We start from the raw sequence: 71743 nt of genomic DNA, 5'->3' as shown, positions 1-71743 counted from the left end.
TATTGCCACCAAAATTCTTATGATTGACATCTGGAGAGATAGAGAGCAGTCGATATTATGTTTATCTCAAGAGACATACTTATGGAAGATTCTCGATAAGTTTGATATATTGAATTTCAAGCCTGTTGGGACTCTGACAAATCCTCAATACAAACCAAGTATAACTTAATGTCCAAGTAATGAGGTCAAAAGAGCATATATGAATAGCATACAATATGTTAACATAGTAGGTTCTTTGATGTAAGCTACATTCTGCACTAGGCCAGACATAACATATGCAGTTGGCCTTATGAGCAGATATATGGCCAATTCTGGAAAGACGCAGTGGTTAGTCCTAAAGTGGATTCTAAGGTAAATAAATACGTCTCTGAGCAGGGTCCTGGTTTATGGTGGAGTCTATGGTGATGATAACAAAGTAGAAATTTAAGGATTTGTCGACGCTGAGTATGCAGGTTATATGAATTCTAGAAAATCTATTTTTGGATATGTTTTCAATATGTTTGTCACAACAATTAGTTGGAAAGCGATATTTTAGAAGGTTGTTGCCTTATCAACCATTGAAGCAAAATATATTGTCCTTACTGAAGTTATGAAAGAAGCATTATGGCTTGAAGGTTTTTCTAAGGAGCTATAACTTCAAGGTCAAGCAATCACTGTTAAATATGATAGCCAAAGTGCATTACACATGTCGAAGAATTCAACCTATCATGAGTGAACCAATCACATTGATGTGAGACTACAGTTCGTAAGAGAGATAATCGAGCGTGGAGAAGTCCAAGTGCTGAAGGTTTCAACTGAAGACAATGTTACTAATATGATCACCAAGACATTGTCAAGTTGCAAATTTTTCCACTATATGTAGTTGATAAAGCTGCATGAAAAAAGCTAATTTGTTCCCTTGATGTTGTATAGTTTGTTTCAAGGTGGATATTTGAGGTAATTGGATTGAGCTCTAGTCTCGATAAGGATTGGTTTGACAGAAATCAGAGACTTGCATATTGTAGTCAAAGTCTGTTCAGGCATGCAATTGTCGTAATATACTACGTTGTTAGCATGTTGAATTGGGTAAGCCTATTAGTCAAATTGCATAAGTTAGCTTAGTAGTTTATAAATAGAATAATTCTCTCATGTTGTTGAGAGATCATTGATTGTTGTTATTCACTTGTAATATTTTAACTCTAATTGAGAAAGGGAATATTAAAACAATTATAATCAATCATGATCTCTTCTCTCTCTCTCTCTCTCTCTCTCTCTCTCTCTCTCTCTCTCCCTCTCTCTCTCTCTCTCTCTCTCTCTCTCTCTCTCTCTCTCTCTCTCTCTCTCTCTCTCTCTCTCTCTCTCTCTCTCTCTCTCTCTCTCTCTCTCTCTCTCTCTCTCTCTCTCTCTCTCTCTCTCTCTCTCTCTCTCTCTCTCTAAAACTAGAAGATTTCTTGCGTTTGTGCAAGAAATTCAATATTTCTCGTAAGTTAGCGTAGTAGTTTATAAATAGAATGATTCTCTCATTTTGTTGAGAGACCAATGATTGTTGTAATATTTTAACTCTAATTGAGAAAGGGGATATTAAAACAATTATAATCAATCATGATTTCTTCTTCATCTCTCTTCTCTCTCTCTCTCTCTCTCTCTCTCTCTTGTAAAACTAGAAGATTTTTTGTGTTTGTTCAAGAAATTCAATATATATATATATATATATATATATATATATATATATATATATATATATATATATATATATATATAACTTTTTTGTTTCTCTAAATGTGTAGGAGTGTGATATTGGAATAGTGGGAAATTAGTTTAGAAGTAACACTTGTGTAGAATCATCTCTTAAGGTTGATAGTAGAGGAGATAATTTCCTAGGTTCAAGTATCGTGGTTTGTTCCCTTATATGAATATATTAACTAATGATTGAATTCACATGTACATTTAAAGAATATGTGGTGTTTTAAATTTGAGGAATGGATAGTTTATGTGTACTCATTGAGATACTAATTTATTATTTATTTAATTTTATGTGCGTCGTATTTTAGATTTTTGTATGTTATTTTTCAAGTTGGAAATAATATGTTATTCATGGACTTTTGGAAACATATGAAACACCATTGATGTGTTCATCCCAAGTTCGTACAAATTTATGATGATTTTGGGATTTTTTTTAATTGACTAGAGATATGTATTTTGTGAAGGGTTAAATATACTTCACCCCCTGCCAATATAGCGAGATTCGGTTTGCCCCCCTAAATGATTTTTTTTTACCAAACGCCCCTTATAAAACCCAAATCATGGATTTACCACTCCTTGTTACCACACGAGCTGACTGGGCAATGGAAGACTGGACACGCTGGCGCTGACATGGCTGAGTTCTTAGGTTTGAAATGAAATTCATATGTTTACCCCCCCAAATCATACATTTCCAGATTAGGGTTTTTTGGCAAAATTAGAAACGAGAGGTAGAAGAGGGAACGATGGCTGAAGACGGCGGCACAACGGTGGAATCGGCTGAGGTAAGTGTTCATTTGTTGTTCTTCACCGGTACTTCGTGTATTATGTTGTCTTAAACGATGTTTTGTATGCAGTTGAATGTAAGGTTTGACTGTTTATTTCACCATGGAGGAGAATTCATGAAGCCTCACGACGGTGAGATGATTTACAGAGGCGGGGTTACGACGCTTATCACCGGTGTACACATTGAAAGCTGGACTCAGAGTCACATTCAAAAGGTGGTAAGTGGGTGGGGGTATGTAGTTGGATCGTTTAGGTTATGGACCAAAATTCCTGAAATAGATCCTAATTATTTCCAGATTAAGAGTGATTCTGATGCTTATGATTTAGCTGCGTTTGCTTGTACAATGAGAGTTGATGGGAAATTGTTTGTTGAACACGATGCAGATATACACAGTAGTAAACCTAGGTGTGTGAATGAAAGTGTAGAGTTAGAGGTAAGTGATGAAGAGATCGTAGAAGGGATGAATGATAGTGAGGATGAGAGGGCCACAACTCTTGATGATGGCTTTGGAGCTGTTGATGTTACTTTACCAGTTAGTGAGGGCCCTATTGTAGCTGGTTTGTTGACTTATCCTAGTAAGAGAAAAGGTGAGAGTGAAAATAAAGGTGAGGATGATGAATATATAAGTGAGGATTTACTAAGTTCTGATCCTGATGCATCAGGGGATGAAAAAGAGCCCAAGTTTGAGAAGTTTAAGAAGGAGGAGCTTAATAAGGATTACAAATTTAAATGGGGTATGGAGTTCAATACCCTAGATGATTTTAGAGAGGCCATCCGTGAGTGGACAGTATTAAATGGGAGGGAAATTACCTTTGTAAAAAAATGAGAGTTATAGAGTGAGGGTTGAGTGCAAGGCCAAATGTGGTTTTTTAATGCTTTGCTCTAAAGTGGGCCATAAGCACAGTTATGCCATAAAGACTATAAAAGATACCCACACATGTGCTAGGGTTTTGGATAACAAAAGTGCAAGTTCTAAGTGGGTGGCTAAGGCTGTGGTCAAAAAGATGAGAACATCTGACAAGGTAAGGATTTGTGACATAATCCAAGACATGAGGCAAAATTTTTCTGTTGGGATCACTGTGTGTAGGGCCTGGAAAGCAAAGTTGATTGCCAAAAAAATCATTGAAGGAGATGCAAACAAGGAGTATGCAAATCCGTGGAGGTATGCATCTGAGTTGCATAGGGTCAATCCTGGAAACACTATGAAGATAAACATAGAGAGGCATTTACCTACCATCCAACCAAGGTTTGGATCTTTTTATTTCTGTTTTGATGGATGTAAGAAAGGTTTTACAAATGGTTGTAGACCCTTCATTGGGGTAGATGGATGTCATTTGAAAACAAAGTATGGAGGTCAACTATTGATTGCTGTTGGAAGAGATCCAAATGATCAATACTTCCCTTTGGCCTTTGGAGTGGTGGAAACAGAAACCAAAGAATCATGGAGGTGGTTTATTCAACTGTTAATGGAAGACATTGGGCAGGACAAAAGAATTGTGTTCATCTCAGATCAGCAAAAGGTGGAGTTAATGTTATCCATCATTGTGTTTCATTTTATTTCAATCCTTGGTTATAATGATTGTTTCTTAATATGTTTCCGGGACTGGTTGCAGTTTTTGAAGAGCTGTTTGAAAGAATTGAACATAGAGTATGCTTGAGGCACTTGTATGCGAATTTTAAGAAGAAGTTTGGTGGAGGAGCATTGATAAGAGACTTGATGATGGGAGCAGCCAAGGCAACCTACCAACAAGCATGGACTTTGAAGATGAATGAGTTGAAGGCCGTAGATTCAAAGGCTTGGGCATGGCTCATGGCAGTTCCTAGAAAGTCTTGGTGTAAGCATGCATTTTCATTTTATCCTAAGTGTGATGTGCTTATGAATAACATAGCTGAATCATTCAATGCCACTATTTTGAATGCTAGAGATAAACCTATACTGACCATGTGCGAATGGATTAGAAAATATCTGATGAGTAGGTGTAGTAGTTCTACTTTGAAACTAGACAAGTGGCCACACAAAGTGATGCCTATTCCCAGGAAAAGATTGGACAATGAGGTAGCTATGAGTGGTCACTGGTTGCCAACATGGGCTATGGAAGAGAAATTTCTGGTCACACATGCCTATAACAGGCAAGAGTTCATAGTTGACATTGCTAAAAAGAATTGCACATGTAATTTTTGGGATCTGGTAGGTATTCCATGTAGACATGTTATGGCTGCATTAGGGTTTAGACAACAGAACCCTGAGGATTTTGTTCATGAGTATTACACTAGAGACAGGTATGCCATGTGCTATGGATTTGCTATTAGTCCAATTAATGGCATTGACATGTGGCCTGAGGTAGAAAGTGAAGAACTTTTACCTCCTAGTTACAAAAAGGGACCTGGAAGGCCTAGGAAGCTAAGGATAAGGGAAAGTGGGGAAGAGGGTGCTAGAAGAAGGTTACCTGGTGTATCTTATAGATGCACCAGGTGTGACAAGGTGGGCCACAATGTTAAGACATGCAAGAGCAAGAGGCAAAATCAGAGTGCCATGAAAAGAAAGGTAATTTATCTACTGCAATTGTTTTTGTATGTAATATAGTTTCTTTGGTTATAATGTATCTGGATTTTTAAATGCAGAAGAAAATGAGACCAAATGCTAATGAAGAAGGTACTAGCAATGTTGGAAGTCAGTCTGCTCCAAACAATGAAGAATGTACTAGCAATGTTGAAAGTCAGTCTGCTCCAAACAATGAAGAAGGTACTAGCAATGTTGGAAGTCTGTCTGCTCCAAACAATGAAGACCATGAAGATACCAAAACTGATTCATTGTTTGGAGATGTAACTGATGACATGCTAAGCAGCATACCAGACTTCCATTCTCAGGCATCAACAAGCAACAACTACAAGGGCAAGGGAAAGATGATTGACAAACCAGTTGTGAGGAGAAGGGTAAGTGAGAGGATAAAGGAGAACTGGTTCAAGAAACCAAAACCATTCACTGGTCCAGGTTCAAACCCTGAGCAGCCTATTTGTATGGACATTGATGAAGAGAAATCTTCAAAGATTACTCCAAAAAGGGCATCCAAGATTGCTCCAAAAAAGCCATCCAAGCATTCTCCAAAGAAGCCTTCAAAGGGTACTCCAAAGAAGAATACTCCAAAGAAGACTACTCCAAAGAAGGGAACTCCAACAAAGAAGACTTGAATTTTCATTATGTTTAATTTGATTAGCCCTTGTTGTTTATTTTGACTAGCACATGTTTGGTGCACTAATGTAAGGTTAAAGTGTGACAGTTATTTTGAGTAGCACATGTTTGGTGCATCTATGTGCTGCTAAGACAGTTATTTTGAGAAGCTAATGTTTGCTAAGACAATTTTATCATGTGTATTCTGAATTATGCCCTTGATAAGGTGCACTTGTTATGTTAAAGTTTCAGTTTTAGTTCATCAATTTCAGTTTTAGTTCATCAATTTTATCATGTTAACAGACAGGTTTCATTGATGTAAATTACACATTTCCAATTGACATAAAACATAACTCATTTTATTGCCATAAATTCAACAAGGTTATACATCCAAATGCCACCAACATACACAATGTCAAACAAAGAGCTGTTAACCTAAGTAATACACAATGCCAATAAGCAATAAACAGAGAATCAAAATAGTCTTCTTCAGCCTCATATTAACACTTGTCTGACTTGCATTCTTCTTCTTCAACTTCTCAATTTTGTTTGTTGCAGTCTCTAACTTCACTGATAGTATATCACATCTTTTACATTCTGGTAGTTTCATCCGATGCACATTGATATGGTCTCTGATTTCATAATTCCACAAGAACAATTGACAACTATTCACAGACTGCAAAACACACACACAATGAAGGCTTGTTTAGTAAAGACCAACTTTCCACAATTTTCCCAGATGTTGAACAATTTTCCAGATAATAGAGAAGGATACTTACCCCAGCATTGCGACATTTCCAGAAATTGCGATTGCGATTTTGAACCGTGTTGGCCACCCATAACTTCATGGGCCTGTCACAGCCACATCTAGGTAAATCTGGATTTTGAAACGAGTTGACACTGCTATACGAGTTGCTCTCCGCCATGACTGAAGAAAATTAATATGGGATTGACGAAGATGGCTGAGTGAAGAAAATGAATATGGGTTTGCGATGATGGAGCAGGGCGCGATGATGGAAGCGAAGCAAGAGAAGGAAGACGATGGAATAGCTTTTCTGGGAAAATTGTGAACGAAGGAAAGAGGGAAAGATGAACCCTAATTTTATGAAGGTGGGTCAGCCATGTCAGCGCCAGCGTGTCCAGTCTTCCATTGCCCAGTCAGCTCGTGTGGTAACAAGGAGTGGTAAATCCATGATTTGGGTTTTATAAGGGGCGTTTGGTAAAAAAAATCATTCAGGGGGGGCAAACCGAATCTCGCTATATTGGCAGGGGGTGAAGTATATTTAACCCTTTTGTGAATGATTGTCACATATCTATATTAGTTGGACGAGTAGGAAGACAAGTTTGACAAATTATGTATGACAATATGATGTTCAAGCATCTTTCTAATCTTGATTAATATTGCATATCATGGTAATGTGACTACTATTACACTAATGAAGGTTATTTTGGTGGTGCAGTTTATTCAGTTGGACGTCATTATTGAAGACTCACATAAACTAGTAACAATAAAGTTATAAACAACAAGACACCAATTATATGAATCAAGCGTATTCAAATCACCTAATAGCTTAGTAAATCTCGACAAATGCAAGTAATATGCAGAGTCTAGCAAAACTAACCATTCCATGGTTATGGGCACGAAGTTGAACTACTAGAGACTTACCAACAATAGACAACCTAATAGAAAAACAAACATCAACTGGAATAAAGGAGACTATCATATCCCTTACCCTAAACCCACATTACATGCATCTCATCGACTTACTAATTCTCATAATAGACCACTTAAGATTGAGAAGTTATTAGGTATATCCAACATCCGCTTAAATGGAGTGCATTTGATTTTGGCATGTTGAACGAGTGTTAACCTTTCGTTGATATTGCCCAATGTAACTGACATACAACCATGCCTCATATGTACCTTAAAATGTAATTACTTGATGATGTCATATTTAAGAAATCATTAATTCAAACTGATAAATCCTTAACCTTAATCCTACAACAACATAATAAATAAATGTAAAAGAACTTATTAACAAACTTTCAAACCTTAAACTCCTTCTTTATCCTAATTTAGAACAAATTTCACAACTAATTTTCACAAAAAATCATTGAAAAATCAATTTTTCACAACAATAAACCTACAAAACATGTTAGATTCGTGATAAGAAATGGAGAACATCGAATCTTGATAAATGAGAGAAGAAGCGTCACACCATCGATCGTTGAGAGAGGAAAGAGATGTGCTTATGTTCATTGAGAGAGAAGTCGTGTCGTCGACAAGATACAAAAGAGGTATCAATATACTTGATAGAAATTGAAAGAGAAGCTCTCTTTGAGTTAACCCTAACACTCGGTTCAAAATGATTGATTTTGTTTTGGTACAAGTGGAAAAGGAAAAGAAAAAAAGAAGAAATTATCTAGAAAATAAAGTCCCACTAGCGTTAGCTAGCAGAAGAGTGATGATTCTTATAGGAGGCTCCGTAAAAGACCGGTAGGCCGCATCATTAATAAGCACATGTTTTGCTAAATAATTAGTACAAGCATTTCTCTCCTTAAGAGTATGAACTATTTGAACTCGACATTCCCTAGTGAGAAGCTTTTTAATGTTGTGGAAAATCATGGCATAGTGATATCAAACATTAATCGTCTCTGAGTTAAGTCTGATAACAGAGTTGGAGTCAGAATAATACATCAAGTATTTGATGTCAAGTTCCCATACCATATGCAAACCATGATATATCGTCATCATTTCATTATGAAGGATGTTCGAATAACAAATATTACCCACGAAATTGTGAACATAAGCGACATCAACATTTTGAATCAATTCACTAAAACCCAAGACGTCATGATTAACAAGACTACTACCACCAACATTTAAAATCATATTACTACCTTTGTGTGAACTCCACATGATCGTTCTTGTTGGATGAGACAAATTATGCTTGAGAAAACATTTAGCTAACATATTAGCATAATTCATTGTGTTGTGTTTCAAATTATAAGAAGATACCAATACAGTAGTAATACACAATTTGTTTCTAGCACGTCACAACCACCAGAAAGCATCCAAAAAGACAGATCAACCATCAATGTCATGCCTAATCCAATCATATAAACTATCCCCTTGAAAGAATAGTAGGTTCAAAAATTCAATAGATTTCTGAAAGCGAGTAGTAAATTCACTGTCTCTCAGTAAATGTAGAGTTGTCTCAGCAGCCTGATTTCATCTAGTACATAGATCTGTCTAGAGTATACCATGATGACATAACATTGATCTCGTAGAAATGGACTCATGTAAAGCCATTCAAAGGAAGAATTTCACCTAGGAGCAAAAATACGCCATACCCACTTCCAAGAGTTATTGTCTGTTGTATTCTTAACAAATTCAAGTCTGTTAAGCTAGTTATAACCATCCCGAGCAGTATAGATACAATCTAAATTCCCTTTCTAGGTTAATCAATTAGGCACCATAAAGTTCAAACAAATGGGGAGCGCTTTCAGGCGGGCACAAACACTTAGAGAAATATTAATATATAATGAGTTAAGTTCCAATTTCTATCAAAGTAAATATCATTCACTCGCATTTCCAGATCGTGGTTATTCACATAGAGAACCTGCTCCACTTATTTCACTACCTCGGACTAATTGGAAAACCAGAAAGATGAGTTATCATCCCTTAATATAAATTCAAAGTGATATTCAAGAGCAGAGAGAGCTTTTATAATTGCATTCCAAGTATGCAGTCCATTTTTTTTCATATTAAGGAATATTTCTTCACTAATGTACTTATGCTTCAAAACTTGGAGCCATAGAAAATCACAATCCTGGTGGAGACCCCAAACTAGCTTACCCACATAGAAGTATTGACCTCTCTTGCTTTCTGGATCACAAGACCACACAACTCGTTGAGCTTGGTAATTTTATTGCAACGGTGCTTGGTGCAATGATGACACTATTTTTATAAAAGAAGCATTGACTTTCTTTAAAGTTCTTTTCTGCCATATATCTCTTATAAAAGAAGTTTACTTATGCGTTGAATCAAATGCACCCCTTCAAGGCGTCTGGTCCTGATGAACTCCATGATATTTTCTTTAAACAATTTTGACATATAGTTGGAGATGATGTTGTCCAACTTATATCATATCATCTATTGCTGAGACTCTTATCGCATTAATTCCGTCCATTTTAATAATTTCTTTATAATTTCTTTTATAAAAAATAATGACCATTTTAAGTAATTTACTCGCATGTTAACTATCAAGACTAGTTCTACCATGGACAGGTAGCATAATACCAGCAAGTAGCATAATAATTCACCAAAAGTAAAAAAGAGTGGCATAATAATTCATCTTTTAAAAAAATAATATTACTACTTGTCATCCATTTATATAGTCCACTCAACTCCATCGCCAAATTACCGAATCCATCACTCTAGACTTCTTCCAGAATCTGCATTCTCATTTCTCTCCCTCCATGGCCGCTCGAACCCTACTCTGCAGAAAAACCCTATCCTCCGTCCTCCGCAACGATGCAAAACCAATCGGAGCTGCCATAGCCGCCGCATCAACTCAATCCCGCGGTGTGCATGTCTTCACGCTACCCGATCTGGCTTACGACTACGGCGCTTTGGAGCCTGTCATTAGCGGCGAAATCATGCAAATCCACCATCAGAAACATCATCAGACTTATATTACCAACTACAACAAAGCTCTTGAACAGCTTCACGATGCCGTTGGGAAAGCTGATCCATCTACCACCGTTAAGCTCCAGAATGCCATCAAATTCAACGGCGGAGGTTTGTTTCCCCTTTTTTCCATGATTTTTGTATGAATTATTTTATTTGTTATGTGATTAATAATCATTTACTGTAGGTCATATCAACCATTCCATTTTCTGGAAAAATCTGGCTCCTGTTCGTGTAAGTTTATGCTTGATTGCGTTTCATGGAAACAATTGTGTATCCGGCGACTGTTTTACCTAATACTTCACACCTTATGCAGGAAGGAGGGGGTGAACCACCAAAGGAATCCCTGGGCTGGGCTATTGACACAAATTTTGGATCTCTTGAAGCATTGATTCAAAAGATTAATGCTGAAGGTGCAGCTCTTCAGGGGTCTGGATGGGTGGTAAGTTTTGTGGATTCTGAGAGTTCGAGCGGTAATCTATTTTATATCATTAGAGCTCATTGCCTGTTTTTATTTGAATTGTCCGGTTTTGTTTTAATCAATTTGTACTGCATTGCCAGTGGCTTGGTCTCGACAAAGAGTTGAAGAGGCTTGTGGTTGAAACCACTGCAAACCAGGTAAACTTCATCACGTCCCTTTCCACCTCCAACAATGTTCACCTTTTCTTTTCCCAAGATGCTAAAACTGGTAGTAAGTTATAGTTGCCTCATTGTTTATGTTTGGCTACAGGTTCTGGTTTTTAGAGAAATTTATCTTCGGTTGTATTTTACTTCCCAACATTCCAGATCCTTTCACCAATCACCATATATAACTATTATAATTTATCAGTAGTTATTTTAGTTACATTAAATCAATGAGTTCATATATTGCTTATCCTTGGATTGCTTGTCATCTTTAGTGATTTCTCAAAAGAATGGAAAAACTTCTGAATGATACTCGATTATTATAATATGACTCCCTAATCCGGGTTTGATTTTTGAGACTTTCATATTTTTATAGTCATAACTACAACAACCAAACCTTATCCCATTAAGTGGGATCGGCAACATGGATCAACTTCCGCCATAATGTTCTATCCATGACCATACTTCTATCCAAATCGTTAATCTCTAGATCTTTCTTTATAATATTTATTAGTCATAATTATTATTACATATTCAATCCATGTCGTTTTGCCTTTGTATTGATTTTTCTATATCTTTTTCTTATTTGTTTTCGGGCATGACATACATTTTAAAGATTGTATTGTAGCTTACCACAATTAATTCTTCTATCTTCATCTAAAGAATGTTTTTCCTGGTGGTGAAGATGTATTTTATGAATATCAAACAATTCATAGCTGTGTACACAAACAAAGTTATTGTAGTTGCCACAATTTGTTTTTGCCTCCTTTTTTTCAATTTAACTTCTTTTAGTTTTTTTCGTGAGACTGAGCACATTTTTATACAATCTCTTTGTTCTCTGGATATTTTTTTTCTTTTCAATTTATCTTTTTTATGATTTAACTAATTGCAACACTTTTTTTTATTCTATACCCAATCTCCAAATAATCAACAAGCCCTTCTCTCTAGGTCTATTTAACTGCCACATCTCCAAATCCATCACTGATTTATAGTGGAAGAGTGCTGAAGCTATTTAGCATTTTTTCTTTTTCTTTTTACATATGATAAAAGTAGTTTTGGCTATATCAGTTCAATTTTGATGATGTTATAAAGGCTATTAACTAGTGACTTGATTCAGGTTTCAAAAGAAAAATGATGTATGGACCTATTTTAAATTTCGTGACTTTGTTGGGACTTGAAATTGAATATATATCTAAAACATTTTCTGTATGCATTTTTATTCATATTTGGACTCTGAAATGTGGAAGTTGCAATGTTGATGAAATTTGGGATATTAAAATTTTGCACTTGTCAGTTGTCAACAGTTTTTCCCTTCCCTCATTCTCATTATTTTGAACTTGTGTAAATAATGTTTATCCTCAATGCATACTTGTCATTTCTGGTTTGTTTTTCCTTAATATGTAAGTTTGGTCATTTTATTTGCAGGACCCATTGGTCACTAAAGGGGCAAGTTTGGTTCCATTGCTTGGTATAGATGTTTGGGAACATGCCTACTACTTACAGGTAAAATTTTGGACTTGGTGGTTCATTTTTAACAGCATAATTGCTATGGTAACATAATATCAAAGCTGTTTATTTTCTCAGAGATGACAATAAATGCTGACTGACTAGTCTTTCCCGGGGCTCGTGCTCCTCGGGGGTTATAATCCCTTTTTATCCAATTCCTCTTTTGCCTCTTTCTTTTCATACACCTGCAGCCAAGCATTTCCCTCTTCTTCAGTCTGCTCTTTTTTCTAGCATTATTAACATGTATGATGGATCTATTGAAAACCTAAACAATCATAAACTCATCATGTAATATGAAGATATACAAACATGATGTCTCAAGCAAAGTAAGAACAAGGAACTTATCATTTCTGGAGATGTAGTAAAATCAAGACCTCATGAATTCTGATAAAATCTACAAAAGGGTAGAGAATATTTATTTCTTCTAAGTAGATGCTATGACTATTCATCATGAAATGTGACTGTCAAATATTTTCCACTGCTCATTAGAATTTATTTGCATCTTGATATTTCTGACTTTTTGTACTGCATCAAAATGTGATTATGAAGACATCTTGCTTGAAGAACTTAGCGCAAACCTAAACAATAACTAAAGAGAAACAGAGCGAATGATACCACAATGCCCTCTGCAATTTCAGAGCTTTATAATTAAATTCCGTTAATTTAGAATAATGGAAGTTGAAAATAATTACTAAGGGCCTGTTTGAAAGGCTTTTTAAAAACTCTATTTTAGTTTTTGAAAATTTAAAAACTAAAAACTTGTTTGAATATAATATTTTACAAATGTGTTTTTAAAAACTCTTCACAATTTTTCAGTTTTTAAAAGCAAAAAACTGAAATGGCTAAATTGTGTTTTAATTTTTACTTTTCAGTTTTTAAAAACTAAAAACAAAAACTATTTCAAACAGACTCTAATTTTTCTCATATTTTACTAATAATGGTTACATTTCTTTGACAACTTAATTGATACAAGAATAGGTTAACAGTTTACTTAAGCTTGTTATGTTAAGAGTTCAGGTCAATGATATAAGAATAGGTTAACAGTTTATTTAACCTATTCCTTTCTCTGTTAGTTAGGAGTTAGACTTTTAAGATTCGCTTCTTATACCTCCCTGTGTCTTACCCCACCATCTCTCGTGTGTGAAGTCGTAGATTCGGTTGTGCTTTACCTTTCTTTCAATGTCCCACGGCTATGTCTGGGTTGTGCTTTACCTTTCTTTCAGCGCCCAACAACCAATTCTTTCCCCGATGGGCAAACTTGGCTATATGAATCAATTGATGCCCACAATGTCCCATCATATATTAGGTTCAAAATAGATTTTTCACCCCTTGAAATTATTAGACTTTATATTCGGCACACTTCAATTCCTTAAGAGTGCAATTTTTTTGAAAGTAAATTTATCTCATTTTGCATTTCTTATCAATGTAGAAGCTCGTATCGTACTACTTTGACAATCGATAGAAAAAGAGAAAACATATAGAGCACTTTCTCTGAGATTCCTAGAGGCACACTAGTTTTTCTAAGGGTTTTCTTATGTATGCTTTTGTTTATGCTGTTGCAGTACAAGAATGTTAGACCAGACTATTTGAAGAACATTTGGAAAGTTATTAACTGGAAACATGCCAGTGAAGTATATGAGAAAGAGAGCTCTTAATCTGAAGTGCTGCTTGGTGTGAAACTTGGGACAACAGGTTTGCAGCTTGTTTGGAGATGGAATAAAATAATGTGAAGTGATAGATAAGACCTTCCTTTAATGTACTTACACTTTAGAACTTCGAGCAATATATGGCCGCAATAACCTTAACCTTTTTGCTTCTGGGATGTACTCCTTTTGCTTGAATGAGAGTCTTATGTGAAATTATGGCCCTCTTTCCAAGTTTCTTTTGTGAGATGAAGAAGTTGGAGTTATCAATGCATGTTTGGTTGGAGTTGTTTATACGAAAATTATCAATTTTCTAGTTTCTCTTTAAGCTTTAAGAACACTTTTCTTTTACAAAACTAATTAGTTTTTCACATAGACAATAGGGTTAGTACTTTTGTCTCTAACTAAAAGTTTATTTTAAAGAAAAAATTGTCTATAAATGTCAATTTCAAATTGTTAGATAGGAGGGCTTAGAGATAAGGTTGAAGCAAATGGGATGTAGAAAATGGTTCCCAAGTATATTTGCCATATGATTAGCGTGGTATCCATAGCCCTATGGTTAATGATAATAGGGATTCATAGCTCATGATTCCTTGTGGCTTAGCTTTGGATGCAACTTGCCCCGTGTGCAATCTTGAGGATGAATATATTTTCCATGTTTGTACAGATTGCCATCTTGCCTATGTTTTTAAGAATAAGTTAAATAAATAGATGGATAACACCAAAAAGGTAGAAAAAAGATGCCGATGCCGAAGAAGAGAGGTTCGCAACATATGAAAAATAAAGAAAGAGGTTCGTAACATAAGTAAAATAAATAATGAAAAATAAAGAAAAAAGAATTAGAAAGATTGTAAACTTAACTGATTGGCTTATTTCTATTTTCTTGAGAATTTCTTGAGTTTTTATTGGATCGAGATAAACAACCTTCAACAATATTTGGAGTTTTTGCATATAATCAATCCACTAGTCTTTTAACAACAAAGAGAGCTTAACAAACAAAACTTTTACACAAGATTAACACATTGGTGCCTTCAAATTCAAACAAAATTTTCACACAAGTTTAACACATGAACAACCTAAGAATTTTTTTTAGATTTAACTTGGTGCCTTCAAATTCTTTACAGGAATATTTCATAAGAGAATCACACAAATAAGATAGATTTAAGAACAACATTAATTACAACACAACTCTTAAAAAGTTTTTCAGTCTTTCAGCACTATAATAATTTTAGTGGAAAAAAGAATTTTAGAAAAACGAGAGTAGAAAAATAATATAGAAATTTTTATAATAAATCTAGTGTAAAATTAAATGAGAAGTCTCTTTTATATAGAAAATGACATGATTCAAAAAATAAAAATAGTCCACAGGTTGTAAAATTAAATGAGAAGTCTCTTTTATATAGAAAATGACATAATTCAAAAAATAAAAATAGTCCACGGGTTAAAAAAATAATTTCATCGAATAAAAGATGTTTTAATTTATTAATCTGCTTCAAAAAGCGGCAACCCTAATCCTGAAAATGAAGCTTTGAAATGCCTATATACTTTAATCGATTAATGACTTTTCTAATTGATTAGAAAGTATTTCTCATTGTTTTAATTTACTAGTAGAGAGATTTCTATATAGAAATCTAGTGTAAAATAAAATGAGGAGAAAACTCTTTTATATAGAAAGAGACCTGATTCAAAAAAGGAAATAATCCATGGGCCAAAAAATAGTTTCATCGATTAAAAGATATTTTAATCGATTAATCTACTTCAAAAAGCGACAACTCTAATCCAATAAAATGAAACTCTAAAATAGCTATGTACTTTAATCGATTAATGACTTTTCTAACCGATTAGAAAGTGTTTCTCAATGTTTTAATCGATTAGTAGAGAGATTTTTGTATAGTAATTTGGTGTAAGGTAGAATGAGTGGAAATCTCTTTTATATAGAAAAAGACCTGATTCAAAAAGGAAATGGTCCATGGGCCAAATAAAAAATTTCATCGATTAAAAGATGTTTTAATCGATTATTCTACTTCAAAAAGCAGCAACTCTAATATAGAAAATGAAACTCTGAAATGACTATATACTTAAATCGATTAATGACTTTTCTATTGGATTAGAAATTGTTTCTCATTGTTTCAATCGACTAGGCAGTGAGTTAGCTTTTCTAATTAATCAAAAACACTTGTTAGTCGATTTCATACATGCTTGGATTGATTTTGAGAAGTTTAACAAAATAAAATAAAATAAATGTTTAACAAGCATTGTGTGTGATTTTTCTTAGTACCTTTAGACTTATTCTTCCTTTTACAATTTAAACAAATTAAATTTAGACGCTAAGCGCAAAAGCATACGAGCTTGCACTTTTTCTCATTTTTAGACTTCAAGTTCCTATACTTGATTCTCTGTTGATTAGCACTTCAATTGAATTTTTTAATCATCTAACTAACGAGGTTTGAGATATAATTTCTTGATCAGATGTCATCATCGGGAATAACTAGACAGTTGATATCAACTTCCCCTTTGGTAGTTGTCCAAAGAACTCTTAAAAAAGAGTTATCAACACCAAAATTCGGTTGACTTATTGATTGTTTATTTGGGTATGGAGCAAAACCCTTTAAAAGTTTTAGTTTCGGGATTTAGTTACTATTCAATTTGAAGGCTCGGCCCATTCAAAAGCTTTCATCGATTTAAGATAAACCTGTGTAAAATATTGGTTTAGCTTGAGGATTAACTAATTCAAGTTGTTATTTGGAAAAAAGACTAACGACTTCTATTTGGCGTTTGTAAGAAAGACTAATTGCTTATCTCCTCTATTTTTTGTTTGGTTGGAAGTTAGCCAGAAACTTCATTTTTCTTGTATAAGGGGGTTCGAGAGTTCAACCTACTAAAAGTTATTAAAGATTTACCGAATACTCTTAAGGAAATTTTTTACGGAGGGGATTAAGTATTTTCTTTTTTACCGAACCTTTGTAATTCCCGATGTTATTTCTCTATCCCTTAATTATTTATTTTTTGAATTTTATTTTTTATTGCTAATATATAAAATCGTTTCAAAATGATTTTAAACTCTAAAATTCATCCTAAAAGTTTTTCAAACTGTTGTTTTTCTGAAACACACAATTCACCTCCCTCTTGTGTGGGGAGTCATATGTCCAACTTAGTATTATTGGAAAAGGACTTTATTTCCAAAGCAATTAGTGGGGGGAAAATAGAGCTTGAAGAAATTCAAGAATCACAAAGTATTAATACACTTATTGAGGAACTAAAGTAGGAAATTCAAGCAATTATGAAAGAACAATTTGCTCAAGTAGAATAAGACCAATGTAGGTCAAACATGATATGACACCAACCTTAGAGATATTGATATCTCATGATTGATCAAGGTGATGTATTGCTCATAAATCAAGATGAGCTTGTGACCTACCAAAAGGCCGTTATTGGTCCTGGATTTGAGAAGTGGCTAGAAGCCATGAAGTCTAAAATGGATTCTATGTACACAAACCAAGTTTGAGCCTCGACAAAGCCTATTGTAGGAGTTAATCTTATAGGATACACTGAGTATTCAAAAATAAGATTGGTTACTAGTGGTTCTAAGCAAATTCAAGATGTAGAGTATGACAAAACCTTTTCACAAGTTGCAATGCTTAAATCTATTCAAATTTTACTTGTTATCGCTGCATATCCTGATTATGAAATACGACACATGGATGTTAAAATTGCTTTCTTTAATGTGAATCTTCTTGAGTTACTTGACACAACCAGAAGGATTTGACATATCATAAGAAGTAAAAAAGATATGCAAAATGTATTGATCAATTTATGGATAAAAGCAATCTTCCAAAAGCTGGAATCTTAGTTTTGATGAAATAATAAAACAATATGGATTCACTAAAAACAAAGACGAGCCTTATGTCTACAAGAAGGTTAATGAGAGTATTATCGTGTTTGAGATTACATATAGATGACATATTACTCATTGGAAACAATGTCCCTACTTAGTAACAAATAAAAACATGGCTAGGAAAATGCTTTTCAATGAAAGACTGGGTGGAACGGTCTATATATTAGGAATTCAAATCTATAGAGATAGATCACAAAAATTATATGGCCTGTGCGACAACACGCGCATAAATAAAGTGTTGATATGCTTTAATATGCATGATTCAAAGAAATAGTTCATGCATATGCAACATGACTTGCGTTTATCAAAAACATAATCCCCTTAATCCAAGGAAGAAAGGGATCCCATAAATAAGATTCCATATGCATCTGCAGTAGGATCTATCATGTATGTCATGTTATGTACTTGACCAAATGCCTCATATGCTTTATGCTATGTTTGGATACAGTAGAATGGGCAGAGCAAATGGAGTGGAATGGAATGGAGAGAAGCAAAATGGAATAAAGACGTTATTATATTGTTTGGATATTTCATGACGGAATAGACCAATTTTCTCATTTTCCGCCCAAATTGAAGGAATGTATTATATCTGGTTCTGCTCCATTCCATCCATTTTTAACTAATCCAAATAATGAAATATAAGTTTATCATCTCATTCCATCCCGTTCCATTACATTCCATCAATCCAAACATACTCTTAAGTGCAACGAGTAGGTACCAGTTTGATCTCAGTGATACTCATTGGGTTGCTGTCAAGAATATCCATAACTACTTGAGAAGAACTTATAACTCATTATTGATATATGAAGGTCAGGAAGATCTCACTGTAATTGGATACATCGATGCTAACTTCTAGACAATTAAGGGTACCTTTATATCTTAATTGGCTTATGTGTTTTTCTTAAATTGTGGCGATAGACAAATAAGGGTACCTTTATATCTTAATTGGCTTATGTGTTTTTCTTAAATTGTGGCGATATGAGTTGAAAATATTTTAAGTAAGATACAGTTGTTGATTCTACAACAGAGGTTGGGTATATTACTGCCTCAAATGCACCAAAGGAAGTTATTTGGATAAATAAGTTCATTAGTGAACTTGACATAATTCCTAGCACTGTGGATCCCATTGATCTCTATTGTGATAACAATGGTGATATCGGATAATCTAAGGATGATAGATCTCACCAATGATCCAAACACATACTTAGGCGATATCACCTGATTCGGGAGATAATACATATAGGAGATATGGATATATGCAGAGTACCATCACTTGACAATATTGCTGACCCACTCATTAAGCCTCTTGCGCAACATAAGCATGAAGACCAGACTAGATATATGGGTATTAGGTGTATGTCTGATTGACTCTAATGCTAGTGGAAGATTATTGTGTAAGCCCTAGAGGTCAATAGTTTTGGTACTTGTATCGAATTATTTATTATTAATAAAAGACATTTCTTTGTTATGTTTATTTTTCCAAAATAATTAAGTTTGCTGAATAGCTAGTCTGTTTGATAAAATATTAATTGTGACTTAATAATGAGATCCCATTAAACACAATGACACTATTCTTAAAGTATCCATAGTCAAATTTTATGTGAATTGAGATAACAGTAAAGCATTGAGACTATTATGTGAACAGATTGATGATCACATCTCATGGATCATGGATAAAGAGTTATCAAATCTTCATATAGGCATGAATGTTAGAAGTAATATTTATGCTGGATTAACCCACCATGAGAATACCACATAAAATGTTATGCAAGTGTCATAAGTTATTCTCGATGTGATAGTGATGTGTACTACCTTTCGACCTGAAATCACTATGGACCTTATATGTGGAGTCAAGTACTTTGTTTCCAATCAAACATTGTCTGTAACATGATGACCTTAGAGATGATTGATTGGTACAAGATAAATGAATTAAAATAAAGTTAGTCAAATATTTAAAAAAAACAATATACTAGAAAAATATTGGGTGAAACTAGAAAACCAAAAACTTTGAGGGAACAAATATAAATAGTTAAAACTAATTCTATCATATATAAATACTCGACAGTCACCACTCACACCAAATCTCATTCCTGCAGAACCCTAATCCCTCCTCCAGAGTAACTGCGGCCGAACAGCTCCAAGTTTCGCCAACTATGGTTAGATTCAATCGCAATCCCAATCGCGATTCCGCATCTCATATTCTCATTCTAACCTCTTAATTTCTTCGTTTCAGACGTTCAAGCGCAGGAATGGAGGTCGCAACAAGCACGGCCGTGGCCATGTCAAATTCATCCGTTGCTCGAACTGTGGAAAATGCTGCCCTAAGGTTTTTCATTTTTTTCTTCTTTTGCGGCTTGAATTTGGGTTTTTAGGTTTTTAGGTATAGGTTATGATTGAATCGGGTTTTTTTGTTTGATAGGATAAGGCCATCAAGCGTTTTCTTGTGAGGAACATTGTTGAACAGGCTGCTGTCAGAGATGTTCAGGAAGCTTGTGTTTATGATCGTATTGTTCTTTACTCTTTATTATTGTTTGTTAATTTTGAATCAATTGATTTCAAGTTTGTTTTGCTGATTTGATTGGTTTTGTTTTTGTGATTTGTAGAATACACTCTTCCTAAGCTCTATGTCAAGATGCAATACTGTGTGTCCTGCGCTATTCACTCTCATGTTGTGAGGGTCAGATCTCGCACTGATAGGAGGAAGCGTGACCCTCCTCAGCGTTTCATTAGGCGCAGGGTAAATATTTTTTTTCAATTCTCTATTGTTTGTGAAGTTTTTTAAATATAATAGTGCTGATAATTTGTGGCTAAGTTTAAATGCTGGAAGTATGATTTTTTATGACTTTAATAACTAACTATCAAAGTTACACAATCGCCCACGAAATCTAATGTTGAGAGGTTTATAACAATGATAAGAACTTACTTTGATTGGACCTTGATTTTATCTAAATTGTTTGTATCAATAATTGAATTTCGGTTGTACATAAGTGCTATGAAATAGTAGTGGTGCGGTGTGTCTTTAGAGAACGCGGGCTGTTGTTAATGCCTGTTTCTTTAGGCGCAGGGAAAACTAGTTTTGTGTGCTTTTTGTTCGCTTGATTTTCTACTGTGTTTAGGTTTTGTTAGAATAGTGATGAAAATTTGTTGTCAGTTTACATGCTGGAAGGTTGCTTTTTTATTATATTAGTTAGTAACCATCACGGTCACAATCACCCATGAAATCTAATGTTGATGCTGTCTGTCTTATGATAGTAGTGGGCTACAATACTATAAATTTGGAATCATTTCACATTCTTTTGTACTAATTTGAAGCTTATAGTCATTTGATAATGCAATTGTGTATTCAAGATATCTAATAGGATGTCTTCCTTCCTCTGCCTCAAAGCCCTGTTATGTTTTTTTCTTCATAATTTCCCAATTTAGATTTCTTATTTTGATCAGCCTCTTTGTTTAAAGGTTCAGTATGTTGCTTAAGTGAGTGTAACTGTATTTGTATGTTTATGTCTATGATACATAGTTTTCTATTGGAGGATGTCGTATACCTTGTATGATAAGACTTTTGAGTGGCTATGCGATTGTTTGAAGTGCTTGTTCAAAGCTGTGTTTCTTATATAATTTGTTTCTTATGTAATTCTTACATATGCTATATATCTCAATTGGTGGTGTGTAGTCTGTTTATTTGGTTCTCAAGTGGTGATGCTTAATCTGTTTATTTGGTTCTTTTTCTAGGATGATGCTCCAAGACCCGGCCAACCCGGTCAAGCTCCCCGCCCTGCTGGACCCGGTGCTCCCCCAGCCCGTACCTAGAAGAACCTGATCTGATGCATTTTTATCTTGTTGAGTCAGTTTGATATCATGAACCTAATTTTGTTTACTTATTTTTAGATTCCAGTTGTGTAGCCACAAAATATTATCACAAAACTTTCAGCATGCGTTTTTTGGCAATTCCTACATTTGGATAATTTTAATCTGATACTTTTAAGTGAGTGATTCATATTTAATAACTGCTAACTGCCTAGAATGTGAAATTGTAGGCTAGCTAGCATGGAGATTTGTTATATTTGAAATCTATAGAAGTTAGACGTGCTTACCTAAATAATATAGGGTCTTTGTCAAAAATTTGAAAATAATGAATCTAGTATTGTGAAATAATATATATTTATAAATTCAATCTTCTTCCTTGAACTTTTATATCCTTGAGAGATTGTAGGGTGTTCGTTTCCACCCTTTACTGTCCTTCCAAACATGACATAATGCTATATTTTGTAAGCATGCTTAAACAATACTTGGTAGAAATTGTGGGCAATCATTGGCCATCCACTCGTAGGATATCCTAAAAAGATGTTTGAGTTCTGTTAAGAAAGTCTGAACAAAGGAAATGCACAATACAAGTCAATTGAGAACCTGTTTACTGCCTGCTTGGTTCATTTTTGTTTTTCAAAACTGGATGATTACTTGTTTCCTGATTGCTTGTTCTACATTGCCAAAACTCTTTCAATGACCATAAACGTTTACATTGCTTGTCAGCTTCATATTATTAGATGAAATTGGTTATGACTCTTTCTAGTTGATTAGACTGACCATAAACAATTTTTAGAAAGGTTTTGAAATAGATGATATTTTGTAAAATTATTTTTTGTGAGAGCTACTATTGCTTAATTTACACACACGAATGATAGGCAAATACAAAGATCAACATTAAAAGGAATTAAAGTTGATAAAGCATTGTCTTTGTATTTGACTATGTTTGATCAAACATTGTTCTTTAATCCTCATCAAAATCCCAGATATTATCATAACTTGCAAACACATAGAACCGCATTTTCTAATTGTACCACCACATTTGGAGCTATCTTGGCCAATTTTCTATGCTAGCCTAACTTCACGGTAAATATAATTCAATAAAGCACAGAGAAGTATTACCATTCAGTTGAGAATACAAAGTCATGTTCTTGAATTTATGCTATAATTTTGACAATCAGTTGAGAATTCAAAGTCATTTTCTTGAATTTATGCTATAATTTTGACTAAAGAATGCATGTATCTCATTGTGTTGCAGTACAATCATAATGTTCATTTACTCTACAGCCTTGCAAAAGTCATATTTACTATCTAATTTTTTTTTTCAATCTACCATGACCATATTCATATTTATTTAAATAGGCAAACCTTTTAGGTTTTAAAATCTTTTTTTATGGCTCGTGGCTAAGTCTTTTAACTATATAGGCTTATAAAAAAGCTCAAACGTTTTCTATTTTAAAAAAAAACCGATTTGGCCTAGGCCCCTGCTAGTTAGTCTGGCATATTCCCGCTTCTAACCATAATGTCAAAACAATGATTGTCTTTGTGTATTTTAGGAAGGTTTATATTTGTAGTAATTCTGTAACAGCTGTATCTTGCTAATTACTAGGTTTATTTATTTAGGATCAATCTCATAATCACAAGGATTTGTTACAGAATATGCTAATCAATTCAAGTCTCTATGGATGGAATTGGACCACTATCGAGTTATAAAAGCAAAATGTTTAGAAGACTCAGCAATCCTTAAGGAGTATATTGAACAAGATAGAGTATGATTTTTTGGTAGGGCTGAATGCTGAATATGACCAGGTCCGAATTCAAATCTTGGGAAAAGAGAAAGTCCCAGGGCTTAATGAAGTGGTAGCCATTATCCAGAGTGAAGAAAGTAGGAGAGGATTGATGCTGGAGACCTCAATAACTAAAAGCTCTGCAATGATAGCTGAAGGAGGAACAATCATGGTTGCTAACCAAAGGAGAAGCGGGGTTCCCAATATGGAGAAAAAACACGAGCATATCTGGTGTACCCACTGTAACAAGTCACGTCACACAAGGGAGAAGTGCTGGAGATTACATGGGAAACCCCCAAGCTGGGAATGGGGGCCGAAAGGAGGCCCTCCCAAAAAAGGAGGGCAAGGGCAAGCACACATCAGTCATGGACAGAGTGAAGGATCTGGCCAGCTGAATCATGAAGAGATAGAACGGGTAAGATCCTTCCTTAGTAAATTGGAGAAGCCCACAGGTACATGCTCCTTAACATATTCTGGTAAGTTTCCACTTTCTTTTGGACTTAATGTTTCAGATACACCATTTACACATTACTGGATATTAGACTCTGGAGCCACTGACCATATGACCCCTCTACCCAAATATTTCTCCACATATTCCCCATGTCCTAGCAATAAGAAAATTTCCACAGCATATGGAACCCTTATGACTGCAGTAGGACAATGAGAGGTCCAAATAAACCCATCCATAAACATTAAAAAATGTCCTTCATGTCCCTAAATTGTCCACCAATCGGATTTCTATACAAAAACTCACAAAAGATCTCTCATGTAATGCTGTTTTTCATAACAACTCTTGTATACTGCAGGACAAGAACTCGGGGAGGACGATTGGACATGCTAGAGAATGGAATGGCCTATACTTCATGGAAGATCCTAATCTGCCTACCAAGAGTTGCTGTCTCATATCTGAATCCACCATGACCAATAAAGAGAAAGTTCAACTATACCATTGTCGGCTAGGACACCCTTCATTTCGAGTTGTAAAAGTGCTTTTTCCTTTCTTGTTTAAAAATTTAAATGTGGAGAATCTCCATTGCGATGTGTGTGAGCTTGCTAAACACAAGCGTGTACCTTTTCCCATTAGCAATAAAGTGAGTCCTTTCCCTTTTTTTTCTTGTTCACACTGATGTATGGGATCCTGCTCACGTTCCTAATATCTCAGGTGCTAAATGGTTTTTAACCTTTATAGATGATTGTACCCGGGTGACTTGGATTTTTCTATTAAAACAAAAATCTGAAGTTAGCTCTGTGTTTTTCCAGTTTGTCTCAATGATTAAAAATCAATTTGGGGTCGGTATCAAAAGAATTAGGTCTGATAATGCCAAGGATTATTTTAACCTTGAACTAAATTCCTTTTGCCAAAAGGAAGGGATAATCCATGAGTCCTCATGTGTGAACACACCCCAACAGAATGGGATTGCAGAAAGAAAAAATAGGCACCTATTAGATCAAACTAGAGCTCTACTTTTTCAAAACCATGTTCCTAAGAGATTTTGGGGGGAAGCCCTTTTTACTGCCACCTATCTAATCAATAGGTTACCTACTAAAATCTTAGACTAAAAAAGTCCCATGGATGTCCTAACCTCATTCTACCCACACTTGGATCCCACAAATAAACTACAACCTAGAATATTTGGCTGTGTATCCTTTGTACATGTTCATAGTAATGAAAGGAGAAAATTGGACCCTAGGGCTGTCAAATGTGTGTTTTTAGGGTACTCTACCACACAAAAGGGATACAAATGTTTTCACCCCCAATCAAAAAAATTCTATGTGTCAAGAGATGTTACCTTCAACGAACGAGAGAGCTACTTCAAGCAGCCTCATCTTCAGGGGGAGAATGTAAGAGAGGAAGATGAGACTCTCATGCTTCCAAATATGGCATTTGGACCAGAAATTGAGACCAATGGCACTGCTGTCCCTGAAATTGAACTAACAGCAGGACCTGCACTTGAACCAACAGCAGGACCTGCACTTGAAACAACAGCAGAATCAACAGCAAGACCTGCACCAGAACCTACACCTGAACCTGCACCTAATGGTGGGAAATTTGGGAAAAATCTGGTATATTAAAGGATAGAAAAGGCCATTCTAGAATCCGACAATGTCCAAGAATCCAGCCCATCATCACTGCATGAGGTAACACTTTCGAATCCTATAAACTCCAATGATTCTAATGAGTTTGTTTATGAAAATTTTGAAAATTTAGAAGCGCAGGTGGACCAAAATCTAGACCTACCCATTGCCCTTAGAAAGGGAACTAGAACATGCACCCAACAACCACTTTACCCACTATCAAATTTCTTATCCTTTGAAAAATTCTCACCTACCCATAAAACCTTCCTCACAAACCTCAACTCCACACACACACACACCTTCCTCTGTATCTGAAGCATTATCTGACAGGAAATGGAAACAAGCCATGGATGTGGAAATGGAGGCGTTAAGCAAGAATATGACCTGGGAACTTGTCACCCTACCCACTGGAAAAAACCAGTAGGATGCAAGTGGGTATATACAGTAAAGTACAGGGCTGATGGGACCATTGAACGTTACAAGGCAATATTAGTGGCCAAAGGCTTCACTCAAACCTATGGAATTGATTACTTGGAGACATTTTCCCCGGTTGCTAAGATGAACACGGTAAGAGTAATATTGTCATTAGCAACAAATCATGATTGGGACCTGCAGCAGTTTGATGTGAAGAATGCTTTATTACATGGAGACCTTGAAGAAGAAATATACGTGGAGTTGCCCCTGGTTACAATAGACAGGTGGTTGCTGGAACTGTTTGTAAGTTAAGAAAGACTCTATATGGGCTGAAATAATCCCCAAGAGCGTGGTTTGGAAGGTTCACCAAAGTTATGACAGGTTTGGGCTATAAACAGAGCCAAGGGGATCATACATTATTTATCAAACATTCAGTTTCAGGGGGGTAACAATTTTATTGGTGTATGTAGATGATATTATAGTAAGTGGGGATGACAAAAAGGAGCAACAAGTGTTAAATGAATGCCTTGCCAGGGAATTTGAGATCAAGACATTAGGGAGACTTAAATATTTTTTGGGAATTGAAGTGGCTCATTCCAAGAAAGGAATCTTCATATCTCAACAAAAGTATATTACAGACTTGCTTAAAGAAACAGGTAAGACAGCCTGCAGACCAGCAAGTACCCCAGTTGACCCAAATATAAAGTTGGGAAGTGCAGAGGAGGATATTGTCGTGGACAAGGAAATGTATCAAAGACTTGTGGGCAGACTTATTTACTTATCTCACACTAGACCAGACATTGCTTTTGCTGTAAGTCTAGTCAGCCAGTTTATGCACCAACCAAAGGAAGCACATTTACAAGCTGCTCTTAGAATTGTCCAGTATTTGAAAGGGACCCCAGGAAGAGGGATTTTGTTCAAACGAAACAAGAGTGTAAGTCTTGAAGCATATACGGATGCGGACTATGCAGGGTTAGTGGTAGACAGAAGATCAACTACTGGATACTGCACCTTCCTTGGTGGAAACCTCGTGACTTGGAAGAGCAAAAAGCAGAGTGTAGTAGCTAGATCGAGCGCCGAAGCAGAATTTCGAGCAATGGCCCAAGGAATATGTGAACTTCTATGGCTGAAGATTATATTGGAAGACTTGAAGATAAGATGGGATGAATCTATGAGGTTATATTGTGACAACAAATCTGCAATTAGTATAGCCCATAATCGGTGCAGCATGATAAAACTAAGCATATCGAGGTTGACAGACACTTTATCAAGGAAAAACTGGACAGTGGCATGATTTGCACACCATATGTATCCACTCAGATCAGCTTGCAGACATACTCACCAAGGGGCTGAACTGTATTAACTTTGAAAGAATTATATCCAAGTTGGGAATGGAAAACACCTATTCACCAGCTTGAGGGGGAGTGTCAAAACAGTGATTGTCTTTGTGTATTTTAGGAAGGTTTATATTTGTAGTAATTCTGTAACAGCTGTATCTTGCTAATTACTAGGTTTATTTATTTAGGATCAATCCCATAATCACAAGGATTTGTTTCCTTAGAACGAGCTGTCCATATTTCCTAAAATAGCCTACAGGCTGATGTGTGTGTATATATATAGGTCTAGTGACCTCATAACAGAGTATACAAGAATATTATTTCTTCTAAATTTAATACATAAGTAGAAAATATTTTTGCAATAAGAATTCGTTAGTGAAGTATCATGACCAGTGACAATCACTTGTAGCATATTTTCTAGATCCTTCAACAAATTGTAGTACATTTATAGAGTCCAAGTAACAATATCCCCTTTTCAAATTGTGCTCATCTTTGTAGAAGTAACACCAACCATTTCAAGAAAAGATAACATGTATTTGTTTATCATGTGCCATGCACGTTTTCATGACATCACATTTCAACTTTCGGAAAGATTCTTTATACTCACCACTTCTTTCATGATTTATCACGATAAATGATGTTTTTTTATCATAACCAAAATCAGACCTAGTATTAGACTTCTTCATAACTATCTCAAAATCTAACTTAGCAGTTTCTGAGCGGACCCACTTAAGCATATGATCATATGACATAAACGTCTGTTTAGGGAAAAAATATTTCTCAACATTAATGTATGCAACATTAGGTTTAAGAATTGTCGGCTCACCAACCTCTAATACATTATACATTATACGTGTTTCCAACATCAAGGTTTATCATACGTACGACTATTGAACGTGGAAAAAACATAGCCAACCAAATATTACACTTGCTCAGAAGGTTTTTTCCATACAAAGTTTGATAGATTCTTAAGATTTTCTTTCGGATGATATCTACATTACCAAAACAAGAAAAACTAGTATATAAATACGTGAAAAGAAATATAGATATACATTATATTTAATTTAAAACAATTATGATGTTTAAAGTACATACTCCCTCCGGTCTCAAATATAAGCAAAAAAAAACAAAAATCTATGGTCTTAAATATAAGCAAAAAAAATCAATATTTATTACATTCAATGTCACTATTCCAAATATACCCCTACAATTTTTTACATTTTAAATGTTTGCAACAATTTCCAAAGCAAAATATAGGGGTAGAATTAGAAAGAGAGTAAGAATTAAATGCATTGAGACATTCTCCTTAAAGGGTGAGCTTTTTTGCAAATTTGCTTATATTTGAGACCGGAGGGAGTATTAATTATGTGACGAAACACAATAATTAAAAGAATTTTTTTTTGTGAAGATTTAAAAAATTATGAAAAGTTTTTGAATGAGATTTAAAAAATTAATTACATATGTAAAACAATATGTTCCGAAGAGTACTTCCCGATAAAGTGTGGCCATAAAAAACTTTCAAGAAAAAAACATTATGAGATTTTTATATAGTCTCTAAAAAAAATAGGGTGGAATAAAAATTCCCTAAATTATTTTTATTTTAAAGTGAATTTTATTATCTCTGTAACCAATAAATAGGTGTTATTGCACAACATGCTAGATCATACATCAATAGGGTGATTAGAGATCTCGAGTTGTTGGACACGTCAAGCGCTTTTTGTGAGCAAATGTCTAACAATAAAAAACTTCAAATGATTCTCATTAGATTGAATAATCTTTTTGATTTCGCATGTGAATTTTATGCTTCATTTTTATCCTTTTAACTTAAATTTTTTTTTATATTGGTCTCTTAACTCTTCAAAACGTATCATGTTGATCCTTTTCGTCTAACTAACAACGAAAAAATTCATTACAAAAAATACTAAAATAATACGTTTTTAAAAGTTAAAGGACCAATATAAACATTTTTTAAATGAACGGACCAAAATGATATTAAACCCTCATTATATATAATCTAACATCTTTTGCAAATAACAATTTCATTTACCGGTTTAAGGAGATGATTGAGTCCACCCCTTTCAAGCCAATATAATCAGAAATTTTTTTAATGTACTACTACGTAACCTTTTAGCTTGTCTCAGGAAATTCAAAAAATACCCACAAATTTCAAAAATACATTTTGGAAGTACCCTATACACATAATTCATCCGTTTTTGTGTTACGTCCCATTTTTACGATTAAACTTTTTTTGAAAATGTATTTTCGAAATGTCTCCGAAAATATATTACCGGAATGAGTGAAAGCTTTAAGTCACAGAAAAATAACATTGTTATAAGCTTTGTAGACTAATTAATATTGACCAAGTTACTCTTCAAGTCAACATTGTTATAAGGTTTGTAGACTAATTAATATTATCCAAGTTACTTGTTCAAGTCACAGAAAAAGTAACAAGCTTTGTAGACTAATTAATATTGTCCAAGTTACTTGTTCAAGTCATGAAAAAGTAACAAGCTTGTCCAACTTACTGTGTTTAAGTTTCTTTGTTGACACAATAGTTCCCAAAATTGTAATTCCGAAAAGAATTCGAAAATACATTTTCAGAATAAATTAAATCATAAAATTGGGGTGCAGTTCAAAAATGAATAGATTGTACTTATGTGAGGTGTATCTGAAAATGCATTTTTTGATAGTTGATACTGAATAGCACCTTTGGATTTTTATAGGATATTTTTCACCTCTTTAGAGTGGATGTATAATTTCCTATAATCAAACGATTGTTCCCTTCATAGCGGATGCAGGTGAATTACACGATCCGCCAGTAACAATGTCCCCATCAATGAACACATCAATTAGGAGCACACATCTCCAAGCGAGAGAAGTGAAAATTGTTTGTCTCTAGTCTCCAATATTTGACCAATAACTGTCTGATTTATGAGGCCTGACCAAACCCAATATTTTTCATGAAGCTAACTACCTTTCATTTGGAAGACCACCTTTGACAACATTCTGTCTTGGGCGGATCACTTTTTCAACAACATTCCATATTGATGTTGATCCGAGATGTTGAAATCGTTACAATGAACGATTAATCGAGCCTGGTCCAACTTGTTCCATATCTCTCATTGAAGACAGACATTTGGTTTTCAAAGATAAATATTCATAGAGGTATGATTTGGTTTTCAAAAATATTCACACAGAGGCATGGAGGTGAAGTGTCCACATAATTGTAGCATATACATTATAAGTTATTGTACTGTAAAACACAAATCATGTACAACATCACTGGATTTTAGAAGGAGAAAAGATATGCTACTGTTCCAACAAAAATGGTAAGCTCTTCCAAAGGAAAGAGGACAGCAATGGGTATAAAACCAAAAGGCAGAAAGAAATTTGTGAACATCCTTACCAAAGACTTATTTTTATGAAGTCTATATCTTATCATTAGCAACCAATTCTAGTTTCTCCCAAAATTTAAATCTAAAAATGAGAATGGATTGACACCACCATTACTATTAAACTTGGTATTTCCCAGAGAAAAACCTGCAGTAAAAAGCATCACACTAGATGTTATCCTCGATATCCTACAAAATTGCTATAGGTTAGACACTGTCAACCCGTCTTCTCTTCGATCCGAGCATATTTTCCTTTTGTCTCCACTGCCAGACTTGAAACAACTGGTATAGTAGCGCTAGAATCCCCTTTTTGACTCTTTCTTCCCAAACTCAGGCCTGTCGCTGGTTGCGAGATACTGTGAGTTCCAAACTCGAGAAGCATTTGAGGCAATGAGGAATTATGGTACAGCTCGGATTGTTGGGATGCTGACGAAGTCCTGTTGCCAATGCATGAAAGAAGAGGAAAATCTTCATTTGAGAGATCAAATGACTTGGAGCTATTTTCATTCATGTAAGTCTCAGAAGGAACCCCTTCTATTTCCTTTCTCTCCAATTGTTGGGATGCTGACGAAGTGCTGTTGCCAATGCTTGAAAGAAGAGGAAAATCTTCATTTAAGAACTCAAAGGACTTGGAGCTATTATCATTCATATCAGTCTCAGAAGGAACCTCTTCTATTTCCTTTCTCTCCAATGGTTTGGGCAATGCATTAGCATTACTATTATTGTTATTACTCCCAGTACCGAATCTCCGTGGTCTGGAGCCTTTCGCACGGGCATTCCAGTAGGTAGTAAGAGTCTGAGTCAGAAAAATGCAAGCATTTAGAGACTGATAAAAATAAGTTATCATAAAATAAATAAAGTTTGAAAACAAAAGCAATTTACCATGTCAGGTATATATGTGCCTGTTCCTCGCGATTTCCCTGTTTCTTCAAGGCTATAAGTTGGTTGTGGAGGAGCATTTGGATGAAAGAATGTCTGCCTAGGGATAGTACTTCTATGATAATACCTAAGCCAATTTTGTTGTACCTTAAGCATATCGGCATCAAATGGTATCAGTGGGGAACTTGAAGGTGCAACAAGTGGCATAGCATAGTTACGATACATCTGAACATGTTGTAAGCCACCATAGAAACTGTCACAATCTCCAACAAGGACAGGCTCTTCAGATCTTCCAGTACCAAATGCAGGAACAGGAACATCGATATCTGGCCTTTGCCCTTTCCCATTTCTATTCAAGGTGTTCATGAAAAACACCTCAAGTGCTCCACCTATGCTTTCTCCTGGAAGGTTAAGAATCTCCTTAAGCTTTTCAGCACCGAAGGCAAAAGCGTAACCAATTCGATGTAAAGTACCTGCAGGAAGAAAGTTAACGGTTGACGAGTGTGTTGGAATCAAAGAATCAACTCTAAATATTTATTATTAGGATTTGAGTTTATTATTAGGACTAAGATTACCAAGTAATATCAATTAGTATTTATTGCATTAGTCACTAGTATGCAACATTGTTGGGAGCTTAGCGATGTTTTCATAGTAAAGTATGAAGTTGGCTTACAAGCAACTAAAGTACAAATAAAAATATTCACTGCAACCAAGAAAAATTACTTTTGTTGACACTGCGGCCTAGGTTGTTGTCGCTTTTTAGAGGATCCAAAATGTTCATGCACTTGATGGGAAATTCACGGGGTGAAGTCTCGCATGCCTTTGGAACAGAGCACATATCCCTGTAATTTTTCAGAAGCTCTTTACTGAGCAGCAATCCACCTCGATCAGATTCTGGTTTCTCTGCAACAAGTTGGTATCAAGGACCAAAGATTGAAAATAAACAATCCCACTGAATAAACTACACCTAATAGCTTATGCAGCCCCCATAACACTTACCGACAATTTCTGGAAGGGAGGATAATGGTTGTGGACCATCTATGGTGATATAATTTTTCTCCCAATCAAATGTGCTGTAGTAGTCCAAAAATTTGTACAGCACCTGCTAGTAGCAGCAGTTCAGTGGTTTTATTCTTTATGCAGAGGTGATTACAAATGCTAAAAGGGTTGAAAGAATATTAATAAAAGACTTCACTCACCTCTAAAGGACCGCACAATGATGAATGAAAACAATTGATAATATATAGAACTAATATTTCAAGTGCATATGTTGAGAGCAGGCCATGGTGTGCACCAAGAAGCCGGCTCTCATAATAGCACCAAGCTTTGACTAAGATTATACTGCGTTTCAAGACATGGTTTTTCCCGACAAGTTGGTCAACCTGAGTTTTTTTTTTTTAAAATGAAAAAAGAATTAGCAAAGCCTGAATATGAGAAAAATGCACAGGAAAAGAGAATAATAGGAGGCTAAATAAACAATGAACTCAAATGTTGAGTTGAGACCACTACAAATCAACCAGACTGAATAGAGGCACACAAATATGAACCCCAAATTTATGGACCTCAAAAATAGAGATCAGTCAAGTAGTAGAAACTGTAGGAAGGAAAGGGGAAGCAAAATCAAATATATATATATATATATATATATATATATATATATATATATATATATATATATATATATATATATATATATATATATATATATATATATATATATATATATATATATATATATATATATATATATATATATATATATATATATATATATATATATATATATATATATATAATAACATTTAAAGAAAATGAGTAAAATTGACAAGAAAGCTAAATGCTATGTTATCAATTTGGATAGGGGTGCTGCCATCCCCAAAAAGGGAACGGAACAGAAGAGGTAAGCAGAACAGACGATATTTTAGTGACTTGGACACTAATACAGTTAATACTAATGAACACGTAATTGTTAAAAACTAAAATAAATTAATTAAATTCATGAAGTATTCATCTTTAGAAATAAAAACCATAAGTCTTAAGCAAAACATACTTCCAAATGCCAATAAAATAACTTTGCTATCCTTAAAAATTTAAGGATAATATCATATATGGCTGACGCGGCCGGAGCAGCCATGTCAGGAAGGCGTAGTTCCGAATCCAATCCTATTATCGTGGTCGTTCCAGCCGAGTCATCCATCTGTGACGGAACGGCGCAGCCTGACGCGGTTTTTTTAGGTTTTGCTGTTCCATGCCGAGTTTAATAACATAGGCTAAATGGAGGAAAATCTATACTTAAATTAGATGAAATGACAATCCTAACATGGCATATGATTTCATATATTTACTACTTAGACAAACTAACTAACCACATATTAGTTCTCCAGTAATCAGATTTCAGATTTATATAAACTATCAGTAACACAAGGGAAATTAAAGCTTATACATTTTAAGCTCATGGTATATTGAACTCAGAATATGAACTAGTTGTAAATATTAATTAGCAAAAATAAGATTTACCTCCTCCAGAAAGCGCAGAGCATAGAGTCCAGCCATCTGGTTGAAAGAGATGTCAACTGCTATACTTTTCACTGTGCATTTTACAACCTTTACCTGCATCCAATATCCAGGCATAAAAAAGGAAGTCGTATAAAGTTGAGAGATACTAATTTTACCAAAACATTAAACACCATTTTCTTAAGAGAAAAATCTCAAAAAGAAATAACTTTAAATATAAAAAGTAAAAAAGCAATGACAGCAGTGGAGATGCTAAGAAATCGAAATTCAATAACTATCTATGAAGCACGGACACCTCGAAGACGACCTCGACACTGACACTGCGGCACTGATAATAATTTGAAAAAAATGAATAAATTAAATGTAATCACAAGGGTCGGTGCAGGTGTTTGACTCCGACACGGGCATGGACACCCCTTTTTTCAGAGGTGTCGGTGCTACATAGATAACTATAACATGCAGCTTAAATAGAAATTTTGTTTCTAAACCTGCGCACGTATATGTTGTATGTCTTTCACTTCGTATTCAAGATCTTCTCCACTTCCAAGTAGATTGCATACTGCTTGTGCTAAATCCTCCTCTACACTTTCTTGACTGAGAACTGTCAAGTCAATATCTCCATCTGGAAGGTAAGTTTTTAGTGGGACTGATCCGAACACGAATACCTGTAGTTGGCACACAAAACATAAAATATTTATTTATGGACAACACTATAACGAAATGCGCATAATGAAACCAATTTGTTTTTGGCACCTTAAAGCTTTTGAAATGGAGGAAATTGCGTTTTCAGACTAGGGTCAAATTCTTCAAATCAATAAATGTTCACCAGAGTAAACAAATAATGGTGAACTCACCTCAACATTATTCAATTCAAGCATTTCTAACTTGATTACCAGGAGAAAAATTAAATTGTTGCAAGGCCGGATACCAAGATTTCAAAAAAAAAACCATATATGCTAAAAACTAAGAAAATATTAGCCGTTATTTAACGACACCGGATCTTGGATAATCTTAGATACCGTTTTAGGTTTTATATTGAGCCTAACGCATCCTTACAAAGATGACTTGTAAGGTGCAGAGTTTCTCCCACTTATAAACACTTTTTCAAGTCACAACTCATCCAATATGACACTCTTAACAAAGACAAAAACATTTTGTCAAAAAAAAAAACAGACAAAAACACATTGAATGGAAAGTTGAAGCCAGCCTGCATAAATAAGGTTATGCGGATCTTCTGGGCTTGCAAACGGTAAGATTGGTCTTCAAGAACGTTTTAAGTTAAATTTAAATATGTACATATATAAAAGAAAAGAGTAGTAAAACCGTGCTTGTATCAACCAATCAATTTTAAACAGCAAACAAAGCAGAAAACATCAAAAAGCACCCAACAAGAGAAAATCAAAGACATAACCAACTCCAACAATCGAAGGTTACAAGTATGATAAACTGAATCAAAATATTCAAACCTCTCCCCCATAGTAACCTCCAATCAGCCTCTGAACGAAATCAATAATCTGCTTTCTGTTCACCTCAGAAACAACATTAGGTTGAATTGTACATAGTATTTCCTGGGCCCTCTCTTCAGCCATCAACCAAAGCTCCTCATCAATGGGTAAGTGCGGTTGGTTAGGCGAGGAGGACAATAACAAATTTTCTTGTATAGTATCCATTGCTGCCAATATCAGAACTCAGATGTTCTGCATATAAAACCAAGATTAGATAACACTCAAATGCAACAGTGGGTGGGAAAGTTGGAAATATTGAAAAGTAACTAAGCACGCATACGACTAACATGTCAGCTTCATCAGTAAAGAGAAAATGGAAGCGATTAAATGTAAATACAGGCCATTAAAAGTAAATACATCCATATGTATCAATTTTGTGTCAGTGTTGGTACATGTGAGATACCAAACGGACACGTGTTGGACACCAGATACACCTTCAATCTATAGTGTCAGTCTTGAATAATTAAAAAGACAAAAAGAAAATAGATCGAAAATTGGTTTGTGAGAGATTTGTGAGAGGCAAGCTCTTTATGTTTGACCTCGGTTTGTTGCTGATGGGAAAATTCATTGGTGACAGATGTTAGAAACAAATTGTCACAACTAAAACACAACTGAACATGATAAAAACCCTACCCCACAAAAAGGGAAAATTTTAGGGCTGATTTCACCTTTCCTCCAAAATCCATTCAATCAGTTTGATCCATTCTACGACCGAGCTAAAAAATTAACAATCATGGTTACTGATCAAGAGGCACTTATTGTTACAAACTATTAATCCCAAACCGATCCAATTGAAGAGCTTCACAGCTAGCCATGCAAATCTATAAAACCAAGCAGTTCATAATCCCTAAATTCAACTTAACAAGGCTTGTATGCTACAAAAGCTATAGATCAAACTACAAAACAAGTATATATAGGCTAAGGAGAACAGTTGCAGAATGGATTCAACAGTAGATTACAATATATAGCACAAACATGACATTGGATATTCATATTCAAATTCAATCAAGGATAGAGCACAATGACATTAGAGTATTTAGGTCACTGAGAATTCTAGGTCTAATCATGATCAAACACAAGTTCATAAAATGACTGAGAAGAGATTGAATTTACCTCAACAAAACCTTGAGAAGAGATTGAATTTACCTAAAAAAACTGAAAAGATTTGAGCTATATAAACTGATACAGAACTGCTTAACCTAAAACAAGTCATTAATGGCAACGGAGAAGGAAGAAGAAGAAATCAAAACCATAATTTCCTATTGATTTAGTGGACCCCACATTTCCTATCAGAAACGAGGTTTATAGCTGCTCATTCTGCTTCTAATCGGACAGAATCACTCCTTTATATAACTCCAAAAAAGGAAGAAAATAAAACAAGATAAGAACAAACGGAAAAGAAAAAAAAATCATTTTTCTCCCAAATTTCGTAAATTCATTTAATTCCGATTCTATACACGTGTAACCGTTCACGGCGTTTTTTTTCCTTCACCAGAAGACAAGTTTTCAGTTATTTCTTTTCCGTCATCGTTTTCCGACGCCATGTTGTTAACTATCACTTTTTCTTCGCATTTTCCTCCGCAATACCGCTTTCGGTGTCAATGCGGTAATTCTGTTCCCGGAAATGATTTTCAAACGGAACGTGGTTTGGAGTTTGACACCGGGGGCGCATTTTAACGGCGAGAGAGTGCTACTGGGAGAGACTTCGGTGTGCTCGCTGCTTCATTGCAGGAGAATGTGAAAACAATAAGAGAAAGTGGGATTAATAGGTTGCTGCTTCAGTTAATATATTATTATTGTTCTTATTATTTAATTCATTGAAGATAAGTTATAAAAAAAAAAACGTGGATTAATTATAATATGAGAAAAATACTGTCAGTATAAAATTATTTTAGACTCTCAATCAATCACAATTTTGTATTAGAATAAATCATATTTTAAATTAAAAATTCTTTTAATAACAAAACACTTTATTAATTTTTTATTAAATTACAGTGTAAAATAATTTTACACAGTGCATATAAATTAAACTTTTATTATATTTATTTATATATGCGTAGGATTTTTTTTGTTAAAAAATATAAATCAAATTAAAATTTAATTGAGAGTTAATGAGAATGTAATAGTTTTTCCATGGTCAAATATTAGTAACGTGAAGTCACCTATTTTTTAGCCATTTCTTTTTTATTTGACAAATATAGCTAATGATTATTTTTATTTTATTATAATAATTTTTAATGTACTGTTGTTTAGTGCAATTGTACAATAAAATATTGATACAAAATACTTTCAATTTTTCATGTATCTACTTTCAAATCAAATTTTTATAATTTTACAAAACATTTACCAATAGCACGAGAAGTAAATATTAGAGTTATGCCTGAGATTCAATGACAATTGTGCAGTTATTTATAAAGGAAATGATGAATAATAAATGGCAGAGGGGATTAGTTGTGGATTAGAAACGGTGTAAGAAAATTAAATTTCAATAGTTAAGTTTGCATAGCTAATGGGGTTAGTGGACATTGGCTATAACCTTTATCTAATATTTATGAATTACAGTATAATAATAAGATGAAAGTATTTTTATTTAATGAATGAATAAAAAATAAAATATTATAGATTATAATAATATTTTAATAAGTTTTGAAAATCACTCCTATTTTAAGAGCAAAAAACAGAAAAAATACTAAATAAATAAAATAAAAGTTAATTATAAAAATCAAATCAAATTTTATTAAATAAAAGAATAAAAGGTAAGTTAGTGGAATGAATAATAATAATTAAATAAATAAATCTAGAAAATGAATAATATTTATTAATTAAAATAAAAATTAGGTAGTTAGTGGTATAATTATAAAATTAAATTTTAATAATTAAATAAATTAAATAAATAAATATAAAAAATATGAAATTGCAATGGTATCCTCAATTTTGGCGTCAAAGTTGTTAAGTGACTTAACAACTTTTATATATAAGTGACTTAACAACTTTTATATATAAGATTAATTTGTTTATGTTACAACATGTTTCACAATTTTCATAATTAATTAATTTGTTTATATTGCAACATATTAATTTATCAAAAAATTATATAAATAAATGAAAATAAAATATTAAAATAAAAAATTAATTTAAATAATTTTTTATAAAATATAGTTTTAAATAATGGTTTGAAAATCAGACCAATCATCAATCTAATAAAGGTACTTGATCACTGGTCGAACCGCATGACTAAATTAGATAACTTGGTTGAATAAAGCAGACCGGTCATCAAACCAAAAAAGGGTACGGAGACATTGGTTCATTAGTCGAACCATTGGGTTAGTAGTCGTACCACAAAAGTAAACCAGATTAAACCGGGCAACTCTGTTGAATAACTCATATGAGTATTCTAAGAAGAGAGTCTAAGATAAGGAACTCCTATGGGTATTCTGAGATCACAGTCTAAGATGAGGAACTCATATGAGAGTATTTTGAGACAACATAATATTATAAGATGAGGAACTCTTAAGAGCATTTTGAGACCACAATATAAGATGAGAATTTCCTATGAGTATCTTAAGATGAAAGTCTCTAGAAATGATCTCCTTTGAGTATTTTAAGATAAAGGTCTAAAATGAGGATCTCCTATGAGTATTTTAAGATGAAAGTCTAAGATGAGAATCTCTTATGAGTATTCTAAGATAAGAGTCTATGGAAAGGATCTCCTATGAGTATTCTAAGATGAGAGTATCTGGAAATGATCTCCTATGAGTATTATGAAATGAGGGTCTAAGATAAGGATCACCTTTCCAATGACTTTGATCTTAGAATTTGATCCATAGGAGATTATTTCCATTTGATTCATAAGAGATCCTTTCCATTTGACTTTGATCTTAAAATTTGATTCAAAGGAGATCCTTTCCATTTGACTTTGAACTTAAACTGTCATTCATAGGAGATATTTTCCACTTAATTTATAGGAGATCATTTCCAATGACTTTGATTTTAGAATTTGATTTATAGAAGATCCTTTCTGTTCTGGCCTGGGCCGAGCAGGCCCAACCCTCGTTGCCAGCCGAGCAGGCCCAATTCCCTTGGGCCCAATTACTAACAACCGATAAGGGCTGCCCCTCGCGAAGACCCTGACCGAGCAGGCCCAAATCTTTGGGCCCACTCACTGGATAACCGCCGAGAGTTATCCACACACGAAGACCACGCGTCACGTCTCAGCGAAGGATTCGGTCAACCATCTCCGAACCCTACGCTATGTGCATCCAGAACGTGAGTCTCCTGCTGACTCAGCCCTAGCATGGGACGTTCTGGCAGTTCCCTAGCACGTGGGCCTCCAGTTGGATTTGGCCCAATTAGGGAACCTTGGCCCAGCGCTGGGGGCTATAAATACCCTCTTTCACTAGAGGGTCAGGTATTCTATTCTTAACTCTAAACCTCATTCTCTGATAGCTACTGACTTAAGCATCGGAGAACCTTGTAGGTACCCCCCCCATCTTGCTCTTCAAGCCAGATATTGCGCCTTGACGATTCTCCTGATCAGGTACGATCAGTGGCGCCGTCTGTGGGAAACTTGCTCCCCCTTCTTTAACAAAGATCAAAGCATAACCTTTCACCATCGTCATGGCCAACAACAACATACCTAGCTCCGATCCCTTCGTCCTGGAACAACTGATTGAAGATTCCAGCCGCGAGGTGACGAATCGCCGTCGGCAGGAATGTGCCCTTGCCGGACAGAGAAGGCCGGGACATGAGGCCTCGCAGCCCCAGAGGCAACAGATTCTGGGCGTTCAACATGTGCATGTTCTTCAACAAGTCCAGAATGTCGAACAGACCCATCTTGAAGGACAAGCCCAGAACGGGGAAGACGGGCAGACCCGACCCCAGACTGAACCAGAGCAGCTCCAAATTGTGAATGAGACTGATACCAGAGACGGGCAACCTGCTTCCTCGTTCACCCACACCTCTGACAGACGAAGAAGCCGTAGCCCTGAGGAGGAGGAACAGATCAACATTCCCGAGGGCGCTGATCCGACCGCCATTCTCCTACTCAAAGAGCTGCAGAAGACCAACCGCCTCATCCGCCAACAGGGCGACCGCATCCACGACCTGGAAAGGAAGCGACGATATCGCTCCCCCCAACGGAGACGCCATCGGTCACGTTCCTATTCCTCTTCGCGGTCTCCTCCGAGGAGAAATCGCAAGCGCAGTCCATCTAGGTCTCGCTCCCCCTCGAGAAGGAACCGGCGCCAGCGGTCTTACTCCTGCTCTCCACCTCGAAAGACTCGGAAGAATCAGAAACCTGAAACCACTGAAGCCAAGAGTCTCTCACCCGAGCAGGAGCACCGAGGCCCCTCCAAAGCCGTGCAGAAAGTCCGCGAGCATTCTCCAAAAGACAACCGCAAAATCTCGGGCAAAGCACGCACTAAATCCCAGCGGGGAAGACATTCAAACTCCCCTGAGCCTAGCGACGAAGAAGATTTTCGCAGTCCCTTGTCCGAGCAAATCCGGCGTGTTCGTCTTCCCCGGGGGATGGAAAAACCACCAGCCTTGGACCACTATGACGGGACCACCGACCCCGATGACCACATAAGGAGCATCGAAGCTGTCATGGACTACCATGTGGTACGAGGATCCATCAAATGCCGCATCTTTCCGACCACGCTAAGGAAAGGCGCGATGAACTGGTACAGGAATCTGCCCCCTAACTCCATCCACTCCTGGACTGAACTGAAGGATCTTTTCCTAAACCACTTCACCGCGTCTCGTCGGCAACCGAAATCAGAAGCAAATCTTGAGGCGGTAATCCAAGGTACCAACGAATCTTTGAGAGACTACCTCGACAGGTTCAACAAAGAAGCTGTCCAAGTGCAGACCGCGGACTACATGAAGAGGTACCTACTCGAACGAGGGCTCCTCCCCGGAAGCGACTTCAAAAAGGCCATCAAGATTGAGGAAGTCCACTCCATGAACGCCCTCCTTCGCAAGGCTCAAGCCTTCATCGCATATGAGGAAGCAGAGGCTGCTACCATGAGAGCTTCGCGGGGCAGCGACGCCGCTCGCAGTTCAAACTATGAGCCCTCAACTTCGAGGCGCGGGCACGAGAGAAGGAAAGACGACAGGTCTCTCGACATCAAAGAACGTCGGGGACCTTCTGGTCGTTTCAACGAATATACCCCGCTGAACGCCTCACGAGAAAGGATCCTGGCCGAATGCCAAAACACTGACTTCAAAAAGTCGAACATCAGACCCCCGAAGTCAAACCCCGCGAGGCCAGGAACCGACAAGTCCAAGTACTGCAAATACCATAGGAGCCATGGACACCTGACCGAGGAATGCATTCACCTCAAGGACGCCATTGAAACACTGATCAAGGAAGGTCGCCTTTCAAAATACACACAGAAAGGGGAACCTTCCCGAAGGGACGACCACAGAAACTCTGACGAAGGGAATTCGCCGGACAACAGGCCCCTACAAGTAGCCCTGTCAGTGACCCGACCTGAAGATTTCATACCATCGGTCGGGGCACCTGCCGCACTCAGCAAATGGGAAGGATTCCCATTCGCCATGGTCGTCTCCAACGGCGGAGATCCGGGCTCCCTCACCATCAGTTCAGTGAAGAGAAAGTTCGATGAGCTGCTCAGCGCCAACGCAGACCTCGGCCCTACACTGAGAAAGTTCCGAGGGAAATCTGAACCAATCACCTTCTACCTGGAAGAACTACCCGGCGGAGCTCCAAACGCCACAATTCCTCTGCTCGTCCGAGCAAGAATGGCGAACTTCGATGTCCGACGGGTCCTAGTCGATGAAGGCAGCTCGGTCGACATCATGTACTCCCATCTCTTCTGGACACTCCAGCTGGACGACTCACACCTCACTCCCTACGTGGGTTCAGACCTTCAAGGCTTCAACGGAGCTACCACTAAACCATGGGGTTACGTCGAGCTGATTGTCACCTTCGGAGAAGGGGAGGCCTCTAGGCAAGTCAAAACCAGATTCTTGGTGATCGACTGCAAAACCCTGGACAACTGCATCATCGGACGCCCCACTCTGGCCGAGCTGACCGCCGTACCATCCACTGTCCACCTGAAGATGAAGTTCTACACGAGAACAGGACGAGTGGCCACCATCAACGCCGATATTGAAGCAGCCAGAAGAATCTTCGACGCCTCCGTCAAAGGATTATAACTGATCGCTCCACCGACCAGCTCCAACAAAAAGCCAAGGGCCGAAGACAAGCATCCTCGAGAAGACCAGCATCAGACAACCAACGTCAGCTCAGTCGACCTGGATGCCCGGTTTGCAGAGGAAGAACTAAAGACTGGGGAAGAGACGCGGCCGAAGTCACCTCACCCCTTCCGACCAGTTCCGGACGGAGATTTCGAGCTGGTCCCCTTGGGCGAAAACCCTGACAAAGCAGTGAAAATCGGTAAAGGGATCCCAGACCTTCCAAGGAAGCAGCTCATAGCCTGCCTTCGAGCCAATGCTGATCTGTTCGCTTGGAGCGCCGCGGAAATGCCCGGACTCGACCCTGAGGTCGCCTGCCACCACCTCTCCATCGACCCAGCCGCAAAGGCCGTAGTTCAACGTAGGCGTCGGCAGTCTCCCGAGAAAGCGGAGGCTGCCGAGAAAGCTGTAAAAGACCTCCTAGAGGCAAATTTTATTTCCGAGGCCAAGTATTCAACTTGGCTCTCAAACGTTGTACTTGTTAAGAAATCTAATGGAAAATGGAGAATGTGTGTTGATTATACTGATGTTAACCGGGCATGTCCAAAAGACGCCTATCCTTTACCAAACATTGATAGGCTGGTCGACAACTCGGCCGGCTATAAATTATTATCTTTTATGGATGCCTATTCAGGTTACAACCAGATCCCGATGGCGAGGAGCGACAAGCAGTACACGGCGTTCATGACCGAGTCGGGCAATTACTACTACAACGTAATGCCCTTCGGCCTCAAAAACGCGGGCTCCACGTATCAACGGATGATGAACAAAGTGTTTCGAGGGGAGATCGGTGACACCCTCGAGGTGTACATGGACGATATGATCGTCAAGTCTCGAGGGGACACCGACCACACCTCCCATCTCGAGCGCGTATTCGAGCGGGCCAGATCCTGCAAGATGCGCTTCAACCCGGAGAAATGCACCTTCGGCGTCCGAGCAGGAAAATTCCCCGGTTTCTATCTGACCGAACGGGGAATAGAAGCCAACCCGGATAAATGCCGAGCATTCTCTGAGCTCCCCATTCCTAACAATAAAAAATCCATCCAAGTATTAAACGGGATGCTCACTGCGCTATCACGTTTCGTCGCGAAATCCGCCCAGCACGCCCTCCCTTTCTTTAAACTGCTACGCAAAGAAGCAGCCTTTGAGTGGTCCGAGGAGTGCGAGCAAGCACTGGCACACCTCAAGCAAGTACTTTCCTCGCCGCCCGTCCTTTCTCGACCCGACGACAACGAGCCTCTGTACCTTTACCTGGCCGTTTCAAACGAGGCAGTCAACGCGGCCTTGATCCGAGAAATCGTAGACGGGCAAAAACCTGTGTATTTTACCAGCAAAGCCCTACAGGGACCCGAGGTACGATACCAACAGATCGAGAAAGTCGCCATGGCCCTAGTGATAGCGGCCAGAAGGCTACGACACTACTTCCTCGCCCACACAATCTTCGTTCGGACGGATCAACCCATCAAACAACTCCTCAGCCGACCAGACATGGCCGGCAGAATGCTAAGATGGTCCCTCGAGCTTTCCGAATTCGACGTTCAGTATGAAAGCAGGAAGGCATTAAAAGCTCAGGCGCTAGCGGACTTTGTAGCCGAGATGACCTCTATCGCCGACTCGCCCGACACGATTAAAGACAAGTGGACCATCTACGTAGATGGCGCGTCAAGCAGCTCGGGCAGCGGGGCAGGCATAATCTTGGAAGACGACGAAGGTCTTATCATAGAAGTATCTTTAGTCCTCTCCTTCAACACGTCGAACAACCAGGCCGAGTATGAAGCCCTCCTCTGGGACTGAGACTCGCCGAGGACATAGGGGCACGAGAGATCAAGATCTACACTGATTCCCAACTCGTCGCATCTCATATCAGCGGCGAATACCAGGCCAAAAACGACGTACTCGCCGAATATCTCGCGCTCGTCAGAGATAAGATGAAAAAATTCGCCAAAGCAGAAGTCGAGCATATCCCCCGAGAACACAACTCGCGCGCCGACATACTGTCCAAACTCGCGAGCACGAGAAAGAAAGGGGGAAACAAATCAGTTATCCAAGAAATTCTGCCCAGACCAAGTGTAGGCGAAAACGCGCGAGCTCTACAGATATTCGCCATCGGGGATGACCAATGCTGGATGACCCCAGTGTACAACTTCCTCACAAAAGACGAGCTCCCCGCCGACGCGAAAGAAGCCTCAACGATTAAGAGACGAGCGTGCTCATACACTATCCTCGAAAACAAGCTGTACCGACGAGGTTTCTCCATCCCCCTCCTTAAATGCATCGATGCCTCGCAAGCACTAGAGGTACTCCAGGAGCTCCATGATGGAATCAACGGCCAGCACCTCGGGGGGCGGTCACTAGCTAGGAAAGCCCTCAGAGCCGGCTATTACTGGCCGACCATGCAGCAGGACACCAAAGAGTATGTCAAGAAATGCGACAAATGCCAGCGCCACGCCGACATGCACTTGGCACCACCAAACGAGCTCAAATCTCTCTCCTCACCTTGGCCTTTCTCTACGTGGGGAATGGACCTCCTCGGACCTTTCCCGGTCGGATCCTACCAAAACAAATACCTGGTGGTCGCTGTAGATTACTTCACAAAATGGATAGAAGCTGAAGCGCTCGCTAAAATCACATCCCAAAACGTACTCCGATTTTACAAGAGGAACATACTCGCTCGATTCGGAGTACCACAAGCGATAATAACCGACAACGGCACCCAGTTCACGGACAGAAAATTCCAGGAATTCGTGGCCAAACTCGGGACAAAGCAACACTTCACTTCGGTCGAGCACCCCCAAACCAACGGACAGGCTGAAGCCGCCAACCGGGTCATTCTTCGTGGGTTGAAGAGAAGGCTGGGCGAAGCGAAAAAAGCCTGGGTCGAAGAGCTACACAGCGTCCTCTGGGCATACAGGACGACCCCACATTCAACCACGGGCGAAACACCATTCAGGCTAACCTATGGCACCGAAGCCGTGATCCCCGTGGAGATCCGAGAACCGTCTCGTCGGACTGAGTCACCTCTCGAGGAAGAACTCAACGACGAAGCCATGAGAGAAGAGCTCGACATGGTCGAGGAGATCCGAACAGGATCCTCCCTGCGAGAAGCGAAATTGAAACAACAAATAGCGTTAAGACATGACACCAAAGTTATCAAGCGCTCCTTCGAAGTCGGAGACTTAGTGCTCCGTAGGAACATGAAAGATTCACGCGAGGGCAAACTAGCCCCAAACTGGGAAGGCCCGTACCGAGTTTACGACAAAACCGAAAACGGTGCGTATTACCTCGAGAACCTACTCGGTGAAAAACTTGCTCGACCTTGGAACGCTGAAAAACTCAGACGCTACTACAGTTAGAAACAACCTAACGCTACTCGGCTGCTCGTAACGAACACGAGGAAAGCTGGGCAAGGACTCGCGCCATGGTACAAGCGTGTATGCTCCACGACAGCTTCAGTCGGATAACCCTACCAAGAGGCAAAGCCGACTACGCGGCGGGCCTTACACACAGACCCTCCGCAGAAGTACCTGCATGGCAGAACCCCAGCTCGCGATGGGATCGTTCACGCCGCGAGCACCTGGCCCCAACCGCGGCCTCGAGCTCGCTTGTAGCGCACACCTGCTCTGCGCACCCGGACCGTACAATACACGCCCGGGCTATCAACCTCGGTCGAGCACAAACATAATTCGAGCATAAACATAAAGCATACATATTAACGATAAAATCAGATAAGCAAAAATAAACATTGGAGCATAAAACGGAATATTAAAAACCGACCAAATTGGCCGGAGATATCCAAATATTACAAAAATTATCCGGGCATCGCCCAACTAGCTACCTTGGCGCGCAGGCCACAAAATATTGGCACACAGGCCACAAAACATCGGCACGCAGGCCAGAATCATAAAAAAGAGACTGGTCAAACATCGCAATCTTCGTCCTCGGCACCGTTGTCCTCGCCCTGGGGCTCCTGCTCGTCTTCCCAGTCCTCGAACTCCGGGTTTGATTCAATTCGCCCGTCCACGACCTTATGGTATGGACCAGTGCCCTTCGTCACCAGACACGGGTTGAGGACTTTCAGCTGATCCACCGCAGCTTTGAAACCGACCCCCAGGGTAGCAACACAGTCAATCTCCAACTCATTCACCTTGCCCAGAAGCTGAGAACGCGTCACCAAGGCCTTCTCATCATCATCCTCCTCGACCGAAGGGAGATGAGACCTCTCCAACTCAGCAATTCGCTCACGGAGCCTTTTTTCCTCGGCCTCCAACTCCACGACCTTGTTCTGCTCTTTGACGAGGTCCTCCACTATGCCGCTCTGGACCTCATACTTATCCTTGTACTGCTCGAACTCGTGCTCAAGCTTATCATATTTGGTCTGAAGAGCATCATAGTCCTTCTGAGGACAAACATTTTGAGCATTGAGAGCCAAGGCCAAGGCAGCCACCCTCATCATCCCTTCGAGGTCCTCGGACAGGTCCTTGTCTCGAGCTGCCCGGTCCCGCCTGACGATATGCCTCACCTCCTCGCGCTCGAGGAGCACATTCTTCCTTGAGAAGATTCCCCTATGCAGAGTACAAGAGGGCAGCACTATGTCCTCCTCGGAGGGGTTGTCAATGATAAGAGGACGAAGCTCCGCGGTCCCGTCATTCTTTTGCTTCTTTCCGGCTGGAGAACCACGCGAGGTCGTCCCAACCGACGAAGGAGAGCCACTGTCGGGGGCACTCGCGGCAGCCGCCTTGACCTCCTCAACCCGCGATCGTTTCACGGACACTTTGATGGCCCCCTTGTTCTTGGCCCGCATCTTCGTAACTTTGTCATGCAAGTCGGCCATTTTTCCTGCAAAATAAAGAGTTAGAACCAAAAAGATATTGTTTAAACAAATAATAGCTAGCTCACCTAACAAAATCATAGCATCCCCGTAACTGCCGCACTCGAGGACAGCTTTTGTGTTGATGTGCCGAGGCTCCAGCATGGGACTTCCATCTTCCTCGAATAGGGGATCCCCGTTGGGATACGTACATATTGCCGGCCTAAACCCGTCCACGTAGGAAGCGATCCGTTGATACCCCCCAGTATCACGCTCATTGAGGTCCTCGTCACGGAAGATGAAATAATCGGTCCCCCGCTCGAAGTGGTCAGGCTGCCACTCCAACGGGAACCGGGCAGACGGACCCACCTTCCTCACCCCATCCTCGATATACTCGCGCTCCTCGAACAAGTGGTTCTCGGCGTCGGGGGTAAGTGGCTTAACCAGAAAGTATCGACTCTTGAAATGCTTGATAGAGTCCTGGTAAATGGCGAACAGCTTCTTCGGCTGCTTAAACGACACCCAACTCCACTTGCCGTCCCGATCACGCAACCTCTGCAAGTGAAACACTCTGAAGAAAAGAGGCAGGGTCGCTTCCACCTCCAAGTACCCACATACGATTTCAAAGGCTCTTAAGAACGCTAAAGCATTGGGATGAAGCTGAGACGGGCACAGGCGCAGCCAACTGAAGACACTCCGTTGCAAAAGAGTGAAGGGAAGACGGAGACCAGCCTCCTTGAAGACGAACTCGTACATTGCGAAACGAGGACCAGAGAATCTCGAGCAGATCCTCTGATGAGATTTAGGCACAAAGGCACCCCAAGAAGGCTCCTCGTCCTGCTCAAGATCCTCGATCACGTTAAAAGCTTCCCTAGGACGCGTCGTGAAGCGCGATGCGATCATCCTCGGAGCAACGGCCACCCATTCTTCAAGTGCCCGAGTGGAGGTCTCGATGACGGGAATGTCCTCTTGCGAGCCAACAGCTTCCTCCCCATCTGAAATGTCGAAGACGACATCATCCTTGTTCTCGTCGGCCATTTACCTAAAAAGCAGAGGAAACTGTGAATTCGACTGGTCAAATCCACCCTTCCACCGCAAGTCAAGTGAAAGGGCGAGGAAAAGGGACGAGGAAAACTCCCCCAATCGTCAAATGGCCGACGAGCTAAAGTGCCCTCAGAGCATATACGTCTTACGCAGCGGAGGTCGGCAAACTCATGCCCTCACCGAGACGTGCAACCTCCACTGCTTGTGGCCTTCATACTACTCCCTAGTAATCCTAAAAGCTGGACGTCTCATTCAAACGTTCTAGCTCCGTTCACTCAAAACTCACTCGGCAAACGCACGGGAGAAACGATTATCTTCTAGGTTTACTCGGCTAATTAATAAACCTTTCTCGTCACGCTCATCAATCATGCTCGCCTCACTCAAAACTAATACATAAAATTAAATAAAGACATGAAGGAGACGAGGAACTTACTTGAAGAAAGCGAAGAAGATATGAACGGGACGAGGAGAAGAGCAGTGAGCGAATCTTGCAGGCTTGGAAAATGTTAAGTGTCAAATGAGTGACCTCCTCACTCCTTATATAGGGAAGGAAGGCCAAAGGGTGTCATGATGGCCTAGGCAGCCTAGGAGACGCCATCATTGCCTACACCCCAAAGACGACTCCCTCCACGAAAAGCTGCCATGCGTCCCAAAGATCTTGAGAACTCCAAAAGACGCCGTCTACTTTCATCCCTAAAAACGGCGCAGTAATTATTACAGCCTGTACAGCTGACACCTGTCAATCACGCTGACGAGTGACAACCAATAAGGTTAAAAACCGAGGGCAACGGCCGAACAAGGCCCTCGAGAAACCCAGGACTTGGAATCGTTGCCCGTGCTCGGCTAAACCTCCTCGTTAAAGTCATCACCCTTATAAGGCTAATGACTTGGGGGGCTCCTGTTCTGGCCTGGGCCGAGCAGGCCCAACCCTCGTTGCCAGCCGAGCAGGCCCAATTCCCTTGGGCCCAATTACTAGCAACCGATAAGGGCTGCCCCTCGCGAAGACCCTGACCGAGCAGGCCCAAATCTTTGGGCCCACTCACTGGATAACCGCCGAGAGTTATCCACACACGAAGACCACGCGTCACGTCTCAGCGAAGGATTCGGTCAACCATCTCCGAACCCTACGCTGTGTGCATCCAGAACGTGAGTCTCCTGCTGACTCAGCCCTAGCATGGGACGTTCTGGCAGTTCCCTAGCACGTGAGCCTCCAGTTGGATTTGGCCCAATTAGGGAACCTTGGCCCAGCGCTGGGGGCTATAAATACCCTCTTTCACTAGAGGGTCAGGTATTCTATTCTTAACTCTAAACCTCATTCTCTGATAGCTACTGACTTAAGCATCGGAGAACCTTGCAGGTACCCCCCCCATCTTGCTCTTCAAGCCAGATATTGCGCCTTGACGATTCTCCTGATCAGGTACGATCACTTTCCATTTGACTTTGATCTTTCTAATTGATTCATATGAGATCCTTTTCAAATATATTTGAAGGATATATGTTTCGTACTTCTTGTTTATGGACCACCATTAATACATTTATTATGCACACAATAAAAATGATAGTAACCATTGATTTAACCAATCTGGAAGATGGTGGAAGGTTAAGCAAAAAATGGTAAAGCTGTAGAGTTTTTTATGGAAGTTTAGATGAAATGCTTATTCATATTTTGAAGTTTATATTAGGTGGTAATGTTTTATGATGTTGTGCTATGTAATGTTGGTATTTTGGAAAAATAATAAATGTATTTTGATCCTTCTATTATGTTGCAACAATGTAAAATATGACTGTGTGTTTAAATGGATGTTAATGAAGTTTCTTTTGTATTTAAAAATCCAACTGCTACAATGGTATATATACGGTGTAGTCTTAATGGTTATTTATTAATATTAAGTAATGACACTTTAATATCATATGTATGTCAATAATACATTCTAACTCTAAATACAAGCCAAATCTTAATTCCCAGTGGTCAAGGAAACCTATCCTAGTACATCATGTTCCAAGACTAGCAAGTAAATACTTGTCATGCTAGAAATACAAATGCAACAAAACTAGTTAAAGACAATACACTCGAACTCTAAATACAAGCCCAATCTTAATTTTCACTGGCCAAAGAAACCTATCTTAGTAAATCATGTTCCAAGACTAGCAAGCTCCCTTAACAACTAGAAACATCATGCTCACATCCAACAACAAAAACAGGCAAACACAATTGGATTCCAACACTGCTGAGCTTCACTCCAAGAACTAAGCTCCAATTTTAAAGACCACTGAAGATTACAAATGAACAATTTAACAGAACCAACATGATGTCCTTATAAAAACATGTAACTTGCAACATGCAAGCACCCGAATTTATTGCTTCCGAAAATCTTAACATTGATTATCACCTTCATGTTGATGTGGCCTATACTTTTATCATTGGTTATAAAACTATAAATCAAACTACAAAACAAGTTTAGGCAAAAGATAAAACCCACAGAGATAATTTAACAATATATCACAGTTTATATCATAAACATTACATTAGATATCCATATTCAAATTCAATCAGGGATAAAACACAACGAGACTGTGAATCCTAACCCTAAACCAAATAAACAAAATACTCCTTTCTTCTAGCAAGAAATTAAACAACTATATATTCAATCAATCATCTAATAAATGAAAAGGACAATAGATACCAATCCACATTGAAAAACAATCAATAATTTTTTCAAATTTAAAATAACTGATCAAACCAATTTGAGTCCAGTCACAAGAATTCTAAGTTTGATCAAACACAAGTTCACAAAATCATTAAGAAGAAAGTGGATTTACCTTAAGAAAACCTGAAAAGAGTTCAACTACATAAACTGTTACTGAAGCTCTTAACCTAAAACAAGTCATTAAGAACAAAAGAGAAGAAAGAAAAAGAAACCAAAACCCTAATCAGAGAAACTCTCCACCTCCATCAAACCCTTTGATTCAATAGACCCCACGTTTCCTATAAAAACGAGGTTTATAGGGGCTCATTCCCCCTTTTTTTATTTTTTTTGCTTTCACACACTGACTCTTACGAGAATATGACCCTAATAATTTAAAATTCGTGCCGAGAGATCATGAGAGTGGTCAAACATTATTCCCACTAAAAATCCATTAGAATCAACCCTTTCATTCCTTTATATAACTCCAACAAAAAAAAAGAAAAAAGAGAGAGAAAATAAAAACATGATAACAACAAAGAAAAAAAAAACTCTTTTTTCTTAATCCAAACCCTTAATTCCTAATTTCCTAAATTTCCTAAATATATTTAATTCCAATTCCAATACACGTGTAAACCGTTCACGGCGTTAAGAAAGACAAAATTTCGTTACTTCTTTTCCGTCATCGTTTTCCGCCGCAATGCTGTTAACTACCGCTTTTTCTTCGCATTTTTCTCCTCAAATTCCGCAATACCGTTTTCGGTGTCAATGCTGTAATCCTCTTCCCGGAAATGGTTTTCAAACTGAACGTGGTTTGGTTTTTGACACCGGGGGCGCATTTTACCGGCAAGAGAGTGCTACTGGAAGAGACCTCGGCGTACTTGCTGCTTCGTTGCAGAAGAAGGCTACTGGAAGCTTGCGTGTTCTTGATGCTCTCTGTGGTTGCGGGATTCGGTCGCTTCGGTACTTGAAGGAAGCTGAAGCGGATTTTGTTGCTGCTAATGATGGAAATGATTGCTATGGGAGTACCATTGTTGAGAATTTGTCTAGGGTTTGTGCGGAAGAGGAGAAGAAATGGGTGGTTACTCATTTGGAAGCTAATAGAGTTATGACTGATTATTATCTTCAGAAGAGTTTCTTTGATTTTATTGATGTTGATTCTTTTGGAAGTGATTCTTCTTTCTTGAGGTCTGCTATCAATTGTATGAAATATGGTGGTTTGCTTTATGTTACTTCAACTGATGGTTTCTCTTCTGGCGGCCACCGTCCACATCAGTAAGAATGAGTTTCTTTCTGAGTTTATTGCTATGAAGTACTGATACTATTACTGACACGTCGACATTGGAAACTCTGACACTTGCACATTTTTTCAGAGGTGTCGGTGCTATTGGTTTGTGTAATGTAATATGTGATGGATATGTGCATGTTGTGTTGTAAATTGTAGTGGATTTGAGATCCTTGCTTGGCCTGTGGTTAGTGACTGATTTTTTATTTATTTTTGGTTTAGTTCTTTAGCTGCTTATGGAGCATATGTGCGTCCTATGCCATATTCGAACGAGATTGGTTTGCGAATGCTTATAGGCGGGGTTGTTAGGGAGGCTGCTGTGTTGGGGTACCATATAACTCCGTTGTTTTCATACTATGCTTATCATGGACCTGTTTTCCGAGTCTTGCTCAGGTTGAATCGTGGGAAGGTTCATGATAGTAGGTGATGAATCCTTGTGTATGCGTCATCTTTGTGTTGTTTCGGTTTCATTGTTATGTAGTTGTTACTCTCTTGTTTATTACTTCTATTGTGATTGCTGCAGGCATTATGGTTTTATTGGGCATTGCCACCAGTGTGGAAATTCCAATGAATTTTCTTGGGATCAACTTGGTCAGTTCAGTTGCTCCTGCAGTGTGTCAAAGGTATGGTTTGGTTTGTTTGAGACTAACTCGTTGAGGTTTTTTAATGTCTATTTATTGGCAAACTATCTTTCTGAATTGTAGCTAGTGTTAATAAGGAATATTGCTAGATGATAACTTCTCGGATCATATGTGATAACTTGTGTGTGTGTTTTAATCCACAATCCCTATGGAACATATGTAATAATTTCAGTCGATTGTTTTAATGAATGATTTATGGAACATGAATTAGGAAAACTGTTGACGCTTGTATAATCTATTTGTGCAAATTAGTTTTCCAAAGTTCAAATTACACAAAAAATGTTACTTCATTCAAATGTATAAAGTTCCCTATTTCTTTTCATTTTTTCAGGTTTCAAATTCCCTTAAGGTATCAGGACCTCTTTGGACAGGGCCTCTTCATGATGCGGCGTATCTTACAGACATGTTAGATCTGGCCAAGCAGTGGGGATGGATTGGCTGTGATGGTAAAGACAGTCTTGAAAAGCTTATAAACTTGATGGTGGATGAAAGTGACCCCAGGTTGCCATCTGGGTATATAAAGTTGGATGAGGTGGTTCTTTTAGCTTTGTTGCATTGTAAATAACGTTAGCTGCTTTGGTGAGAATAATGAGTTATGTTAGTTTTATGTGTATTTATCCAGATGGCAAGCCGTGCAAAAATCAACACTCCGCCTCTGAGGACCTTGATGAGCGCCTTGCACGAGGTACTCTAAAAAATCTTTAATATGTTAAAGTTATCATGTCATAATTGTGATTATCATTGAATATATGTTTCATGAGAATAAATTTAACTTAATTCTACTTCAAATTTGTGTTAAAGGATTGTCGATAATTGCATTTACATTATCTAATTGCATAAATATTTGACATTATAGAATAATGTCAAGCTCATATTTTCAATAGTATATTCTATTATATTAATTCAAATGCAACCAACTTTGTACCTGATTGGAACTGCGTCCCGCTAGGAGAAATTGCATCAAAACACCGCATTAATGTAGAAGCTTCAACTCATAGCTTTTAAATTTTCACATCAAAAGCTTATTGGAACATGAGAATAGAGCACCAGACTCTGTTCCAAACATACGCTTCATATGTTTTGTTGGGTATAATTTTTCTTTTGCTGCATGGTATGGGGCGTTTAGGTGGGTTAGTGCTTATGGGTGTCATGTCGGGTGAATCGTTCCATCTTTTCTCAGTATTTCTCTCTTTGGAGGTTTGAGATTGTGGGTGTAAGAGTTTATCATTGATTTGATATTTGATTTCATCTGGCTGTTCATGAACTGATAAATCAATGTATATGGTGCCTGATATCTCATCAATAATGGAGCACATTAAAGTTCTATTTTGAAAATGGTTCTTGGCTAAGGCCAAAGGAGACAACTGTTTTGTGTATATGGTGGGTTTGGTTTTTTAGCTTTTTAGTTTGTTTGGAGCTGTGTCAAAAGGCACCGAATGAATGTTTACTCCAAAGCTTGAATACTTAGCTTTACAAAATTCCAGACAATAACATATTGGAACGCGAGAAGCGAGAAATAGAAGGGAACATGCATCCAAACATATAATTAGTAGTTTTTCCCAACTGCTAGTTTTCGCGAAGTATATGAGCTGTATCATTTTACTCCTTTATCCATATATCCTTCTTTGCCTTTAAATAAAAAGTTAAGCCATGAAACCAGTTATGGTATAAAATTTAGCTATCCACATTACGTCGGCCGGTAGGTGTGTAAAGTAAAAACGAATGGAGTTGCCTTTTATTATTTATCGGGTTATCGTCGTCAATTTGTTTACCATGTTTGGTTTGATGAGATATTGAATCATAGATTGTTCAGGTATGTTGATTCTAGATGAAGCTTTAGAAACCAGACATTCACTGATCTTGTACTTGGTTTATTGCAGAAAGGTTATGCTGCCAGTAGGTCTCACATAATCACAAATGCAATTAAAACAAATTGCCCCATGACAGAATTCATTAGTATAGCGAAAGAACTACTTCCGGTATCTGTCTCTTAATGGGTTGGAGTCTGAAGTTCATCTGAAAATTGATTAATGTTCAAGATTTTGGCTATATCAAATTTTTGTTGTTGCACATTAGTCTGTTTATAATTTAATTGATAAATGTAATTTGTAAGTGCCAATGATGTCACTCTAAGTCTAACCACTACTCAAGATTTTGGATAAAAATACTTTACATCTTGTTACATAAAACAACTAATCTCTTCTATTAACGTAAAAGTATTAAAAATTAATGGAGAAATACTGCAACAATTGTAAAAAAATAACGAAAGAAAAATATGACAATCAATGTCCTTTTTTAATAAGTCAAAAGATTGTATTAAAGATCTATTCTAACACAAGGAGTTCTGAAAATAAAAACAACGGAATACAAACAAAAGAGATACATCTACTAAAGTGAGTTAAGACAGAAAGAAATTTAAGTAGTTTAAAGAATTAGACCACCAATAGATATATATCAAAAGAGAAGATTTTGAACTTTGCTTTAATCCACTAAGATGCTTGATTTTCACATGATCTAAAATTTGAGTAGATGATAGGAGTATTTTAGTGAATAAACCTCATCCTTATCCTTATCAACTGACTAATTCCGCATGTTTGAAACATATCTTCAATGGGGTGGAGGTTGCTTAGTGCACACTTGAATTTATAAGTTTCAGAATTTAACATTTTTATCATTGAAGCTGATACACGTGACGTTCCTATTGCTTAAATATATGTGTAAATTGTTTCATGAAACAATTTAAAAAGTGTGTTGTTCATTATTAAATAATATTAATCTTGATACTTTATGAGACAAAATATAAATTGATTTGACCACATATAGATTGTTTATTGAAATCACATTGAAGTAAAATTAGTTTAGATTGCTTAGATGTTGCTTAAATGCAATGTGACAATTTGATCTCACACAAATAACTAAAACATTCGAAATAAATTTTCCCTATATATATATAAAAAAAAAACTCCCTGTTGGAGATGCTTTTAGTATGAAAAAAAATTACATTTAACAATTAACTTTTCTTTCCAAGAGAACATATGGGGTCTCCGGATCTACCAACATTCTTCTTTGACACCTACTCTAATTTAAAATTTATGTGACATTTACATTTTTTTTAGGAACTACATCCAGACAGAGATGTTGCAACCCTTGCTCTTTTGACATTGTACTTGAGCTGCACAATGTGTTGCTCATGGGCAACAACCTAACATTCACATTATTTTGTAGTTAATCCATGTTATAGAGATTCGACAAGTTTTACTTTGGTTGTCGACTACCTAACATAGCACTTTCCTTTTATCCTAGCTTGAGACCAACTATGTATAACAAATCTAACCTATTCATGATCCACACTAACTTCAAAATTCTGCTCCATTAACATCTATACAAGATCATCTATGCCTTAGTAACATCCACTGACTCAATCATCTGCTCCTGAGTCATTTGCAACGCTTGTTTCGGTCGGTGAATTGCCAATATTAATTTACAAACAAGTTCTATAATCAACAATGTATCTCATGCATTTGGTCAAGTTCGAAATTCTAAATAAATTAGACCTGCACTGCATGATCATATTGTTACAAGGTCTCACACACCAAAGAAAATATTTTTTGCCACTAAACATGATTTGCATTCCACGAGAAACACATACCAATTTAGTCTACCACAAGTGGTTGTTCTGAATTAAAAGAAATCCATATGAAAGTGTGACGAGATATAAGGTCAAGTTAGTTGCAAACTGATTAACTCAGACACCCGGTCTTGATTTCAAAGAAACTTTTGCTCCTATTGAAAAAATTAAATTAATTAAAGTAGTTCTCACTGTAGCACTCAGATAAGGGTGGATTTTACATCAAATAAATGTTAACAAATGCATTTTTCAAAGAAAATTATCTGAATATGTATAAATGAAGCAGCGTCCTGGTTTAATTCATTCAAAATATCCGAATCATTCGAAATATCCAAATCATGTTTGCAAACTAAAAATAGCAATATATGGTTTCAGACAAGCTCGTCGTCGTGCATGGCATGATTCACTGAAAACATTTGTCATTTATGTTGGTTTATTTACAAGCTTAAGCGATCCATCTTTGTTCATTTACAATAAAGATGATGTTCATGCTTTGTTACTCAATTACATTGATGATTTATTACTGACAGATAACAACACTTGATTCTTAAATCAATTCATGACAGAGCTTTCAACAAAGTTTTCTCTCTACAACTTGGATTTTCACATTATTTTCTAGGCATATAACTTATTCCAATAAAAAATGGTATGTTCTTGTCGCAACATGGTTACATGAGAGAACTATTGGATAAGTTTAATATGTCAGGAGCTAAATCAACAACTCCATTATGTATGACTATACCACTCAAGTAAGATGATGGTTCAACTCCTATTGATTCTAAAATGTTTTGTAGCATAATTAGAGCTCTTCAATACATCACATTAACTAGGACAGATCTATCATTTTCCATAATCAAATTGTCATAATCCATGCATCAACTAACTCAAGTGCATTTTCAGCAACTTAAAAGAGTGTTAAGATGTCTCAAGTTCACTATCAACCATGGTTTGAAATTTACAAAGTCGAATCATTTGAAATTACAAACATAATCGTGTCTCATGGTTATAAAATGACAAAGAATAATCGATAGATCATTGACAGAAGCAGAATACAGATCTGCTGCCAATTCTACGACAAAATTATGTGACTCTCAAATCTTTTGAGTGAACTTGGAATTTCATCTCAAATCCTTTTTTTTTTTTGTTGATAATATTGGTACAACTTATCTAAGTTCTAATCTAGTGTTTCATTCAAGAATGAAGCACATTTCACTTGACTATCATTTTGTGGGACAACAAATTCAAAATGGAAAACTTATAGTACCTCACATCTCTACAAAGAACCAACTTGCAAATATTTTCACGAATTCTCACATCTTAAAGGCAAATTGGTGTTGCGGACTGCTACCAAATTTTGAGAGGAAAAAAAATAGCCACAAGTAGTTGCTACAATTAATATGTATTTACTTGTATTATAAGCTTCCTTCCTAATAGCAATAGATAGTTTCCTTTCTAATAGGAATTGATAGTTTCCTAATCTTAGGAAATCAACTCCCCTAATATTTGAAGATAGTTCTCTTTCTAATAAGAATAAGAATTGATAATTATTGTGCCATTCCTAATCTTAGGAGGTCAGCTCCTTTAATATTTGAAGTATATAGTTCCCTTTCTAATAGGAAATGATAGTTGTTATACATTCATAATCTTAGGAGATCAGCTCCCTTAATATTTGAAGTTTCAATTTGAAGTTTCAGTTTCATACTTGTATGCATAAATAGCCATCACTTTGGCAATCAAAATTAATGATCAACCATCGCTTTTAATATGTACCATGCATAACAACAAATACGACATAAGTAAACATAAGCTTAGAAATAAATAAGTTTAGCAAACTCTAAATTATCATGTTCTATTTTTCCCATAACCTTCATAGCATATCTTTACAAACATCATAAATCCATCGAGGGTCACATTTTTGACATAAATCATGTGATCATGATTCATGAATAGGCACACCAACGTATACATAGTGCATAACTTATTTGAGATGAAGGATTTTCATTTCTCCATTATACAAAACAAACAAGCAGAGGTTCATTCGTTTGGTGAATGTGCTGCCATGCCAATTTTGGACCTAGAGATGAACCAAACCCCATAAAGGGAGGTGAAGTATGGTTTACTGTGCAGAGTAAGATGCCTTAGATGGAGTGAAAATGTACAAATGAGCATCATGAGAATCAACTTGAGCACTGAATGATGAAACTACATCTCCTTTTAATACCTTGTGCTGCAAGTTAGTGAAGGGACAAAAACTTTTGAGATAACTAGTCCTTTAAAACCAATTAAACAGTAGGAAATAGGTAAAGCATTTCGCCTAGGAAATAAGTAAAGCATTTTGCCTAATAAAATCAGATTGAAAGACTGGTTAGAGAAGTTTCGCGAGCTTAGCAAGCTTACCTGCCACAAATCCCGCACAGACACATGAATTCCAGATTCAAGCCCAATTGATGCCCATGAAGCTGTTATAGAGGCAACTTTTGAGCATCGATTCCAGAGAGCAACGGCCAAACGGTTTCCTGATAAAGGACCTGCCCAAACCTGTTGTAAATAAATATGTAAAACTAAGGTCAACATACTTGAATCAATATTAGTAGCAATATATATCAAACATAGACAAAATGCATAGCAGTATTTGTTCTTGATTCTTTTCTCAGTTGCATCCGAGAATAGATATAATTTCAAAGACAAGACAAGATCCCGTGTTTTATGAGGTAAATGAAGTGTACAAAAATGAAAGTATTTTCATCCAAGGTGAATATGCTGTGACTACAAGGTGATACATAATAGATTACCTGAGCGCAACCATCTATTCCAGCAACTTGAACTTTCCTTCCCTGGACTCCAAGTGAGTCTGCAGAGAGAATAAGAATTAGAAATCTTACTCGTCTAACCTTTTTGAATAAGCCTAATGAAAATATATATACACACACCAAGTAATGACAATATAAACAGCAACAGCACAGAGAGAAAAGCACTATGGTACTACCTTGATTTACAGCAATGACTTCTTTGTTGCTTAAAATCTCAAGTGTTTCAGCCGTCATATTTCTTACATCGCAACCAATCAATAGAGGAGCCTGCACACACGAGTTTACAATTTTGAACATGTAAAAAGTTCAGCCATAGTATTTGCATTAAGATCTTTGCAAATATATCTTCGTGCTTTATTCACAAAATATTATGGCCAAAACCAATGCAAATGAAGTGAGGATTATCATCGTAACACATATTGAGCAAATTGACAAATTTAAACTAGCCTTAGGGTACTTTGTTCAATGTCAAATCCCTACACCAAGAGAGAGGAGGAAGAAATAGAAATTAAGAGCAACACCTTTGCTAAAGCCCAGATGCTAAAGTGAGCACGGTATTCCTGGTAAGTCATGCCACCATTGCCAACTTCCAACATATCCGGGTCTGTCCAAGAATCGTATCGTAACATGAGATAAGTATGAATATGTCTTGTCTGCTCTATATTTTCAATTAAATTTCAAAAGAGATAAGTGTACCATTCCATCCTCCAGGACCCGCATATGCAGCCCACTTGTCATTAAGATCGGCAATAGTTGTCATGCTAAACATAAAAACATCATTTTTATAATTAGAATACATTATAAACAAAAACTTGGACAAGAATGATGGTTGATTATTTGTTAAGACTCTATTGATGTTATTAAACTATAGACATCCCTAATAAAATGTTGAATGCACCGTCTATAAATCAAAGTCCAAAAATTTAACCTTGCCCATGTATCATTGATGTCATTCGTTGTGCGCCAACTATTACCAACCTTGCCTGCCCACAAAGCAGGGTCATCAACACCCCTGTGAAAACAAAAATATAGTCGGATAATGTCGGTCATGTTATATATACCATATGTAAACTAAACTCATAACAAAAAACCGACACGTTTTATTACCATTCACAAATTGAATAGAAAATTTTGCGTCCAGTGTCATTGAGGGCATCACGCATAGGTGGATATCTGGAATACATGAAAACCCATTGATTTAGTTTATGTGTACTAGTTATTGTTGCTTTTGAAAATTAAGAGACAGATGAGAAAGAAAAACCGTTTTTTAGGAGGGATGCCCAGATTGTAACAGTTGTCGTACTTCAAATAATCTATGCCCTGGTAAAATGTTAGAATGGTGTGAAAATCAATAATAAACCACAGAAAAATGTAACTGGAAACAATTTTAGTTTGTAAAAAAATGTGATTCAGATGTTTAGTTATGAAGCAGTGGTTTCCAAAAGCACCTCAAGATGGCACTGAGATGATTTACATTTAAATTTACTAGGAGTTGAGACTAATTTTTAGATATAACTTCACTGTTTCCTTTAGAAATTCTGGAGTTGTGCTGCTTCTATGGATCTAACTATGCCACGGTGGACATAATAACTACAAAGATCTGTCAATGCAAAGTTCAATGAAAACCATCTATACACAAATTTCAACGTAATCAATGGGCATAACTTTTCATTCATTTTTCTTAAGAACATTAAAGGAATTCCATTAAATGACTTAACATCATAAGTGGTCCAAATTCGGTGTTTGTTTTTTTTGAAAAGGCTAAATTCCTCTAATAACCGAACTTCATATCCAAAGTTAGTTTTATTTCCTTAAAGAAACAGATTAATTCCATAGAAAGATATACTAGGCTGCAGAACTAAACTATTTACATCAGATGTAATTTGAACCTAATAGAGCTCATTAATGCACACATAAAATAGAAATGAATAAATATCACTTCTATTCTTAGGACCTCCACAGAGTCATGACACATGAAGAATATCTATCACGCTTTTGCAAATTATGAAATGAGATATTAGAATCTAACCCAAGAGGCAAATAAATCTGCATCATCATTTTCGTGGAATATTGATCCTGGTCGGACTTGACATGTAAAAGCCCTAATACCAATTGGAAGTGAAAAAAATCAGTTAGTCACAATCAAAATGGGATTAATATATTTTAGAAGAGTTAAAAATCTTCCATATAAAATTTTGCAACGTATCCTACCCAGCATCAGAATATATACCAAGCTTGAGTCCCTTCCCATGAACATAATCCGCAAGTGATTTGATTCCTGATGGAAATGTCTTACGATCAGGTACCAGGTCGCCCTACACTTCCAAATCAAAAACAGTAAGGAACAACATATATTTACTGAGAGAATATATGAGTGATTGAGTTTTAAGCTTTGTGGTTTGTATTAAAACAAATCTTATCCACATAGAAAATGAATTCTAGATGTAATCATGTATAATATTCACACTTTCCTGCTAGATTATAACATTAAAGACAACAAATATACCCGCACATTGGAGGCATAAAGGAAGTATTCGACAAAAGGCAAATAACCATTTCTTAAATATACCCGAGGACCAGGGCTGTTTTTGAGCGCCTGCAAGGCGGGTTACCGCACAGGGACCAAAATTTGACACGTTTAAATTGTGGCTAAAATGGGCCTCATAAGTTGTCACGGTTAAAAGATGACCAAATAGTGTTCCTATTTGTTTTGCCACACTTCAACCATGATTAACCTACAAAGAGCCTCTGAAAACTTAAGACAGCCCTGCGGAGGACTTACTATTTATATCTATTTTCTGCAGTACGACTTAGCCAAAACATAACAGATATCAATTGAAACAACTATTCCTCATCCAATCGAATGTCAAGATAGACAACATTGAAAGCCAACAAGTATATACAATAAGAAAATACAATAGTCCAAAAGTTTATCCAGTGAAGTTGAAAGGAACAAATTTTAACTAACCTTCAAATTTCTTGTCACAGAAGACCAACAATCATCTGCACATTGTAAATAGCAACATCAAATACACATACAATAGGTGGCTTATAATGTCAGAATTTTCATATTGGACATACAAAATGAGTACCTATATTGACATAGTCATAACCTAACTCAGCCAATCCCGTTGATACCAGTGCATCAGCTGGAACAATATAATACAAATCAGTCAAGGTTTTAAAATTAAATTAAATGAAGTCAATGAAATGTTTCATATTAGTCATCATTCATCACAATCCATGAATGGTTCATCAACTAGCAACTAGTAGCAACTGGGCATGAAAATAACACCTGTTTCCTTAATAACAGTTTCATTGATATTACATGCAAAGAAGTTCCAGCTGTTCCATCTACACAAAAAACCAAATCATAACTTTTCTATTCTTCCTCAAATCAACCAAAATTCCAAACAAATTGAATGAATCAGAAATTGATTTGATGAATTGAAAAAAAAAAAGAGATAGAAACAAACAAACAAACCCCATCTGAGGCGTGAGTGCCAAACCATTATTAATCTGAAGAACTCCGTAGTTTGAAGTGTCATAAATAGTATGAAAACTTGATCTGAAAATAGAATTCCCGTAATTTTGCAAGAGAGGTGCGATTCTTGCTGAGACTTTAACAGAGGAAGCATAGAGGAAGAGAATGAATAAGTGCATCAAAACAGTTTTGTCCTGTATCTGCTTCGCCATTACTGTTAGTAGAATACTAGCTTCTTAGTTGAAATTTGTGCAGACGCGGAAATACGGTGGTTATTCACCGATTAGGAAGTGTCTGGAAGACAAATATTCAAACTTGTTTGAAAATGACTTGCCAATTTTATGGTTCTTCATTGTTTTATTTTATTGATATTGTCATTACTAAAAATATTAATATTTGAATTATCAATATTTATTAAATATTTTAATTTATATATAAAGAATGGATATAGTAGATTAGTAGTAGTTGTTTTTTTAGATGAGTCATCATATTGCGTTAGACGATTATATTTATGATGATGTATTGACGTGAAGGATAAGAATCTTTCGTGTAATATTCTATGATTTTGTTTTTTAGAAGTACTACGTGTCAGTGACTTAATTTATGCGACATAATAAAATGGATTATTATTAATGATTAATCAATGCGTGCCTAAAAGATATGAATGGATATCATTTCAAGTTAACACGTATACCATAGTTATATTTTACTTACACCTAGATCAATCAAGTTGATTTATAATCTCTTTTCAAATTAATAAATTATCCTCCATCTGATGACCGCAAAAACCATTCAAATCGTCGAAGATATCTTGCGGGTATGTATTTTAGAAAGTGAGAGAAATTGGAAGGGCTTATCGTTTTGATAGAATTCACCTATTACAATAGTCATCATCCAAGCATTAGAATGACACACTATGAAGCCTTGTATGGAAAAAAATGTAGAACACCTTTGTGATGGACTAAAGTTTGCTATAAGAGAATTTTTGAATTGGAAATAATCCAAGAAACCACCAAGAAAATAAGAATGATTCAAGATAAGATGAAGAAGGCTCAAGACCGTCAGAAAAGTTATGCAGACCGCCACAGAAGGCTGTTGGAGTTCGAGAAAGAAGATCATGTATTCTTGAAGATCTCCCCTAAGCTAGGGCTAAAGGAATCATTCAAGACGAGGAAGTTGAGTCTGAGGTACATTGGGTCATACCAGATCCTAAGTCGAGTAGGTGAGATGGCTTACCACTTAGCTTTGACACCTTCACTATCTGGGCTTCATGACGCGTTCCACATATCTCAACTCAAGAACTTTATTCCAGATTCCTTTCAACTTATCCTCCTAGTCCCAGACATGGTTGAATTCGAAACAAATCCTTCTTTTCAACCTCAACCTAGTTGTATTATAAATTACACAATCAAGGCGTTAAGGAAGAAAGAAATATTCCTCATGAAAGTTCTATGGAAGAATCACATCCGGGTGAAGCCACGTGGGAGCTAAAGTCAGAGATGTGAGAGATGTATCCTCATCTTTTTAGGTAACCTCTTAATTCAAGGACGAATTTTATTTTAAGGGAGAGGTACATCCCCTAAGTTCCTAAGCATCTCATTATATGTTAATATAATGAAATGATTAAAAGCTTAATTTAACCCTAGTGGCATTCATTAGGAATATATTATAAGTAGGGTATTCTAGTATTTTCCCATAAGCACTAGATAAACCTAAAGGAAAAGAAATTTGCTCATTTTCTCCATTTCACTTATCACTACAAAAATTTGGAATTTTGAAAGAAAAAAAGAAGAAGCTAGAGAGAGAGAGGGAGAGGTGAATTTGAGAGAGAAAGGAGAAATATCTTGAATTAAGCACGATTTTCATTTGCATGTGCAAAGATTTTAAAGCTAGAAGGTGAAGCAAACATATGGGAGATTTTTCTGCAAAAAATCATCACTAATTTCTCTCAATCATCTCTAAATTCATATTTCCTTGAAGTCACCACGAGAGAATTGCGCCCCTATCTAGAAAAATGTAGGGGCGTGCCTGAGCATGGAATGGCGTGTCCCTCCGTCGTTATAGCATAAAGGTGGTGTCCTGACCCTAACACGATCCATGTTGGCTAAAACGGGCGGGTCGTGCTGGCCCTATGGCTTCCATTTTCTTAACTTTTCTTGTAACCTTAGTTAGTTCAATTGGCGTGTCTTTCTATTGATATTCTGTAAGTGATCAAGTGTGGTCAATTGGACTGGAAACTCTTGATACTCATGTATGATAGGTTATAAAAAATGTTGAGAAAGAACTTATGTTGATTAAGAATTATGGTTATAACATAATATTCTTCCAAGTTGAAGGAAATTGAAATGAATAAAACCCTAGTGGCATGCAATTCTTTAATCAGCTAATAAGATAAAAGTACGAAAGTGAGGAACATAGGAGTCGAGTTAGAACCCTATAGGAAATATTCATGTATAAAAGTGTTACGACACTTTGTTTTCGGCATGTACCGATAACGAGATTCAAAAGGGAAATTTGTTATATGAGTATAGTAATTATTGGAGCGCCTAGGGCCAATCATGAATATAGGTTGCTATTAGGAGTTTACGACCCAAGCAAAGGGAGATAGGTAAATTTGGAAGACCACACCCTAGTGGACACGCTCCAAGAAAGGGGAGGCATGTAAACCCAGAAGACCTTGCCTTAGTGGGCAGTTTCCATGACCCCGGAGGGTAGGTCGCACCGTAAAACCTTCCCTAATGGATAAGCTTAGCAGTTCGTTAGATATGTTCGTACTAATCATCTCCTAAGATCTACATGCCCGTGTGGTTAGGTGATCGATAAATTATGTACTGTTAGAAACTATAAGAGCTACATTTTCTTGTTTTATTTCCTAATACGTGAATATAGTATTAGGATACTGTTGACTTAGCAAGTGTACTAATCTAGTTGTAATTATAAAATAAATTCGTCTCTACTGGGATTGAAAATTCGAACAAGGTGACAATTGTGTGATTTAAAACAAACAAAAGGTGGGGTTTAATTTGAATCCCCTAATTATTCTTGATGATGAATGTGCATTATTTGAATAATAGTTACACTATAATTGTACGACGAATTAACAAGACCACTGCATTCAATTCCTTGATGTAAAACTCATTAATTAAGAGTACAAATCCTTAATTCCTTAGGCGAATTTGAAGTGAAATTAGGCGTTTTATGTTCGTTCATTATCCATCCAGAACTTATAATTACATATCCCTAGTTATTTGCTAAGTTGAATTTTTTTTTCTAATTCAGCTCGGTAGACTTAAAGTCAATAATCCCTACTCATCTAAAATTAATTCGCACGCTCGTCAACACACAAAGACCAGTAAGAACAAAAACAATTGAATAATAATTATAAAATAAAAGACTTCAAATAATCTCAAATATTCATATGATCCAACAAAGTACAATTAGGTTCATCTCTAAAGATTTAGTCAAAACTAGCGTAGCTACTCATAATGAAAAAAACTTTTACCATGAGTTGATAAGAAGAATTCATGAAAATCAATGGAAAAAAGCTCTCCAAAATCGTCACAAAGTACTCCTTGTCGTCAATTTCTCGCTTAGAATTCAGTACCCCTAAAAAGTAGCAAAAATCTCCTTTTAAATATGTGATTTTGTATCAGGAATAAGTACCATCGTGATTGTGTTAGGTACCATCGCAATCGCGATATGTGCTCATCGTACCCACAATGAAACCATCACAGTCGTGGTTGAAACTTCTTTTTTTTCTTCCTTTTTCTTCTTTATTTTATCTAACTCCTCTTTTCTTCCTCTTTTGCAATTTCGCTCACTTTTTCAACATTTTTGCTTGGTTTTTTCTTATAATTCCATTGATTCTGACAAAAATACTCGCCAATATTACGCAATGATAAAGTGTCATCATAATCCCAAACTTACTCGGTTGCTTGTCCTCAATTAACCTGCTTGTAGACTAAAAATTTCATTAGAAACAAAATGCTTACCTTTACCAATGAACATCACCTTTATATTTTTTCTCTAATAAACACACCAATTTCCTGCTTCAATCCAAATAATTCTGAAAAGTTCTTCCAACATCACAAGTACTCAACCTGTCTCTCATCTCATCTTTGTTCACTATATTTGACAGGGTAATCACACAATCAATATACAAATATATTTGACCATGAGTTTGATTTTTTTTTAACAAAGTCAATCAAAGTCATATTTAAACACACACTTTTGAGGTCTTTTCAAGGTTGTAACATTACTTATGTCAAGGTAGGATAATTTGGGATAGTAGGCTTAAAGCTTTGAAGTTAGGTACCTAACATTCCTTTTAAAATTTTGGGAGTCTCTGTTGGATCAAATATAAGAAAATATGAAACATGAAAACCAATGTCGTCCTTATTAAGAAGCAAGTTGTTTATTAGGAAGTGAAATTTTTTATCAATATGGGGGATGGTTACATTGATAAACTCGGTACATAACAATCTACTAGTTTATCACTTATCATTCTATAAAGCTCCTGTAAAGGTCATAGGTGAAATAATAAAGATACAACGGAAATTTTAATGGCGTAGTTCAGTTGAAAAAAGAGGAATATTTGAGGTAAGTTTGATAAGGGTGTGTAGAGCAAAGGTTGAGGATGGTTTACGAATTAAGGAGGTGGAAAGTTTTAACAAGGCTAAGTTGTGTAAGTGGATATGGAGTATCATCAAGGAATAAAATTCCAAATGGATTGGAATCCTTCAACATAAATATGGTAACTCGAAGAGAAGATTCTGGTTTAATAAGGTGCAAAGTTCAAAAGTGAAAGAGTCTTTGTGGTGGAGGGATTTGCTTAAGATTAGAGGGTGTGATGTATTAATGTAGAAGGATTCATGAATTATCTTTCTTGCAGGCTAGCTTCATAGGGTGATATACCATTTTGGAAAGTGAGATGGCTAGGCTAAATACCATTGGCTACTCTATATTCAAACATTTTCCTGTTGTCTACTAATCCAAAAGTCTAGAAATGAGATTCTGGTCGTGAGTGCACTTTCCTTTTAGAAATGTTTTGAATGACTTCAAAACTAGGACACTTAGTATTTACGTACATTGGAACCTTCGGCCTATGTCTAGATGTGCATTTTCATCTTAGGACACTTAAAATCAAGTTAGAAATATCTTTACAAGTCAAAATAATATTTTATGTGAAAAATAAGGTTATAGTTCGACTCCCAAACTCTTGAGGTCGACACATACTGAAGGCTTTTACAAAACTAAAGTTTCCTGCCTTCGATGTGTCGACACATCCAAGTTATGGGTCGATACATACTAAAGGTTTTATAAAAACCAAATATCTACCTTTTATAAATCAACACATTAGTCCATTAGATCGACGCACAACATGTTGAGGTCAACTCTTGAAATCTTGAGTTTGACACATTCTGAAGGCTTTTTAAAACCATAAGTTGATGCCTAAAGCTCTCATGTTGACACATAACATTTATGGGTCGACACATGATATCTTGGGATCAACACATACTGCTTTAATTTTTCAAACTTGTAATCATGCTAAAAACATGTTTTTTTTGTTATTTCTTTCTTACCCCCTCTCTCACACACACACACACACACACACACACCCATACACACACACACACACACACACACACACATATATATATATATATATATGTGTGTGTGTGTGTGTGTGTGTGTGTGTGTGTGTGTGTGTGTGTGTGTGTGTGTGTTCATTTAGGTTGACAGGGTTCAATTTAAGATTAGGAAATCAAATTAGGTTGAGAAATCTTTAGGGGTTTCATTGATAAAACCAATTGGGGGTTTCCATCCAAGATCAAGTTTGATTCAGGGTTTTTTGGCACAAGAGCTTGCAATTTGGATTCAACTGAGTGAAAAATTTGAGGAAATGGGTTTATGTGAAATAAGTAACGGTAACTGGAGGATCAAATTGGGTTTCTCGGACAAGATCTTGCAATTCAGATTCAATTGAGTGAAAGCTTTGAAGAAAGGAGTTTATGTCACAGAAGTAGCGGTAACCAAAGGATCAAATTGAAGATATTGGGGCACTTGATCTAAATTAAGATCAAGGGAAAAGAATAAGATAGAATCAACATAAAATTTAGGATTTGGGGTTTGAATTTCAATTTCTCTCTTGTAAACAATTTTTTTCAAAGAATTATTGGATATCTCAATTCCTTTTGGAATTGGGGGCAGACGTACCCATAGCAAGGCCGATTGGGGAACTTCCTAAACAAATTCTTGTATTCTCTCTTTCTCTCTCATTCTCTTTAAAATTTGTTAATTCATTTAGTGTGCAATTTCATGTACTGATAGTTATGTTTTTTTTAAGTATTTCAAACTATTTTGTAAGATAATGGCAATAAAAACAATTACAATATTTGGTTTTGTATTATTAAAGCTCAACCACCAATCTTTTTTAAAATCACCCTTGCCTTGTATTGTTAAAGCTTGGCACCTCTTAAAACTTGTTAAGTATTGTTAAAGCTTAATAATTAAAAAAGCCCGTTGTGTATTGCTAAAGCTCAACAACCAAAAAGATTTTTTTTCTTCATTTTGGTCTTTTATTTTTCTTTTAAGGGGAATTACAAATGCTTTGACTTCCCTATTGTACGTAAGGGGTATGTAGGTACAAGATATAATGTCTTGTCGAACACATTTTTAATAAAACTCTTTTCTCACCATCCCACTATTTTTGACATAGCAATATAACAATAATAATATATTTCAGAAAGGTTCATGTAAAGTACTACAAATATGAGGGGTGCTAATACCTACCCCTTGCATAACCAACCTCCGAACCTAAGACCTCTGTTTATTTTATTAATTTTTTATTTTAAAAAATTTGGGTTTTATTTCGCTTTTTATTTCATTTCCTTTGGAAATAATAAAGCGCAGTAGCGACTTCCACTAAAATACAAGTCGGGTCAATCCAATGACCTCGGTCTCAAATTTTCATCGCTACACTAACATTCCTCAAGAACATGACAATACTGAATTTCTTCCTCAGACACCACCTATAATTCAAACTCAACAACCTCAAGAGCCACCATTAAGGAGATCCACTAGAGAAAGGAAGAGTGCAATTCCATATGACTATGTTGTATTTCTTCGGGAATGTGAGGATGTCATTGGTTTCACCGAGGAAGATCCTATCAACTTTTGTCAAGCCATTCGGAGTCCAAACTCTCTTAAGTGGGTTTATATCATGAAGGATGAGATGCAGTTGATGGCTAAGAATGATGTTTGGAATCTCGTTAAATTATCTGAAAGAAAGAAACCCATTGGATATAAATGGATATTTAAAACCAAAAGGTATTCAAAGGGCAACATTAAGAGATATAAAACTCGTATTGTCGCCAACGGCTTTACTCAAAAGTATCTCTTGTTTCTTTGAAAGATTCTTTTAGGATTATGATGATATTAGTAGAGCTGTCAAAATGGGCCGAAGCCCATGGGCCGGCCCATCAGGCCCGAAAATAGTTAGGGCTTGGGCTTTATTTTTCGAGCCCATTTACATCCGGGCCTTTTTAAGCTCGGCCCTAAAAAGCCCTAAAAAATATGGGCCGGCTCGTATGGGCCATGGGTAGCCCACCAGCCCGTAAAAAATAATTTCTTTTAATATAACTAGAAATTATCCTTTCTTAATTCATAAAGGTATGCTATAAACAATTTGCGTATTATGTATTTTAATTTTTTTTGGTATTATAAAGGTATAAATATCAAATAAAAGTTGATGGTTTGACTTAATTTCAAACTAAAAGGTTTCATCCTAATATAATTATGTAGATAGTATAGAAAAGACACCATGATGTATTCTAATTAAAAATAAGGTTGAAATGAGATTTAAAAAGTTATGATGTAATTTTTATGGTAGGATATAGTACAAATCATATATATAACAATTTGCTATAAAATAATATCCCATCAATTTAATTATAATTGTTATAAAATTTTATAATAGTTTGTTGTTATGATCGTTATAAAATTATAATTGTCATGAATATTTATATCTTTAAATTTGTTGGAACAAGTTATTTAACTATGTGTGCAAAATTAAATATAATTTCTGATGTATTTTGAATAGTTGAAATTAAGTTAATACGTTATTTTACATTTTAATTGTAATTTATATAGATTATTTAGAAATCGTATGGTTATTAGAAAAATAAGGAGAAATTTTATAAAAGTATTATTGCATGCAATTGTATGGTTATTAGAAAAATAAGGAGAAATTTTATAAAAGTATTATTGCATGCAATTGTATGGTTATTAGAAAAATAAGGAGAATTTTTTTTTATAGAAATAGGCCCGTTTAGGTCCGAGGCCCATTTAGGGCCGGGTAGCCCGCAGTCCAGACAGGGCTGAGCCTGGGTAGTAAAAA

The 71743-nt window shown here is 36.8% G+C and overlaps 6 protein-coding genes across 10 annotated transcripts; 4 read left to right on the top strand and 2 right to left on the bottom strand.

Moving 5' to 3' along the window:
- Positions 1–10068: 10068 nt before the first annotated feature.
- LOC131641136 (superoxide dismutase [Mn], mitochondrial-like) lies at positions 10069–14357 on the top strand. The gene is made up of 6 exons (XM_058911451.1): positions 10069–10479; positions 10556–10602; positions 10685–10810; positions 10930–10986; positions 12418–12495; positions 14061–14357. The coding sequence occupies exons 1-6, from the start codon at positions 10158–10160 to the stop codon at positions 14151–14153; spliced, it is 723 nt and encodes a 240-aa protein (XP_058767434.1). The 5' UTR covers positions 10069–10157; the 3' UTR covers positions 14154–14357.
- Positions 14358–20071: 5714 nt separating this feature from the next.
- Positions 20072–22018, top strand: LOC131641130 (small ribosomal subunit protein eS26y-like). Its single transcript, XM_058911444.1, has 5 exons — positions 20072–20192; positions 20270–20362; positions 20456–20540; positions 20640–20773; positions 21766–22018. The coding sequence occupies exons 1-5, from the start codon at positions 20190–20192 to the stop codon at positions 21841–21843; spliced, it is 393 nt and encodes a 130-aa protein (XP_058767427.1). The 5' UTR covers positions 20072–20189; the 3' UTR covers positions 21844–22018.
- A 4470-nt stretch (positions 22019–26488) lies between these two features.
- On the top strand, positions 26489–27408 carry LOC131641140 (uncharacterized mitochondrial protein AtMg00810-like). The gene is made up of 2 exons (XM_058911454.1): positions 26489–26495; positions 26585–27408. The coding sequence occupies exons 1-2, from the start codon at positions 26489–26491 to the stop codon at positions 27406–27408; spliced, it is 831 nt and encodes a 276-aa protein (XP_058767437.1).
- A 2848-nt stretch (positions 27409–30256) lies between these two features.
- On the bottom strand, positions 30257–37495 carry LOC131641143 (uncharacterized). 5 transcript variants are annotated; one of them, XM_058911457.1, is made up of 10 exons: positions 36992–37494; positions 36855–36896; positions 35703–35933; positions 34725–34901; positions 34240–34332; positions 32922–33104; positions 32722–32824; positions 32446–32625; positions 31726–32195; positions 30285–31639 (listed from the first exon to the last, which is right to left on the bottom strand). In XM_058911457.1, the coding sequence occupies exons 3-10, from the start codon at positions 35904–35906 to the stop codon at positions 31061–31063; spliced, it is 1989 nt and encodes a 662-aa protein (XP_058767440.1). In that variant the 5' UTR covers positions 35907–35933; positions 36855–36896; positions 36992–37494; the 3' UTR covers positions 30285–31060. The 5 variants fall into 5 exon arrangements, with proteins under 5 accessions (XP_058767442.1, XP_058767443.1, XP_058767441.1 ...); XM_058911459.1 differs by having other exon boundaries at positions 30257–31639; positions 32446–32616; positions 36855–37495; XM_058911456.1 differs by having other exon boundaries at positions 30287–31639; positions 36855–37493.
- A 14634-nt stretch (positions 37496–52129) lies between these two features.
- Positions 52130–55844, top strand: LOC131641134 (uncharacterized). The gene is made up of 6 exons (XM_058911449.1): positions 52130–52772; positions 53005–53205; positions 53306–53405; positions 53755–53955; positions 54046–54108; positions 55304–55844. The coding sequence occupies exons 1-6, from the start codon at positions 52198–52200 to the stop codon at positions 55415–55417; spliced, it is 1254 nt and encodes a 417-aa protein (XP_058767432.1). The 5' UTR covers positions 52130–52197; the 3' UTR covers positions 55418–55844.
- Positions 55845–58874: 3030 nt separating this feature from the next.
- On the bottom strand, positions 58875–63678 carry LOC131641132 (alpha-galactosidase 3-like). The gene is made up of 15 exons (XM_058911446.1): positions 63346–63678; positions 63157–63215; positions 62954–63010; positions 62830–62864; positions 62073–62176; positions 61891–61963; positions 61123–61181; positions 60969–61034; positions 60790–60873; positions 60558–60622; positions 60383–60465; positions 60038–60128; positions 59844–59902; positions 59449–59589; positions 58875–59278 (listed from the first exon to the last, which is right to left on the bottom strand). The coding sequence occupies exons 1-15, from the start codon at positions 63555–63557 to the stop codon at positions 59168–59170; spliced, it is 1299 nt and encodes a 432-aa protein (XP_058767429.1). The 5' UTR covers positions 63558–63678; the 3' UTR covers positions 58875–59167.
- Positions 63679–71743: the final 8065 nt, after the last annotated feature.

This window comes from Vicia villosa, unplaced genomic scaffold (assembly GCF_029867415.1).
Source record: "Vicia villosa cultivar HV-30 ecotype Madison, WI unplaced genomic scaffold, Vvil1.0 ctg.003522F_1_1, whole genome shotgun sequence".
Taxonomy (NCBI): Eukaryota; Viridiplantae; Streptophyta; class Magnoliopsida; order Fabales; family Fabaceae; genus Vicia; species Vicia villosa.
This window is presented reverse-complemented; position numbering and strand designations above follow the sequence as displayed.

Excerpts from the sequence above, each read along its gene's own strand:
- LOC131641136 (XM_058911451.1), top strand. The coding sequence starts at position 10,158 with ATGGCCGCTCGAACCCTACTCTGCAGAAAAACCCTATCCTCCGTCCTC. Across the intron at positions 10,811-10,929 it reads TTCAGGGGTCTGGATGGGTG|TGGCTTGGTCTCGACAAAGA; the intron begins GTAAGTTTTGTG and ends CTGCATTGCCAG. Across the intron at positions 10,987-12,417 it reads TTGAAACCACTGCAAACCAG|GACCCATTGGTCACTAAAGG; the intron begins GTAAACTTCATC and ends TTTTATTTGCAG.
- LOC131641130 (XM_058911444.1), top strand. Across the intron at positions 20,541-20,639 it reads GGAAGCTTGTGTTTATGATC|AATACACTCTTCCTAAGCTC; the intron begins GTATTGTTCTTT and ends TGTGATTTGTAG. Across the intron at positions 20,774-21,765 it reads AGCGTTTCATTAGGCGCAGG|GATGATGCTCCAAGACCCGG; the intron begins GTAAATATTTTT and ends TTCTTTTTCTAG.
- LOC131641143 (XM_058911457.1), bottom strand. The coding sequence starts at position 35,906 with ATGGATACTATACAAGAAAATTTGTTATTGTCCTCCTCGCCTAACCAA. Across the intron at positions 33,105-34,239 it reads CTCTGCGCTTTCTGGAGGAG|GTTGACCAACTTGTCGGGAA; the intron begins GTAAATCTTATT and ends AAAAAAACTCAG. Across the intron at positions 31,640-31,725 it reads GCACATATATACCTGACATG|ACTCTTACTACCTACTGGAA; the intron begins GTAAATTGCTTT and ends TTTCTGACTCAG.
- LOC131641134 (XM_058911449.1), top strand. The coding sequence starts at position 52,198 with ATGCTGTTAACTACCGCTTTTTCTTCGCATTTTTCTCCTCAAATTCCG. Across the intron at positions 53,206-53,305 it reads GGGAAGGTTCATGATAGTAG|GCATTATGGTTTTATTGGGC; the intron begins GTGATGAATCCT and ends TGATTGCTGCAG. Across the intron at positions 53,406-53,754 it reads GCTCCTGCAGTGTGTCAAAG|GTTTCAAATTCCCTTAAGGT; the intron begins GTATGGTTTGGT and ends TCATTTTTTCAG.
- LOC131641132 (XM_058911446.1), bottom strand. The coding sequence starts at position 63,557 with ATGGCGAAGCAGATACAGGACAAAACTGTTTTGATGCACTTATTCATT. Across the intron at positions 63,011-63,156 it reads AACTGTTATTAAGGAAACAG|CTGATGCACTGGTATCAACG; the intron begins GTGTTATTTTCA and ends ATATTGTTCCAG. Across the intron at positions 62,177-62,829 it reads CTGTGACAAGAAATTTGAAG|GGCGACCTGGTACCTGATCG; the intron begins GTTAGTTAAAAT and ends TTGGAAGTGTAG.